Below are 72,089 nucleotides of genomic sequence, written 5' to 3'. Positions count from 1 at the left end.
TCATGATGTATGCTATGGCCTATTGCTTTAAACAATAGTATCTTGTTATTATTTGTACTCCGTCTAACAAAATAAAGCTACAAGAAAAGAAAAAAGAAAGGATATTAGCATTGATAGCTAACAGATTATTGTAGCCAGCAGGGAAACATATTTTATTAAGAAAAGCTCTGACAATAGTGGCTACATATATATAGTTTACTTGATTACTACATCACTTTATCGAATTTCATCTCCTTATCTGGTTCTCTTGAAAAAAATGTTCCAGTTTAATTTGCCGTTAAGGTGTAATACCAATAAAGTGAAAAGTTCATTGAGGGAAAAATCAAGATTGAACTTTGCATAAACCTAACATCAAAATATCATCTCGATTCAAAGTACAAATTCACAGTTGTAAAGTTACCAGAATGTCAGCAGTTGAGTAGTAAACACTAAAAAACACATACAGATAATAAAAAAGGAAAATTGCAGAAGCCTCCTTCCCTGAGATTTCTGACACTAGCACTCTCCTACCCTCTAGTTTAAGAAATAACACTATCACTCTTGAACTTAAGGATTCTGTTATAGATTCAGTCTAGGCTAGAAAAAAGTCTCATTAAAACTTTTTTTTAAGAAGTGAGATGAGAAATTTGTGCCACATTTGCTTTTCGTGCTACTTGCCAAGTAGAATTAGCAAAGGAAGAACAAAATCCCACAAGACTATTAAGAATCAATAAATTTCAAGGGTTGTAAGTGCAAACCATTTTATTGCATCTACAACACCTTAAGCATCGATTGAAATTAACATGAAAGCAACGGCTAGTTAAACAGCTACATCTATAGGTTCTTGCACCAGCTTATAAAGGATGGACTTGACACATGAAACTCTCTATTAGCAATGTGAAGAGTTGTTTGTGGGGGTAACACAGTTGGTTTGATTGAGTTTAGTTTAGTAGCTTGAGGTGAAATGTTGCAGCAAAGAGCATGGTTTCTTCCTGCCATAGGAGAGAATCATGGAACTTCTCAACATCCTTCACAATAAGGAACAAATATTGCACCTGCAATCGAAAGGTAATACTGAAGATTTCTAAGACTAAAATGAAGCCCAACAAGTTATATTTTTGTTGTGCAAAATACAAGTACTTCAAGTGGTATGAGGGTCTCAAAGAAGAAGAGGTCAACAGTAGAAGAGCCGATGCCAATTTAGTGCTGCAATCTCAATAATAGCTGCACAGGTCTGCAGCAATGCAAAGGGAAATGTCAATTCTAATGGCAGGGGTAGGAGCTCTAATTTGTTCACAATTAATTAGCTTATTTACTTCCTCAATTTGTTCACAAGTAACATTTTTTCTTTTGTAAAATTTCTTCATCAGGTTTCTCCAAATAATTATGGTATAAGGTAAATTTAAATACTCTTTTGTCAGCAATAGGCCCTAATTTCTTCCCAAGATTTCGTAAATTAGAGGGGAGGTGAGTGCTAGTGTCAGAAATCACAGGGGAGGTTTTTGCAATTATCTCTAATAACAATGCAAAACAAAAAAAATTGAAAGACAAGCACTAGAAGAAAGAAAAGCAATCAAAATTAATTAGCACTAAGAAAAAAATGTAGATAAAGATATGTAAAAGGAAGAGAACTAACCAAGGTCTCGGATTTTCATAAAAGGAAACAAAAATCCCAAATTTGGTAAAAGAAAAAGGAGTTTCCAGTACTTTACTCACAAGCCAATTCAAGATTAGAGTGCAATTTTGCAAACTTGTAGGGCTCTGGAGTTGTAGATTTAGGACTGAAAGGATAGGAAAAATTCTATCAGGGCCTTGAAGCCAAAGGAAGAGAAGGGGGGTAAGAAAGAGAGGACAATGGTAGCTTCACTTGAGTTGTGGAGCGTTAGGGCTTGATTTAGTATAGTATGGTTTAATTTTTTTATTAAGCATTATATAGAAAACTCAAAAATTGCCAGTTTATAGTTCATTCGATTTTTTTTTCGGTTCATAAGGTTTGATCGGTTCTTGATGATTTTATGTTACTTTCAAACTTTAGTAATTGAATCGATCCATGGCCGATAGGGGTGGGCAAAATTATCTGCAAATCTAAAAATCTGACATATCCAATCGGATCCGATCCGATCCAAAAAATAGGATACCCGATCAGTATTATTTGATTGGGTCAAAAAAGGATCAAGTACCTACTAAGATGCGGGATAAATTAAAATCACACAATTAAAAACCTTCGGGTACCCGATCCACCCACGTATATATATATATATATATATATATATTTATATTTATATATTTTATTTTTATATACATACTATGACATAATATTTTTGGAGCTAAAGAATCAATTTCGTTGAACAAATTGCATTACAAATATGAGAGATTATAGTTTATTTATAAGATTCATTTGTAGGTGCCATTATCTTATATTTATAAAAAAGAGTTTAATTAATGTGGAATATATATTTAAAAAAATGTGTTACTTATTTCAAACTTTTATTAATTTTGAACTCTTTAATTTTTTTTCCTTTTTCTTGTATTCTCTTCGCATGTTTATTTCTTAGTGGGAGATTGTTTTTGAGAAAAAAAAATCTTTATTAAATCTTCGATAAATGTGTAAAATATAAAATTAAATGAATATAAATTATTTTCTAAAAACATTAAATGATAAGTAGGGTGAGACGGGTACCCGTTGAGTCGATCGTATCCCAGTAGGTACCCTATAACCGAATACCTGCTAATATGCGAGATGAGTAAGAATAAAAAAATGACTGACTTATAAGATGCTGATCGAATCAGTTAAATAGTGGACGGGACGGGAATCCAAACCACACCACCTGGTCCTTAAAACACTACTGCTATCTAGCCACCCCTTTTCAAACGCACATAGCTGGTTCCCAATTTATGGACTACTTCCCAGGGTCAACTACAAAAGACACCTTAACTTCAGGGATTGTCTTGTTGTCAGCTTCACATTTTATCCTATGTTTTCAGAACCGGACCGGATAGCGACTCGGTCGAGGTCAGGGGTCAATGGGTTCGATCGGGAGTCGATAGGGGTCGAACCGGATGACGTCATAAATAAAAATTATTTAAAAATTAAAATATTATATATATAATATTTAATAATATGTTGATATTAATAAAGGTATATTCATATATATTTGATGTTTCAAATATATTTAATAAGAAAATACAAATAAATTAGAACAATCAAGTAGCAATTTATATTATTTAATAAATATTAATAAGTTTAGAATTAAAATTATGAATTAAATTGAAAAATAACATCAAATTTTAGGACAATATTTATAAAGTATCAAATATTTGAGGTATATCAATAAGTTTTAATAATTTAGGGGGTCAAAACATAATATTAAAAAGTTTGAATTTTTTTTTAAAAAAAAACACTGTTGAACCGGAAAAATCAATTTTTTCCGGTCAAACCCGATTTTTGACTGACTTTGACCGGATTTTAAATTCTCGGTTTTTTAGTATGACTCGGACCGGCTATCTGGCCGGTTCCCGGTTCGACCGGCCGGTCCGGTCCGAGTTTCAAAACAGAGATTTTATCTCCGTATGTAAGGAGTTGACTTGATTCACCACCATAGAATTGTCCCCTTCTGAGGACATTCGTGACGTAGGAAAATTTGGTTCATTGCAATTATTTTAGCATTTGCCCCGACAACCTTGGGACTAGGGGTGTTAATATTTTGAAAAAAAAAAATCAGCCAATCCAATCCAATCTAAATCGAATTTCAGATTTCGATAAAATAAAATTTGAGAAATCGGAATATGATGTTCGGTAAAACAGTTTGAAAATGTATATCAAAAATACATTATTGAATTATTGATTACCGAACGAATTATTGAAATATATATGTATATATATATGTGCATTGGTCATATATATTACTAAATATAAGAATAAATCTTAATCTTACTAAATGCTAATTAGTAATTACTAATTAGCTAATATAACTATAACTATAACTAGACTTCGAAATGAAATTTTGATGGAAGTTGACATTTTGGAGTTTAACTTGACAATTTAATTTGGAGTTCTTATTTGTTTCAATGTTTTCTAAAAATTGAGATTATGAGTTAGGACATAAAATTACCAACCTTTTTTTTTTTTTGTGCATTGCTTGAATTAAGTTGATTGAATATTATTGGAAAAACACACGAGATATTATTTTGTTACGACAATTTTTTAGAGAAAATTAAAATATTTTAACTCACTATTAATATTTTGAATTTTGGATATTACCAAATTAATGGTTTTCTGATCCAATTTATCAAACAAAGGGTTAGCTGGTAATCAGATATTGGTTTTAAACATCCAATTTCTAAATTACCAAAAAAAAATTTACCGAAATTTCGATATGAAGACCCTGTTTAGGACGATGACTAGTTTTCCAAAGCATGAGCTGTGTGAGAGTGAGATTCTAGTTCTTTGCAATTATTTCAGTACTGCACCGACAAGCTCAGGACCATTACCGGTTCTCCCATGCGTGAGTAATAATTATTAACCAACAAAGAGGTACCCCGAACATCATGCTAACACAATAACAAGTAAAAATACAATAAAATTTTCTTACTAATTGAAATTTATGTCTTAAAATTTGTCATATCATTATATTAGTGGCTGCTTTTATTATGTTAATATTTACATCTATTTTGTTAGTTCGTACACTACACAGTAAAACCGAGACCGATGATTTTATGAGCACTCAGTAGATTTTGCACGTGAGCCAGCGAAAGTTGCGGATAGGATTCTGAACCGCTCCACCATTAACCGCATTGCCTACAAGCCCGTAGCGTAGATGGCTTGAGTGAGGAGGAGGAAAAGGAGATCGAGCGCATAGAGTAGGGTGTCGGTACATCTCAATAATCCTCTGGGCCGTCGATTCATGATTTGTTGCAGACTCTGCTCACTGAGGTCTTGGGTACACATGGAGCTGCGGAGCGGCCGCAGGGGAGAGTAACAGGGATGGAGGGTTACCTCACAAGTATTGAGGAAGAGTTAGCATTGTGGCATTCATATCGACAAGGTTCCCCTTGATCTCCTATTTTCCTTTAGGCGTTTTTAGTTGGTTTTTAGGATTGAAGGTTGTGTGTAGTAGTGTAGAATTTATTGCTTTCTTGTTAGGATTATTGGTGGCGTATTAACTCTTATTTGCAGTATTTTTTTTTCCTTTTTGTTTTTTGGAAAGGTTTCACCGAAACAATATATTCAAATTAATATCAATGGCGATTGCAGTTTCAACTTTTTGTGCTCCACATACTGGTATATCGGGGGAGTTTTACATTCATTTCTTGTGCTCTTTTTGTGTATTAATCCGGTTCCGACACTAGGGATAATGTTGCCTTAATTGTGGGGAATGGTCTATGGGTGAAATGAAGTGAAATTTTGGTTAAAATTTTTCAATTTTCATGCTTTTGTTCTAATTTCTTTTTTCCTTATATACAATGACTTGTATTTCAAGTTTTAGTATTGTTAAAGCTTAATAAATATGGATGTGTCAAGTATTCAATGGTGTTGATTTAGAGTACTTCTTTAGTGAATATTTGATGTTTTATGACTTTTTTTTTTTTTAATTTTTTGGCTTATTTTTTGGGTATTGTAAATAGTTGTCTGGTCATCTATTGTGATTTGGTCTAATTATTAATCTTATGTCTCCATATTATTAGAATATGAAACAGGCTTTTTGTTTTATAGTTGTGCTTTTAAGTTTATTTTATTAACTTGAACTATACTCTACTGGATGTTATTGCTTAGTGACCGGGGGTTTTTATTGACCAAATATCGACTGTTGCATCAAATAGTGACGATAGCTGTGAGTATGTTGTTTTTAAATGGGCAAAACTAAGTAATTGAATTCCTGCATTTGAGAAATGTAAAAAAAAATTAAATGTGGGGAATTTAAAGAAAAAAGAAGAAAAGAAAATTAAAAAAAAATATGTGAATTATAATACTAGTCTATGGATTCATATGATTATATGTTTGAGATTTTGCTTAATGATTGGTCCATTTCGAGATCCGCGGTAGTTTGGCATGGATCTGTCCATGGATCCTTTTCGATTGGCTATAAGAAGTTTGCATCGTTTTCCTATTTTGATTATATTTCATTTCTTTTTAAGTTTAGACTACTAGCCTATATTATTCAGGCTTTGATAATTATATTAATTTTTTAACACAATTGTATGTTTGTTGGCTTTGCCATGTTCTTTTGAGTGTGCCCTAAGATTTAGATTTTTGTTTGAATCTTGTTTATTTTGGGGGTTTGATCATGAACCTGCCCTTGTTCTTTTTATGGATTTCATTCATAAAGTAAATCCACTTTTCACACTCCCACTACCGCATCAAAGGTACCTTGGCCAGCCTTTTTTCTTGTTTTTCAGTGGAGGTCAAGCCTTAAGCCACGTTAATGAGCCATAACAATTACTAAAAGGAAATTGAGACACTGCCTGCAAACTTCTTATCTCACCTTCACTTGGTCAAATTTCCATTTTTTCCGGACGAGACTGAATTGCTGAACTTGTTGCTGCAACATGCCATTGATGCTTCAAGATTTGCTGATTGATTCAAAGAAGTTTGGCTATAAGAAGGTTGAACTTAAAAATCAAACGCTGATGTTTCCTAGAGGACTAAGGATTGTGATCTATACAGTTCCTCTTGAAAGAATGGCTAACTGGGAGTCGATATAATGTAAATTGGTTTCGATTCAAGCTAGTTGAACTCAATTCCATTTCAGCTCGATGAAAGGTAGTTTAGTTTCTGCTCGACAAATCCAAGCCAAACTTTCTCAAGATTAAAAACATGTTGAAATAAACAAGTTTGAACGCTAAAGGACTCAATATAATTCACAAACGTTAAACGTTTATTATAGCAATAAAACATGGAGTAACTTCCATAAAATATTCTGTGGTCATAGGATTCCATGTGGTGTTTGTTTTGCTAATGAAGAATCCATCCGGCCAGCAAAACAGTGTCATAATCTTTGGTGTCCAATAGTGCAGACCAGTATTGAGCTATGCAGATGGATCATGAAAAGTTGCAACTAAAGTCAAGCTGTTTTTTCTCCTTGCAGTTGCACCTAAGATTTCGGTCATGTCTGGCATTTGAGGACCTGCAGTTCCATTGGGAAGTGACCAGTCAAAATGGTACAGCAGCTTAGCAAGAAGAAGCTCAACACCTGCCGAACCAAATGATATTCCTGGGCAAATCCTTCTTCCTCCACCAAATGGGATATACTCGAAATTCGACCCTATTGAGTCAATGCCACTGTCAAGAAATCTCTCCGGTTTAAACTTTTCGGGGTTCGGCCAAACTTCAGGATCACGATGAATTGCCCAGGCATTTATCATGACTTTAGTTTTGATGGGAATATCGTAACCAGCAATCTTACATGCCTCCCTGCATTCTCTTGGAAGTATCAGTGGAAGAGGAGGGTGCAGCCTCAGAGTCTCTTTGATCACTGCTTTTAGGTAATTCAATTCCTTCAAGTCTGTCTCTTGTACTGTTTCCTTCCCCTCGAGGACCTGTCTCAGCCCAGCTTGGGCCTTTTCCATCACACTTGGGTTTCTAATCAGCTCTGCCATTGCGTAGTCTAATGTGGCTGCAGAGGTTTCGGTCCCAGCTGCAAAAACGTCCTGTATTGCAGTTCAAGAGAGAATGGTTACTTAAAATATGATGAAATGGGTAACTTGCTTGAGGTGTCTGTGATATGTTAAGTTATACTTACCCAAATAACAGCCTTGATGCTGTCTGTTGAAATATTGAAGTCACCTCTTTCCTTAAGTCTTAATAGGACATCAACTAAATCTTCCTCTGCCGATTGGGAATCAACTAAATTACTTGTTTGCTTCTCTTTGTGCTCATTGATTATGTTTTCAAGCAGCTGGCCAATCTCGTGATGCAGCTTTAGCAGTTTTGGCTTCAAACCACTCAAAGAATGAAGGAATTTTAGCGAAGGAAACAAATCAGCTATATCGAAACCTCCGCCTGCTAAAATTGCCTCATTTATCAGCGGTATCAGAACATCTTGGTGCCCGAAGCTCCTTCCGAAAGCTGCTCTGCAGACTACGCCATTCGTAAAAGAGAAGACTTTTTCAGTAACATTGACTGGCGAGTTTGACGATGACTTGATGGATCTAATCACCTTCGAGGCCTCATCCTCCCGGAGACTGCCAAAAGACCGCACGCTCTTGGGACTGAGGAGTTCTAGGAGACAGATTTTTCGCATCTGTTTCCAGTAATCACCGTAAGGTGAAAAGGCGATATCCAAGTTATTGTAACCAAGTATCTTAGAAGCTAGAAGTTCTGGTCGGTCTGCAAAGGCAATGTCATGAACTTTCAGCACTTGTTTTGCTTCCTGTGCTGCTGATATAATCACTGTAGATATTTCTCCCATCTGCAGATGCATGATGGGTCCAAATTTTTTAGCCATGTCTCTTAGAGCAAGGTGTGGCAAAGAACCAGCTAGATGGTGCATACTTCCAATCAGAGGAATCTTCCATGGCCCTGGGGGTTTTCTGGGATTATCAGTTCTCTTGGAACTTTTGATGAATAGCCTATTAAACTTCCATAGAAGAAAAAAGAAGAGGATGCTTACAAGAAAAGCAGGAAAAGTAATCTCCATTTCTAAAAGAGAGGACAGAGGAGAGGTAGAGTTACTTCCTCACCTGTTCCAAAGTTTATAATTGCAGGCTTGTTATCAATTTTGTGTTTACTTCTTAATCTATGGACTTTCTGTCAGGTAGAGATGCTTTTCTAGAAGGGAATTGATTCTTAGGTCGTTGTCTTTTTCTTCTGTTTCTCGCACAGTAATCTATGGCATCCACCTAGTCATAGATACCTTTAGAAAATTAGCAAGTGTTTGGTGTGAGATGTTTAACCTTCAAAAGTTACCTGTATAAAATAGATTTAGAGCCTGTTTGGAATCACGATGCTTTTGTTAAGCTGATAGAAGTACTTTTAAAAAGCGATTAATTAAAATTTATATTTGATCTATAAACACACAGCAAAAGGATTTAATTATGATTATAATCACACATTTGAGCTATGGTTTAGTCTAATGTCTCACCATTATTTTTTTTATTTATTAAAACTAGCGGTTACTACTAAAAAGTCAAAATCAAATTAATAAATTGATAAATTTCTCTTTCATTACTTCTTTTTTCATTAATTCATAGATTGATAAATTGATAGAACTAATGGCTATTTTCATTAATTAGTTACTAATTAGTGCTCTAATTACTTAATTGTTTGATATTAGCAAAGGAGATTGGAGGGAAAAGAAAGGTAAAATTCAAAAAAAATTCTATTTAAAATCACAAGAATCATAACAAAAATCATGTCAAAAAACATGACTGTCTGTTTTATTGAATGTTGTATCATTAGTATAATTTTATTGCTTACTTGTGTTGTCTAATTTATTAGTATAGTTTTTAAAAGGGGTATTTTTGAAGAATAAATCTAATATATACTGATAGTGTATACACTATCACTGTTAGATTCATGACATATATACAAAAACTGAATTTCAAATTCAAATTTTGCATAATTGCCATTCATCCAACGCTGAGAGTGAATATCTGTTAGTATAGAAAAGATTAATCTATTTTTGAAATAAAAGCTTCATCTCTTCCTTAAAGTACTTTTAATGTTAATTTTTTTTAATTAGACTAATTTTGTTATCAAATCTTGATCTTAGAGAGGCTTGTGTACTGCAATTTTGCAAACTTCAGGGGAAGTTAGTGAAATTGTCAGAAACTTTAGATCATTTGATGATTAAAATTTTCGAAGATAATTAATTAAATAAAGATGGATGACTGGTCTTAGTCAAACTTAAAATTATTGCACGTGGGTGGTTGTTAAATAATTGCAAAGAATTAAAATTTTTGTCGCTGACGAAAGTTTCAGAAGGGGGACCACCGTAAATCGTTTTCCTCATCCGCTTTGTACTTGACACCAGACCGACTTGTTTCCTTCTTTGTGCAACAAAACAATGGCAAAGAGTTCAGCTACAGCACCCCACCAAATTCCCTGTTTTGTCATTTGAGCAGTGTATTATTCAACGTATAGTTGCCTTATACTAGGAAAACTAATAAACACATACTCCCCCCGTTCCTTATTAGATGTCCTAATCCATTGTTTCTTTTTATCTGTCATTTTATGATATCAAGAAAGCATTTATGAACTTTTTTCCAAATTTACCCTTGCTTACCCTTTCAACTTTCTTGAATTGGAACTCTAAATAATTAAATGCAGTATTTGTAGCATTAACAATAAAAGTAGTTGAAAAGATGAAGAGAGATAAAGGGTAATTTTGAGAAGTAAAGTTAAACTTTTGTTGACTTTTAGAAAATAACCAACTTTCTTAATCTAAGAGAATTAGTTATTCAGGCCATCTAATAAGGAACGGAGGGAGTAGTATCATACCGTATCCTATCTCTGAGTTCAAAATTTTCTCTCTATTGGGAAGTGTGCATCTCCCTCCTTTGGGAGCTTTCGAACATCTTTGTCGGAAACCTGAGAGCTGTGTTTTCAAACTCGGACCGGACCGGCCGGTCCGACCGGTTGAACCGGGAACCGGTCAAGTGTCCGGTCCGAGTTGGTCATCAGAACCGGGAGATTCAAGACCCGGTCAACTCCGGTCAAAAACCGGGTTGGACCGGGTTGGACCGGTGCAAAACCGGAAAAACCGGTCCAACAGGAGCTTTTGTAAAAAAAGTTCAAACTTTTTTAATATTATGTTTTGGCCCCCTAAATTGTGAAAACTTATTAATATACCTCAAATATTTCATACTTTATAAATATTGTCCTAAAATTTGATGTTATTTTTCAATTAAATCCATAATTTTAATTCTAAACTTGTTAATGTTTATTAAATAATATAAATTGTTACTTGATTGTTCTAATTTCTTTGTATTTTCTTGTTAAATATATTTGAAACATCAAATATATATGAATATACCTTTATTAATATCAATATGTTATTGGATATTTTATATACAATAATTTAATTTTTAAATATTTTTTATTTATGACGTCATCCGGTTCGACCTCTATCGACCCCCGGTCGAACCCATTGACCCCTGACCCCTGACTTCGGTCGAGTCGATATCCGGTCCGGTTCTGAAAACATAGCCTGAGAGACCACCAAACTCCAAACAATCAACTGGTAGACAATAAAATCCACTTCAACAATATTAAGGCCTTCAGACAGCATTAAGCGGCAGCATTAAAGACAACAGACAAGATCCCACCATCAGTCCGGATTGGTGGATCCCAAAAACAAAGGACTTCGGAAGGAAGGCCACTAACTTCTGTGTCCGAAACTCTTACCATAGCTAAGACAGGTAACTTTAAAGCTTTACCATACGGATCTAGCAAGTACACTTGAGGAGAAGCAGTTTTTTTTTTTTTTTTTTTTTTGATAATTTGAGGGGAAGCAGTTACCACTGCTGTTTCCGTTTTGTCTTTTTGGTTTCCACTCTTACATCTCGTGCTTTAAAAAAAAAAAAAAAAAAAACCGGACAATGTTAGAAAAAACAAGGGCTCCGTTTGAATTAGCTGTTTTTCGAGATATTTTTTAAAAACTTTACTGTAAGTGTGCATATAAAAAACTTTTATTGTAGATATTTTTTAGATTATTTTTAGAGGTATTTTTAAAATATATTTTAAAATATTTTTATAATAAACAATTTTCTTGGAATTTTTTAAATATATACTGGCTATGTTTCTATATATTAATATTTATTTATTTATATAATATTTTTTATTTTTTATTTTAATTTTATTTTATAATATGTATATTAATATATATTTATATTGTATATATTAATATATATATATACATATTATAAAACAAAATTGAAATGTATATATTTATTTATTTATATAAATATATTCATTTATATATATTTATATATATTTAAATATATTTTAAACAACATATTAATATTTTTATATAAAGATATATATTTATTTCAATTGATATAATATATATAATATGTATAATTGAAATATACAAATTAATCTATATTAATATACATATTATAAAACAAAATTGGAATAAATATATATATAAATTTATACAAATATATTTATAAATATATATAAATATATTTTTAAAAAATATTAATATATATTTATTTCAATTGATATAATATATATAATATACATATTAATTTTCAGTTAATTGAAATATACATATTAATATTACTATAATTTATAATATATATAAATTTATATAAATATATTTATAAATATATAAATATATTTTTAAAAATATTAATATTTATATATAAATATATATATATTTATTTCAATTGATATAATATATATAATATACATATTAATTTTCAGTTAATTGAAATATACATATTAATATTACTATAATTTATATATATGATGTATAATATACATAATTGAAATATACATATTAATATATATCAATATACATATTATAAAACAAAATTGAAATAAATATATTTATAAATATATATAAATATACATAAATATATTTTAAACAAAATATTTATATTTATATATGAATATATATATATTTATTTCAATTGATATAATATATATATATAACATACATATTAATATACATAATTGAAATATACAAATTAAAATATACATATTAATATATATTAATATACATATTATAAAACAAAATTGAAATAAAAAATATTATATATATAAATAAATGTTAATATATATAACATAAAACTAAATTGAAATCGAAAAATCTAATTTCTATTTTGGATTTCAAAAATTTCATTACCGAATTCGAACCAAATTCGCATAATTTGAAATCGAAAATTCTGAATTTTTTTGTATAGTTGGAATTGTTTTTGATATATTGTTTGGATATGGTATTTTTGGAATTATTTTTGTTTGTGTATTACTGTACCATTATAGATGAAAATTTTATTTTTTAAAAAATGCTGAATCCAAACGGAGCCAAGGAATTTTGGAACAAAGGGAGGACTCTATTTTTAAATTTTTTTTTTTAAAAAAAGAAGGTGGAAAGAGAGAAAAAAGCATAAAACTGCTTTTCTGTTAAATCTAGGTTTTATTGTGCTGATGTAGTAGCAGGGTAGCTCATATTTAATCTTTGGTCCCTTTTTCCTGAACTGCTTTCTTTTTAGTGGAAGTTCATACCTTGAGTGTGAGAGAGCCAAAGAGAACACCCCTGTTTTAGTATAGCTAACCCTTGACTCATCACTTGAGGTGAGCTGGTCAGTGATATTCCCTCTTGTAGAAACCTAGTTGGAGCACTATGGCTGAGGAGATAGCGGAGATACTGCAGAAATTTGTGTTATCTACAAAAGAGATAGTTGGCACAGAAATTGACTTGGGAGATGTAGGACCAAGTGTCAAGGAATGTGAAGAAAGTCTGGTAGAAAAGATAAAGGGAGAAAAAATCATAAACTTTGTGGGAGTGAAAAATTTTGTAACCCTAGCGTGGGGATACCCTAAAGGTCTGAGGGTGGTGGAGGTAGGAGTAAATTCGTACCAGTTTTTCATTCCCAGCGAAAAGGATAGAGATAAGATCTCTAATGGAGGGCCATGAGATCATTGACAGTCAGATGCTAGTAGTTAGGCCATGGTTTAAAGGCTTTGAAGAGGAGGATGCTGACTTTAACATAGCCCTACTATGGATACAAGTTTGAAATCTCCCAGTGCATTGGATTTCAAAGAAAGTGGGGAAAAAGAGAACTTCAATGTTTCAGGAAACAAAGGAAGTGATTATACCTCAAGGGGGAGGTAAGGAAGGAAGGCACTTTAAGATGCTGGTGATGGCAGACATTTCACAACCTCTTATGAGAGGTACCACGGTCAAAATGGAAGGTAAAGTGAAATGGTTAAGCTTCAGGTACAAATGTGTCGAGATTTTTGTTACACCTGTGGCAAGATAGGACATAGTGAAAGGAATTGCACAACCAGCACACAAGTGGGGAAAGGACATTTGGATAACCAATTTAGGCCATGGCTTAGAGCAGGTGGGGGGAAGCTGTCACCCCAAAAAGAAATGAGAGGTAGATAGCCAGTCAATAGATCCCCTAACAAACAACGATGGGGTTTTAAAGATGGGGAATTGGTCCCAATAACAGGAGGAAGAGCACTGATGGAAAAAAAGCAACCTGGTACTAATGATTTAGAGAAAGAGGATAATGGATCTAATAAGGCTGGGATAACTAATGCAAAAGAAAAGGTTTCAAGAAAAGAGGAGAGCAGGAATAATAGAGAAGGGAAAGAGGAACAGGCAAAGAAAGGAATTGAAAGGATGCCTTGTGAAGGAAATCTAAACATTGTGCTAGAGAGGCCTGTGGAACAACTCTCAAAGGAACCAGAAGCTGAGAGCATGCAGGTGGAGGAACAATTGGAAGCCCTGGAGGATACAAGTAATCAGAAAACATCTAGAAGGACCAGGAGACAATTAAAGACTCCAGTTGTTAGAAGAAAACCTCTGAAAGATATACAAAACTCCATGAATAATAAAGAAAATGTAGGGAAGAGAAAATTTCAACTAGCATATGAAGATATGGTGGATGTTGATGTGGCTGTGGTAGTTGGAAAAAAGGGGAAAATGGAGATAGGTCAAGAAAGCTGTGCAAACCTTGGAGAGAGGGAGATGACCAGCACAACCTGGTCACCAATGGACAAATGAAAGTCCTGGTATGGAATTGTCAAAGTGCTGGGAGCCCGTTTACAATTCCTCAATTAATGGAGGCCTGCAACCTCCTCACCCTAAACATGGTTTTCTTGTGTGAAACCAAAAATAGAAAACAGGTAATGGAAAAACTACAAAAACAGTTGAGGTTTGAGAAAAGTCTGGTGGTGGAATCTATGCATAAATTAGGAGGTATGGCAGTAATGTGGAACACTGATGTGCAGGTTTTAGAGATCCTTACTACTGCTTTCACTGTGGAAGTCCACATAATGGACACAAAGACTAATTTGGACTGGTGGTCCATAGAAATTTTTGCTAGCACTGATGAGCAAATCAAGAAAAATCAATGGGAGGTTGTGGAGAGACAGAAGGAGCTATGGGGACTAAGGTGGATGATTTCAAGTGATTGTAATGATATCACTTCCAATGAGGAGAAATGGAGGGGTAGAAGAAGGGAGGAAGACTCTTTCAAGGATTTTAGAAATTTTATTAACCAAAATGGACTAATAGATTTAGGATTTGAAGGCAACCCCTGGACATGGAGTAATCATTGGAATCAAGAAGGGGAAATTAACCAGAGGCTTGATAGAGCTATGGGGAGTAGTGCCTGGAGCTAGATGCTTGACAGAGCTATTGTTAAACACATAGAAAACTTTGGCTCAGACCATAGCATGATTTTACTAGATTCTAACCCTCTGAGAGAGAAAAAAAAGACAAGGTTTATCTTTGACAGAAGATGGCTGAAGAAGGAGGGCCTGGAACAAGTAATTAAACAAGCCTGGAAAGAGGAGCAACAAGCTCGAGGTTGTATAAAGTGCACAGGAAAATTGCAAAATGCGGTGTACTCAAATGGAGGAACAACTTTCAAGGAAATGCAAGGAAGAATATTGAAAAGATAAAAAAGCAATTGGAGGAACTCAAAACCATTGACTGCCAAGATAAAAAGGGAAGAAACAAAGAGCTTAAAATGCAGTTGAAGGAGGCTTATGATGAAGAGAAGATTTTTTGGAGCCAGAAATCTAGAGTCCAGTGGCTGAAGGAGGGAGATAGGAATACTCATTTCTTACACTCTAGTGTGAAGAGTAGAAGAAAGAGGAACAAGATTCACAGGTTACAAAGAGATGATAGTTCCTGGACAAACACAGAAGAGGAAATTGAAGAAGAAGTGGTGAAGCATTATAAAGACCTTTTTCTGCAGTAAGGGAGTAGACCAGGCAGATATGGTTCTAGAGAGAATATCACAAACCATCACTGACCAAATGAACACAGAAATTACTGCACCTATTAGGGAGAAAGAAATCAAAGAAGCCTTGTTCTCCATGAACCCGCCCAAAGCTCCTGGCCCTCATGGCATGACACCAAACTTTTTTCAAAAATTCTGGCATATCCTTACAGCAGACATAATACAAGCCATTAAAAGCTTCTTTCACTCAGGTCATATGCTAAAAGTAGTCAACCATACCATCATATCCCTGATTCCTAAGGTAGAGAACCCCACTAAAATCAAGCAATTCAGACCCATAAGCCTATGCAATGTTTTGTACAAAATCATTTCCAAAATTCTTTCAAACAGACTGAAAAAATTTTTGGATAACTGTATCAGTAAAAACTAGGCAGCTTTTGTGCCTGGAAGACAAATTTTGGACAATGTAATAATTTCTCATGAGTACTTGCAATACCTCAAAAACAAAAGGCAGGGATCTCAAGGTTTCATGGCTTTAAAGTTATATATGTCAAAAGCTTATGACAGGGTGGAGTGGGGATACCTAAAAGCAATGATGGCTAAAATGGAATTTTGTGAGATATGGATCAACTGGATTATGGGATGCATCGCAACAACTACTTTCTCCTTCAATATAAATGGGAAACCAAAAGGATATGTGATACCTTCTAGGGGAATTAGGCAAGGTGACCTTCTATCACCTTACCTATTCCTACCATTATCAGAAGGTTTCTCAAATTTGTTGGCTCAAGCAGAGAGTAACCATAAGCTGACTGGAATGAAGATTAGTCGAAATGAGCCATCAATCAATCATCTCTTCTTTGCAGATAACTCTCTGATTTTTTGTAAAGCTAAAAAGACTCAAGCAGAAGAAGTGTTGGGAATACTGAAGATGTATGAAAAAGGTTCAGGTCAGATGATCAATATGGAAAAATCCTCAGTCTTCTTTAGCAAGAATGTGGAACAAGATGAACAAAAGGAGATTTACAGTAGGTTAGGAAACATAAAAGTGGTAAATCAAGGGAAGTATTTGGGGCTACCAATGGCCATTACAAGAACCAAAGAACAAATCTTTGGTTTTATAAGAGACAAATGCCAGAAAACTATGTCTAACTGGTGCAACAAAAAGCTCAGCCAAGCAAGGAAAGAGGTTTTACTGAAAGCAATAACCATGGCAATGCCAACCTATGCAATGTCATGTTTTAATCTTCCAGTGAAGCTATGCAAGGAAATAAATGCTTTGATGGCTAACTTCTGGTGGGGAGAAGATAATGGAAAAAAGGAAAGTGCATTGGTGTTCATGGAAAGAGATGGCAGCTGGAAAGAACACTGGTGGTTTAGGCTTCAAAGACTTACAAGGCTTTAATAAAGCCTTGCTGGGTAAACAGATCTGGAGACTCCTCACATGTCCAAATTTACTAATGAGCAAGGTGATGAAAGCTAAGTACTATCATAAGGAGTCATTTTTAAGTTGTCAAGTTAAAGATAACTCATCCAGGATATGGAAAAGTCTGATGGGAGCAAGGGAAGAGGTACAGAGAGGAGTAAGGAAGAAAATTGGGAATGGCAACAGTACCAGAATTTGGGAGGATGCCTGGATACAGGATGGCAAGGAAAGTAAGCTAGACTCCCCTAAACCCCCAGGTTGCAAGATTAGCAAAGTGAGTGAACTGATATCCAATTTCAGATGGAATTTACAACTAATATTTAGGACCTTTAGCACAAGAGAAGCTGGAAAGATAATCAAAATTCCTGTAAGGTTAACTGGTCGACCTGACTGCTACGTTTGGAGCCATAGCATGAATGGACAATACACTGTCAGATCAGCATATGAAGCAATAGCAAGAGAGGATAGGTAGCTGGAAGCAAACAGGAGAAGTAAGGGGGGAAACAAGCTGGGCAGGAGGAAATGAAAAAGCCTAGAAACAACTATGGAAGATGAGGATAAAAAACAAACAAAAGCTATTTGTCTAGAAAAGCCTGAACCACGCATTACCAGGAAGGGAAGCAATATATAAAAGAACAGGAAAGGGGGACATGATCTGCAAGGTGTGTGGAGAAAACAGTGAGACAGTGGAACATATATTTTTTCATTGCAGAAAAGCACAAATGATATGACAGATGGCACCCCTCCAATGGGATGGACTTAAGGAATACACAGGGGACTTTAGAAGATGGTGGAGCATGTTAATGGAGGTACAGAACAGAAAGGATGGAATGGAACACATAGCTTTAACGGTGGATATACTTTGGCAGATTTGGAAAGTCAGGAATGAATCAGAATTCGAAGAGAAAGATAGACATCCAATGGAAATAGTCAGAAAAGCAATTAAGGATTGGGAGGAATATTGCCAATCACAACAGACTAAGTATTAGATGAGCACCTCAGAAACAGAAACATCAGAAGAATTTGAGGAAAGAGTGGGGGAGGATGAAAATCTGTTGAAAATATGTATGTGGGACAACATGTGGAAGGTCAAAAGATGGGAATTGGAGTCACAGCAGAAAACAACATGGGCCAGAAATGTGCAGCTTGGATACTGAAGGAGAGAAGCATAGGATCAGTAGTGCTAGACAATTTGTTGGCCATTAAATTGGCTTTGTGTAAGCTAAAGGAGCAAGATTGGCAGTATATCAAGATCCAAATGCCATGCACTCAGGTCCTGAATTAGATAAGGTACCAAGCTTTAAGCAACATTTGGCTAGCAACTCACCTAGAGGACATAAAAGATCTCAACTCAATGTTTAGGAAATGCTCATTTGACAATTTGTCTGTTGAAGTGAATAGACTCGGTGCAAAACTGAGTAAATTAGCAATGCATATACTTTGATGAGGAACTTCTAGATCCTTAGTGTCTTAGTACACTTTTGTAAAGTCCAAGTTGAGCCATTGCTCATATAATGTAATGTTATCTTATTATTATAAATAAAACTCCTATCGCTTCCGAAAAAAAAAAGGAAAACTAATAAACACGTACTGAGGAAACCGGCAAACCATGTTCAAATTAATTGGGAATTAACATGAACCCATAAATCGAATTTATAAACACAATATCTAGTTTGTCCAAAACATCCATAACACAAGTTATTACTGATAAGATTATCCTGTCATTTACATACGTACTTGAATATTTCTCCATAAAAATTATCAAAAATAGCATAAATATCCAAACAAAAGCTGTCTTAGCTAAACATCCAAACAAAAGATGTGGTTCAGCAATGAAAAAGTTGTCCATTTGTGCAGTTGTACTCATGTCTTCATAATCTGCAATTATAATAAATAAAAAAAGAAATACAGAATCAGTTAAAATGTGATGCAAATGAGTTTTTTTGCTAAAATAACACTCTCTCTAAAAAATATTTTCAATGTGATTTGTTTTCAAATTTTATTTCCATAATGATGTTACTGTTGCCACTTAATTATCCTAATTGCCATGTAGGATAACAAGAAAGTAAAGCTTTAATCTAATATATAGTTTCCAACATGAACTAAACTTTTTAATTTTTTATTATAGAGGCACAAGAAGATTGCATAACTTTGATAATTTTCTTATAATTATTTAAAATAAATTCTACCATTATTGATCTTGCTATTATTGGTATCTACATTTTTTTAAATATATCAAACCTATTGCATATATTTTTTAAAAAATAAATTTGAAAAATACAAAAATTTCAATGAAAATTGCAATAAAAATTGTTAGAAATAACAAGAAAAAAATTACAAAACTTCAATGCTATCATACTTATTTATGTTATTCTTCCTACTCCTTGAAAAGAACTTTTACAAGAAGTAATCAAATTGAAATTTTCAAGCTTTCAATTGCAAACTGAAAACTACTGGATTATTATATAAGTAATCAACTAGTCTAAAAGGCAATGGCATCCTGCTCCTTGAAAAACGTCATGTTGTAAAGGGAAAAATGACAAATAAGCTTTTTATTAAACTTTAAAAATGCAATAAAGTTCTCAACATCCATATCTTATGCAAAGAACTAAAAAAACAAGATATTCTAAACTAAAAAAACTTGGTCATAATATAATTACAATACATTTGGAATCCAAAAATGTGTCTCATAATCATTGCCAATTGCAAGCAAATTTGAAATATTTGAATCAACACTCTTGAAACTTCCTTAAGTGTTCACCAAGAGGGAATGAATATAAGAATGTCATTAGGCAGTCCACTAATCTTATGTTCAAACACTTCAATAATGCTAAATTCGCGCACTTCATTGATCCTACCTCTAAAACGGTAAACTCTATTTGATCACTGCAAATCACATATGAGGAATGAGGAAAACAAAAAGGTATCACAAGTTAGAAGTAAAATAATAGAAAACTACAATCTAAAAAACGTGTTTGGATGCATAATGCTTAAATTGCAGGTTTAGAGTCTAGAGAGATGATAACATCACAAGAAAAAAATATGGCAACTCTACAAACCTAAATAACCTTTATACTTAACTAAGAGTAAAAAGACAGCCAAATTACCTTCACAAAGTTTGGAACGTTAGAATGCAAAGACATGGACCATTTTTTATTTTCCTTCTCTAGTTCCAAGCGAATATTTCCCTGCATTGTATAATGTTTTACTTTTATATTTTTTTCTACAACTCTTACTTTTTTTTTTCTTGCATTTTTCATAAGTTGCTCAAAAATAACACAAGTCACCAATTGATGTTGAATAAATGTGCAAAATATTTTAAGTATATGAGATTATTTGATCATGTGATAGAGAGGTACTACAATGAACATACTCATATATGTGGTAGAAATCAAACATATTGAGCATGGATCTATGTTGTTATGTAGTTTTCCTCCTAAACATTTTATCAAAGACACAGTGTGAGAAATTATTTGTTATACAATTAGTATTCAAAATTATTTGAAGGCCATTGCAATGTTCCAAAAACTGCACAATAGAAAAGACGAGAGAATAATTTTCATTTATCTTGAGATTATCAATTCAAAAAGAATATTTTCATCCACCGAAACAATGTCAAGGATGATAATAAAGTTTTAATGCTATTAATATTGACTTCTCAAAATTATGTTTGACAAGGAAAAGATAATGAAAGGAAAAAATGCGGGAAGATTCAAAGAGAGAATCGGGGAAGCTATTAGATGGGAAAGAGAAATAGAGTGTGCTTCTATCTTTATCTTAGCACTTGTGCAACCTATGTGGCAAAAAAAATATTATAATGGTAATAAATTTTAAAATTAGGTTATTTTGGGTATATGATTTGGAAGGAGAGTTATTTTGGCAATAAACTCTGAAGCAAAAAGAGTATAAAGAAAATGGAAAGGAAATACATAGAATCCAACCAGAATAAAAAGAATTAGTTACATGGCATATCATGGAGAACGTGACGGATACAAAACACTTTATGGTCTATCTATATAAACATAGAATTTATGCACAATCACTAAAAAGACAGAGAAAATAAAAAGGACGGAAAAATATTTGCGCCTAGGAGTTTGAAAACTATTATATAATGTCGCTTATTATGAATATAAAATATACATGCTATTAAAGAAGCTTATGTCTAATTCCAAAGTATCAGACCTAGATGACGCGTTACCACATTTCTGATGGATTAGATATACTAGAGATTCATGGAGGAAGCACTTCAAATTTTGAATGGCGTGGTTGTTTTCTTATGAAGATTTTCTTATCTAGCCCATCAAAGATTGTCAATGTGTCTCTTATTAGTATACAAACATGAGAGGACTCTCTGGCTTCTGTAGTAAGCTTGCTGAATGATAAGCTTTTCTACAGTTGATAAATGCCTGGAAATATGTGGTGATTGGTGAAGTAATTGTGGCAATCTTCATTCTTGACGCTCTGCTTGTAGGATTTTCCTTTATTCTGGCATCTATTTTGAGTTGAGAGTTTTATTGTGCTTAGTAGGTACTTAAATGAAATGAACTTGTCCGAAATATTTTGTTTTGCTCCTGTTTTGACTGTTAATCCTAAATTCACCCCATGTGCTGGCTGTGTGGATGAATATTACGATATGCTGTTCGTTTGATCTTTTGTTGTCTATTTGTTCTTGAATTTATCAGTAGAGCAAAGTGGAAATTCTGAAGAACAAATGCACCATGTGGGCTGGTGATTGCATTACAAAAGAAAAGTCTTTAATCATATATATATAATAAAGTCGTATCATCATTCTTATCCTTTCATGTTTTCTCTTTCCTACATGGTTTAACGAGACGGCAAGTAGTTTCCTAATAGAATTCTTAATAAATCATATATATATATAATAAAGTCGTATTTTCATTCTTATCCCTTTATGTTTTCTCTTTCCTACGTGGCTTAACGAGACGGCAAGTAGTTTCCTAATATGATTCTTAATAAATTTTATTATTAAGTGCGTTATCAAGACATAGTGCATAGTACGAAATTTATGAAAAATAAAAAGTTAATTGAATCCAATAAAATTTCACAAATCATATATATATATATATAATAAAGTCGTATTCTCATTCTTATCCTTTCATGTTTTCTCTTTCCTACGTGGTTTAACGAGACGGCAAGTAGTTTCCTAATAGGATTATTAATAAATCATATATATATATATATAATAAAGTCGTATCCTCATTCTTATCCTTTCATATTTTCTCTTACCTACATGGCTTAACGAGACGACAAGTAGTTGCTTAATAGGATTCTTAATAAATTTTATTATTAAGTGCGTTATCAAGATATAGTGCATAGCACGAAATTTATGGAAAAGAAAAAGTTAATTGAATCCAATAAAATTTCACAAATTTGAATTCATCGATTTCAATGACCTCTCTTCACGATGCCAAGTTTTTACATTCTTATCAGGTATGATGTAATAAGTTAATAGGGTAAATACTACTTTTATAAATATACTTTTAATTTTATTTATTTGAAAGTAGTGATTCCTAGATAACTATATGTGTTATACTTATTCATTTGTGTGTAATATAGATGTGCTGGGAAGACTTTTTAAAGTGGGACCAATTTATGAAGTTTCGAAAAGTAATGGAACTGTAAAAAAAAAGAGATATTGCAATTACTAATAAAAGGTACTTGCTGCATTTTTTTTAATTTAGTTTGCTAAATAAATTAGTTATAATATGAAGATCAGCTCATATTCTTATTTGAACAATTAATTTTGAGTAATTTCTATTCAAGTATTAATTTTGAGTACTTTAAATTGATGTGGTGAATGCATTAATGTCACGTTATGGGGAACAACATCGAACCAGTTCGATGATGAGACTATTTTTGTGTCTGATCAACCATTAGTGTTGGTGATCTCTTCATTGACAGTTAAACAATTCAAAGGTAATGACATAAACATTAGTGAATTTCTCTTAATAAACATATTGTTATTTCTTTTCAGTAGCATTCTTAATGGATCTCACAATAAATTGTTACTCAGGTTCATACTATCTGTCATCAACAACTGCCACACGAGTATATATGAATCTAAATATTTCTGAAGTTGCAGATTATTTGAATTGGTAAAGCTATATATCTTTATTAAATGTTTGTTTAATATTTTCATATATATTGTATATAAGTAATTAAGATAAGATTGTTATTAGCATTCATAGCACTGCTCCTAAAACTATTGAGGTTTTACATCCTAAAAAACGCGAGAAGCTATACAACAACTAATGTTCAAGAATCGAAAATTATTATCAGAGATATATCAGATAATGGTCAGTGTTCAAACAGAGGTACAATTAAAGTTATAAGTTACAATTATAGCACATTAGTTGTCACAATTAAAAATATTAATTATTTAAATTGACTGCTTAAATTGGTCATTTCTCTAGGAATTGGTTTACACTTCCAAAGTGACAATCCTGAAAGTTGATTTCAATAGTCAACCGCACTACAAAGCATGTCCAAAATGTCAGAGAAAAGTGACATTAGAAGGATCTAATTTTGTGTGCAATGCTTGCAATCAAAATGTGGAGTATTCTAAATTGAGGTATGTCGTAGGTGTTAACTTTTTTATCATTTTAATTGCTACAACATCTACTTAAATATAACTTTTAGAATATGTGTATTTATACAGGTATATGTTAAAAGTCTTGGTAAGTGATGCAACCGGTAGTGCTTGGTTTGTTATATTTGATCAAGAGGCGAAAGAATAATAGAACACAAACTTTCTTTTGTTCTTAAAGAATTTAACAAGGTAAACTTATATCTAATATTTTAAAATATTTTTAATAATAATAGACAATCCGACACTTATTTTAGCCGTTGAATATTCTAACCAAAAAAATCTATTATGCATTTCATTTTCAAGAAGGATTTAGCAATGAAATTGTTTCATCAATAATAAATAAGATCACGTGGAAACTTTTTGTGTTTCAAATCAAGTTGAACAATTACAATCTAAAACAAGGTAGTAATAGATTTATAGTAACTAGATGGTTCTATTGTGATTTCGGGAGGGAAACGCATTTCATGCTTTCACAGGTAATGTGCAATAAATTTCTCTTATATTTCACATATTATATCTCACATAATACTTTTGCCTGTAATTTTGATAAATCATTATCAGATTGGTGGAATCGACAACCAATACCAATCTAAAGTATCTTCTTCCCAGATCCCAATTAGCATAACAGATGATTCTAATCAACAACATTTCAATACACTTCATATGAATCATTCATTAAAGGGTTCAACAAAAACCACAGAGAAAGGGAATCCTCATAAAAAGATTTGCATGAGAAGGTAGATTTAATATACTATTTTACTTTCTTAAATTATAATCTTTACGTATTGTTATACACAAACTTGAATGCGATAAATCATTTATTTTTTTATACTTAGTTATCCTGCTTTGCTATCATGCAGTGATAATGAAAAATCAATAAATGATAATTTACACGGACAAATCAAGGAGAATGTTCAAACAAAAGAAAAACAAAAACAAGTTTCTGAAGAGTAGAATATTATTTGATACTATTTATTGTACTTTTTTATTTATTTTCAAGTTTTTAAATGCTATGGTATTGTTGAATGCTATTTTTTTCATTTTTGAATTATTATTCACTGAATTAGATGTTCAAATTTATATTATAAGAATACTTTATATTACAATGCGCACATAGTAATATACTTAAGACAAGTTATAATAAATTATACATTGAATTTATATTTTATATTGACATTTTTATAAAATTAACTAAATAGTTTATTATTTTTCGATGATTCCCGTTCAATGAACGGGTACAAAACTAGTTGTCTATATAGTTTCAGGAGTGATGGGATTTGGTGAACATTGCTTTTCGGAGTTGTAGACAATTTCTGAGGAAGTATCGTGAGAGGCCTTATTGAAGGTCTTGATCAGGTTGTCTTGGAAAAGAATTTTCCACCAAAAAAATCTCTACGTTTTTCATTAATATATTTTCCAATCACTTTTAACCTCGCATATATCAAATTACAATAATACATTTTTTTTCAAAAATTCAGAAAATTGCAATCTAAACACGATAGAGTCCTGCTAGATATTATCTGTTTAATCTTAACTCATGTTTAACTCTGATCTTCTCTCCCAAAGGGACTTGCCAAGGTAGAACCACCATCTTGTTGTTCAATGTTCGATAGGCCGCCCTGCCTAAAGTCTCTTCAAATTGGACAAACAGACAGTGCACTGGGCCATTGATGGAAGCTCTACTGATGCGGGCACCAGCTCTTGAAAATCGCATTCCTACTAGATTATGATTGGCATTTTAAATTTTACAAGTTATATCGAGTTTCTTCTTTACACTCCCCAAGGCCCAAGTTATACTTCATTGGTTGGTCAAGCCATTTTTTTTTAAAAAAAAATTGGTTGGATAAGTCTAATAAGGATTAAAACCATCTCCTATTTGTCATTTAGACATCTTTTTATTTTTGGGTTTAACTAATGATTCTTTATGTACAAAATATAAGAAATTTCGAAACTATTTTCCTAGGCGTGAAAACAATGAGATGGGTGGGTAATATTACCAAGCAAAAATCTTTGTATACCTATTGCACAATACAAAAATTTATTGCAATAGATTAAAACAAAATTAGGGGGTTTAATGTGTCTAGAAAGTTTTTTTTAAGCATTAATGTGTCTAAAAAACTTTATTTTTGAAGCATTAATGCGTCTAAAAACTAATGTTTGGGATTGTTGTTAAATGGAGGTAGTCACATAGGCAATAAGTGAAGAATGCAAAGTAAAACTAACTTGGTACAAATTTGTATGCACGAAATATCCCTCAACATTTCTAACACAGTTAACGTTAATAAATTCAAACTCACTTCAACCGATAAAACACTTAGATTCAGGTGGTAAAGCACTTAAAGTAAATCTTATATACATTGTACACTATCATTATTGGATTATCGTATATGTGCAAAAGTTAAATTTCAAATTCAAATTTTACATAATTATCATTTATTTAGCACTGATATACTATCAGTGTTGGAAAGATTAAGCCAAACACTTAACTTGTGATTTGTGCATGAAAGATTAATCCAAACATTTAGCTTGTAATTAACAAATCACAGTTTCCAATCAATAAGGGATAGGTGTAGAATTACTGTTGATCCCCTTGAAAAGAATTGATCAAATGGATATTGAGTTTCGAATATAATGAGTTATAAAATTGGGTTCTGAATGTGTCTAAATTAGAATTGAGGGGCAAAATGAGAATAGACTTATAACTTCAAGTGGTGAATAGTGGAATTAATCTTGCCTATTTGAAATACCACTGTAGGAGTCTCAACTCCTGACACTATGGGTCGGGACTTACTTACCATCACACCTAATGAATCCTTCCCTTTTTGGTTGAAAGGGACTTGAGCTATCACCAAAGCAAATTCTTTCAGTGAGCCACAACATCTTCCGCTTTTTTGAATTCTTTTTTCCGGCAGGGAGAGGTGGGATTTAAGAAGTAGGAAGATGACACATTCGTTAGTTCTTTATAGTGATTAATGAAATGAAAATGTTTACTTTTTCATGTTTCTATATCTCCTTGTTTGGATAGAGAAGAACAGGAAGCAAGAGAAATTGTAAAATCAATTGTACTTTGTGGTTTCTAGCCAACTAGGTTTTTCTTTTGAGCCTATTAGACGTTTGTGAAAATGCCTGTTAGGAATATTTTCAGTAACAATAGTATGTGATGTCACGGACACTTCTTCTTCTTCTTTCAACATTTTCTTGTTGGAAATTCAAGATTGGAGATTGTTAGTTTGAAGATTGAGTTACCAACATTTGCTTTGATGGGTTTTCATCTGATCTGGACCATTTTTTTCACTTACTTTCTTCTTTTGTTTCTTTTTTTTCCCAGGTTGAAACATTGAAAAAATGGATAGAAGTAGCGGTCTTAGTAAGAAATGTTACTATAGAGCAACAAGTGATGAGGATAAAGCAGACACAATCAGTAATCCACCAGAAAATATTTTGAGTCACATCCTATCCCTTTTACCGACAAAAGATTCTGTTCGAACTAGCATGTGTAAGAAAATTATTTATGCAGCGGAATGAGCAAACAGTTTTGTATTGTTCTTGCTTGAATTTGCAAATTGATTCAGTCCTTGATATTTCAAAACAAATAAATACTTACTTGTTTAGACGAATATGTGATGCCTGATGTAGATCTTCGAATTCAGCAATCAGCCTTCCACACGTCAGCCCTCTAGTTCGTCCACACAGACTCAAACTAATAGATTACTGAATGTTGGAGTTTTGTCTTTTGTAGAGAAGAAATAACGGTGTTCCTTTCTTTCCTTTTCAAAAGCACAATCGTAATTGTTTTTCACCCTATTAGACCATGGACAACTTTTGTCAATGGGGTTTATTTATATAGTTGTTTTTTATTGGATCAATATCTTATATTATCTTGATCAAATCAATATAACACAACTCATATGATTATCCAATACATATTTGATTCTTATCTTGATCAAATCAAAACAACCAATTTATATTTTATTCTTATCTTGATCAAATCAAAATAGAATACAATTAATACAATTATTTAATTCATGTTTTAGTTTTGATCACATCAAAATATAAACACAATTAATATAATTATATTAACTATTATTTTCATCTTTATAATATTTGAGTCATACTCAAATACCAACTCCAAATTCCGTCTAGCTTGGGTTTCAAGATGTGCTAGCATCCTTACCAAAGTATAAACCCATTCTAATCAACTTTCTTATTAGTTCATATCCTTTTGTGTGTGACTATCTAGGTTCATTACCCGGTTGGCAATGTAATAAACGTTAACCTATTAACATTAGTTAGAATATTTCTAACACTTGAGAAGTTCTTCAAATATACCTCAAGTTAACATAGATCATGAGTGATGCCTAGCAGCATATCATGACACCCAACCGGTGATGAAAGATTGAAATCCTTTTTCATGAACCATGACTGCAATTGTTTTGCCTAATAATCCTTCTATGACTATATCCTTACTGATTCTAGTTTAGTAATAATGTCAAACTCAAAACTCAATCATATGACTTAATCTATCAAGTCACTTGACTATAAAATTGATCATCTACATGAATCAGTTTGTCTTGGCCAAGAATTCCTTTAGTCAAGATTGATAGATTTCATAGGATATCAAACCATTTATTATGGAATAATAGATTTCATTTTGCATAAACACTTGACTTCATGCATAACTAATTAGACGTACCATATGCCAATAGTCATCCGTGATTAGAACAAGTATTTTCTGCATTGATAGACTTTAACCACCTTTAACCACCCATGAATGAGCCAACTGTGTCATCTCAGGTCTAAGGATCACATGCACTATTACAATTAATAATGAATCATTGACATTAATAAGCTAATGATTCATTATTTAAATTAGTCAGTGTTCAAGCCAACTTGTCACACAAGTGCCTCTCATTTTTGTTCTAGTATCACATACTTAATGGTATGAGACTCGCCATTTTATTATCATTAATATCTCATATCAATCATAGAAAATAAATATGAGACTAATCTTCTGGATTAATCTTGCCCAATTAATAATCCTATGATTAGGAACCATTTAATATTATTTGTACCAAGATTTTCCGTCACTCATATTCTCATCACATGAGAATGGAACCTTAACAAATAATAATGGACAACATTCAATCAAATCTAAACCAAGAATAATAGAATCAAGAAGTGCCATTTTGTAGTAATCAAGACAATAATTATTAATGCTCTAGGGCATACTACTAACAGCGTGTTGTCAACAGAATGGGTTTACAGATGGACTTCCATTTACAATATTAGCTTTGATGACAATTTATGCAATTTTGAGGCATGCAATAATAAGGCTAAAAGGGGAAGATTCATGAGCATTGTGGAGAGGGTACTTTTACTTTGTAGGAATACGGTGTTTGAAGAACTGCAGCTTTTTTGCCGTTGGAACTATGAACATAGTCGTGTGAAAACATGGATGTTAGCCATGCTAAGGTGTACAGTGATAAAGGTTGATATTCGGTATGATGGACCCCTCAATTTCCCTAAATGTTTCTTTAGTTGTGATTCCGTAATTGAGCTGAAGCTTCGAGTACACGATGTTCGTTTTCCTGATAACTCTCTTCATTCAAACCTTAAAATTTTAGCCCCTTCTTCAGTTTGTATTCAAAGTCTTGGCTTACAGAGCACCAGGAATCTATTCATCTTCCCAGTCCTTGAAAAGCTTCATTTTTAGAAATGTCAATAGTCCTTTGTGAATAGCAGTAAACTAGATGCTCCTATGCTTGCTAGCTTTGAGATTACAGATTATGTTTGTGATATTGAATCAACTGAATTTGAAGTGGAGATTTGTTCTGACAAACTTACCAAATTCTTGTGTAGAGGTAGGGGTTGTTTAAAAAAGTTTGTCTTGTCTAGTCTGTCAACAGTAGTTGTAGCATCTCTTTTCTGTTTATTCATCCCTGAAGATCTTTTTCAAATAAATGCCTTTCGAGCTTGCACACTATTGCAAGGATTCTCACCTATCATCAGATCATTGAGGTTAATTCCTTCTTCATCTTATTATGATGGGCTTTTTTTGTCCCCATCTTTGTTTCTTTAAAAAAGTTTGTAAATCTCTTTGATAGATCATGTAACTGCATATGGCCATGGATGCATTATCATTTTTTAGTCGAGAGTTGGTTTTTGAACTATGCCTAACCTCTGCTGAAGCATTAGAGACATGCTTATCATAAATTACATGATGTAAAGCATAAAACTAAGAGTTTTATGTTTGTAATCAAATCGAGAGCTGATGAGATAAGTGTTAGGATCCAAACGCAGAATACACAACTATTGAAATATCAAGTTGACAACAATTTAATGAGAAACAAGCCACAAGCATGAAAGATAAACGACACATAATATTTAACGTGGTTCGACTCCACCATTGAGCCTACGTCCATGGAGAGAAACCTGTTCTTTATTATGAGAGGAAAACCCTATACAAGAATACAACTTGAACCCAAACCTAACCCTTGAATACCATCTCTCATCTCTCAAGAATTCTCTCTCACACCCCATGTATAAGGCTACATGATGCCCCTTGTGTCTCTTTGTGTGTCCTCTTGTGTAGTATGCCAACTCACCTATTTATAGAGAACATTACTGCCAAAAAATCAAATAACAATTGGAAACCAATACAATTTTCTAAACTCATATAGAGTAGAAAATAGTATCTAATTCTACCTAAATAGGGCTTTACTTGACTACTATTTCAAGTAACTAAATCCAATTAGGAAACTAGTTACTTCCCACACCAAATAGGAATCTTGACTAAAAGAAATTAAGTCATTTTCCTAACAAATCTCCACCTTGGCGAATATTTCTTTTAACAAACACAGCAAACCATCCAAAAACTCTATTTGCCTTTTCCCACCAAGTATCTTGGTGCCTAGCTACACACCCGAATCGATACAATTTTGACACCCAATTGATTCAATCAGCAATGAACATGTGTAGTTAACCCGAGTCCAACCTCCAGTTGACTCGTGAGAAGGTGACTCAATTCATCATCTCCCTTTACAGGATTTCTTCTCACCACCACTTGCAATCCGAGATCCCCTTCTGTGAGCTCTAACCCTAACCATTGAAGCAACAAAATGATAAAATCACCATACTTCTTCCCATTCTCAGGACTGTCTCGCCATGTGTGGTTTTCAAGACTCCACCTAAAACGAAAAACTTGTAAGTATCAAAGTCTTCTGGCGCATGGAAATTAGATTTCTTTGTTTCTTTGGGATATGTGCCACACCACCCAAAAAATATAACCAAAATCTAAAATCCATCGAGATGAAGTATCAACCGTTGGAAGTGTGAGAAAGTATCCACCGATTCACGTCCAAAATCAAAATTGGACTCTACTTTTTTCTTGACCCTTGAATCACCTGCCTAGCTTCACCGTCAAGTATTTTCGTGCTTTTTGATTTCCCATCCTTCACCATCAATGCTTTTTGCCAAGCCATTGAAACAAGGATACCACTAATTAAATTGTTCAATTAGTAACAGCTATCAATCCACTTGATCTCAATAGTTAACTAGGATTGAACTACGAACTTTGAGCAGCCCAGTCTCACAACCAAACTCTGATACCACTTGTGAGGATCCAAACGCGGAATAAATAACTATTGAGATTTCAAGTCGACAACAATTTAATGAGGAACAAGCCACAAGCATGAAAGATAAACGACATATAATATTTAATGTGGTTCGACTCCACCATTGAGGTTACGTCCACGGAGAGAAATCTGTTCTTTATTATGAGAGGAAAACTATATACAAGAATACAACTTGAACCCAAACCCAACCCTTGTATACCATCTCTCATCTCTCAAGAACCCTCTCTCACACCCCATGTATAAGGCTATATGATACCTCTTGTGTCTCCTTGTGTGTCCCCTTGTGTAGTATGCCAACCCATCTATTTATAGAGAACATTACTGCTAAAAAATCAAATAACAATTGGAAACTAATACTATTTCTTAAACTCATATAGAGTAGAAAATAGTATATAATTCTAGCTAAATAGGGTTTTACTTGACTAGTACTTCAAGTAACTAAATCCAATTAAGAAACTAGTTACTTCCCACACCAAATAGGAATCTTGACTAAAAGAAATTAAACCAATTTCCTAACAATAAGTTGTGGCAAAATGGATTTTGTAATCGGGTTTCTCAAAGCTTGCGTCTTTCACATTGTTTGCATGCTCTGTGAGTAACTTGATAATGAAAAATGATGTCTAAGAGAATGCTTGCAGTTTCTTTATTCATACAGAGCATACTGTCATTATTGCTCCATCATTTTATTCTAGCAAACCCTTCTTTTAATTACTAGTTGAACTAGCTTTTTCAATCATCTTTTGTTTCATTATGTTGTCCAACACTCATCCTGGATTCAGCAGCATATATCCATTTGCAATAAGCCATCGATAAATGTGGTTTGCAAGAAAATAGAGAATTCTATTTTTCTTTTATTTTTAGAAAAAACAAACAAAGTTATCAAAGAAATCACTAATGGAGAACATGAAAAAGAAATGGATAAAACATTTTAATTTAGGAAAAGAAGCTGTGAATTATTCTTTTTTTCTTGTGCTGTCTATTGCTATTTAGCATTTGTCATTCTATCACAAAGGCAAAAATCGAGAAGGTTAAAAGGATGAATTTTAAAGGGCAATACTTGTTACCTGAGATTGTTAATTTCTCCTTCCACTGGGTGCACTCTGAGAACTTTTCTGAAGTTGTTATTTGACCCACCAAGTACAAGTGCCACAAGATCTATACTACTTATATGGAGGAGACTGGATAAATTTGTCTTTGGTCATTTCCAATTTTGTACTTGGTTGATTTTACTCTTAATTATCTACCTTGGCTGAACACTCTTTTTAGACAACATCATTGTGTTGTTCATCACTCTCTTTAATTGACGCTTAACTTTAATTAATCCCTAGGCTACCCATGCAGAAAGATCGGGTCCTCTTCCAATTTTTCATAAGCTGACCGACCTCCAAGTCTATTCAGGTAGACTAGGTAACAAGTTCAGTGAAGCACTAATTGACTTGCTCAAGAGGGCACTAGCTCTTGAATTGCTCACTTTTACTGGTGTAAGTAATAATGTTCATTCACCATTTCCCAAAATCAAAGTAACTATAATTTCCCCCCTCTTCATGGCTCTCTTTCCCTGGATTTGTGCGTGTATGGTTTATTACACATGCCACAATGCCGATCTTCAAAGTCAATGGCTCCGTTTGGATTAGCTGTTTTTAGGGTTGTTTTTCAAAAACAGCACTGTAGCATTTTGTTTTTGAAATACAAATCCGTTTGGATTAGTTGTTTTTGGAGTTATTTTTCAAAAACTATATGAAAAACTTTTACTGTAGATGTTTTTTGGATTGTTTTTAGAGGTATTTTTAAAACATATTTTTGGGTATTTTTATAATTTATAATTTTATATACATTTATGCATTTATAATACATTTATAAATATTTATAAATAAATATATTTATATATTCGCTAAAAAAATATATGAATGTATTATATTATATATAATACATAATATAAATATATTTATAAATATATATAAGTGTATATTATTATAAATGTATAAATTATAATTAAATATTATATAAATGTAAAAATTACAATTTATAATTTATAATTTTTATATTTTTATATAAATATACATTTATGCATTTATAATACATTTATAAATATTTATAAATAAATATATTTATATATTTATATAAAAGTATATAAATGTATTATAAATTTATTATATTATATATAATACATAATATAAATATATTTATAAATGTATAAATGTATATTATTGTAAATGTATAAATTATAAATGAATATTATATAAATGTATAATTTATAATTTATAATTTATAATATTTATATTTTTATATAAATATACATTTATGAATTTATAATACATTTATAAATATTTATAAATAAATATATTTATGTATTTATATAAAAATATATAAATGTATTATATTATATATAATACATAATATAAATATATTTATAAACTTATAAGTCTATATTATTATAAATGTATAAATTACAAATGAATATTATATAAATGTATAAATTATAATTTTATTAACATATATTAGTATTAAGTATAAATGTATTAATATAATTAATATAAATGTACAAATGTATTAATATTATGTATAAATATAAAATTAATATTATGTATATTAATATAAATGTATAAATGTATTATATTATATATAATACATAATATAAATGTATATTATAAATATACATTAATATATATATTATGTATAAATGTACATTTATATAAATGTATAATATATATAATATAGAATATATGTTATATTATATATAATTTATATAATATATAATATTCATATAAATATATAAAATATTTATAATATGTATAAATAAATATATAAATATATAATATACATTAATATTAATTATAAATATTATAATATTATAAATATGGTGTTTATATAATATTTCAATTTGTAATATTTATTTTATATTTCATTATATAAATATTCATATAATATATAATATATAAATATATAATATATAATTTTCAATTTGTATAATATACATAATATTGTATATATATAATATAATATACATAATATAATATACTATACATAACATACATTATTACATTATTACATATTATGTATATTATATATTATACATAACATTATTATACATTATTATACACAATAATGTATATAATAATATTATACATTAATAATGTACATATTATATTACACATTTATGTATATACAATAATGTACATAATATATTATGTATAAATATTTACACATTTATGTATACAATATTACATATTATGTATATTATATTATATTATGTGTAATATACAATATTATGTATAATATTAATTTATATAAATATTTATATAATATATAATATATATAATTTTCAATTTGTATATTTCAATTTATATTAATATAATATAATATATATTTATATATATAATATACATAATTGAAATATACATATGTAGTTGTTTTTGATATAATATTTGGATATGGTGTTTTTGGAATTGTTTTGGAAATACACATTTACTGTAGCATTTGGAATGTGAAAAACAGTTTTTCAAAAACAACCCCAAAAACAAGGGATCCAAACACACCCAATATTGTTAGTTTGTGAAAGTTCTTTTATTCATTACTTTTTAAACCAAATCTGTTAGCCGGTTGGTTGGTTTCTGGGAAGTCTGGTTCTACAGTGTTATTGTTTGAAATGCTAGCAAACTTTTGATTGCAAAATCATGGGATGCTTTTCAGTCATCTGAAGGGGTACATCAGTCATCTCTGGCTGAATCAGCCATGCTTTTCCATGGCTGAATCAGCAGCTGAAAGGCTAAATGGATCTTGAATATTTTCCTTCAGTCGCCAGTCACCACTTGTGTAAGAATTAATTCTTACTTCAACTCTTAATGTAAAGAGCAGAGAATTCAATAGGAGCAATCTCAGAGAAGCAGCTTTCTCTTTTTCTTTATCTAGGTTTAAGGTATTGCCCTTTGCTGCCTCTACTGAAGAGTTGTGGTTCACTACTTTAATAGTAATATTCTTGGCATTGCAGTTGAAATATGTGACGTACAAAAATTAGAATTGGTGTCTAAACTTTTATTCTCTTGTTATTTGTTGATTTACTAATTGAGAATAGAGTTCATATTTTGGTACAGCATACAAGGGGCTTTGTTTGTTAAGTTCCTTTACTTTTTTTTTTCGAGACGATAACTATTATATAACCTATTTTAGGGGTGGCAATCTAGTTCAAATTGGGTTGAGACCCGGGTATAATAGAAAACCCGCTGATCCGAACCTAACCCGTCAACCCGAAACGGATCAGGATACCTGACCCCGAACTCGAAAATTTCAGGTTAGCAGATCAACCCGAAATGATCCAAAATTTAATTTTAATTTATTCATTTATCACTATAATTTATAATAATTTTGCACAAAACTAATTATATAATCAAGTAATAAAAATTTAAATAAATAATCCCAAACCAAATTCAAAATAAATTAAAATACCGTAAAATTGTTTTATCCCAAACCAAATATAAAATAAATTAAAACAGTATAAAAGTAAAAAAGAATATAATACATTATTTGTCCAAATATAATAATTTCAACTCCACACAAGTTAAATAAATTCATTTAGGATTAAGTGATTAATGCCTTTGGAAAAAAAGAATAACTTAGTTTAGTTACATAGAATAATTTTTATGTTTATTAAATTATTTTTAATTCGTAAACGGGTTATCCGGTCTTATCAGGTCACCCACGGGTTGATTCGAATTCGACTCATTTTCTTATCGGGTTTGACTCGATTCCGATCCAAACCCGTGAAATTTCAATTCAAACCCATTAATTTTATGTTAGGTTCGTGTTATGTATTCAGGTCGTGTAAAAAATTGCCATCCCTAACCTATTCTATCCTAGACTACAAGGGAGGGAGAACCTATAGAGGCTTGTGCTGGGAACTAGAAGATATACAAGTCTTACTAGATCAAAGGAGTGTTTTGGCACCGCTATTGAATTTTTTTCGCTGTAGGTGAGATTTGAACTCCCACCCATAGCGCAAGGAGGGACTTAAGTCCCACCTTGGTGGCTATTGAGCCAAGCTCAATGGTTGTTAAGTTCCTTTACTTGGTGGCTACTTCTCTTTTGTTGACTGACACTTTGACTGTATACTTATTCCACGGATGGTGATGGTGACGATCTCAAGGAAATTGAAATGGTGCCTTCACAACTTGTTTATCTCATCCGAAGGTAGTCAAGTATGAAGAGTATAGGGGCGCTGCAGCTGACATTAAATTTATGAAGTTTTGGCTGCAGAGTGCATCGATTCTTGAAGAGTTATTAATAAATTCCAAATATCTGGGTGATATACGTGCAATGTTTGAAATTGAGCTGTTAATGTCTCCTAAAGGATCAAGTCACGTGTCCATAATGTTCTTCTGACATTGTTACTCTCTACTTTATTAGAACATATTAGTTGATTTTTGCTTTAGGTTTAGTATACTTGTCTTCCATTGCAAAGGAGATAATTTAATGAACCCCATAGCTTCTAAAACAATTGTACCTCCTCTCTCTACTGTGTTTAGTTATGGATTCACATGGTAATTGGACCTTCTAAAACAAATGATCGCATGTTTTTTGAAATATGAAAGTTCAGCATTCCATCTGGCAAATTTCCCCTAAATTCCTCGTGTCATTGTAATATTAGACTAATTGATCAAAGTAAAGGTTAGTGCATGCTAAAGTTCCATATTCTATCTTGCAAATTTCCTCTTAACAATATACGTTTTGTCTCACATATTCATATTTGTTTTTAGTTTTCTATTAAGGTCCTGTTTATTTTTTTTTGAATAGTACCATTAATCTACCTTCAACCAGATATAATTCGATATGTTTAGGAAATCTAATGCCATAAAATTTTCTTATAGTAAGCCTAAATATTGATATGGATAAATTACTCATAAGTCTCTTGTGCTTTTATATAATACCACTTGGCCTCCCTAAAATTTCAAAATATCCACATAACTTCCTTATAGTTTTATATAAAGTGAAAAATAGGTGAAAAGCAGTGATTGAGTGAGATGCATTCCAAAAGTGCATATGATGAAATTCTAATGCACATTTAATTCTTCTATAGGTTACATAAATATCCACTTAATTCTCTTATAGTTTTGTGTCTACTCATACATTCTCCTTACAATTTTTGCAAAGTGGTTAGACTTCTAGTCAATTTAGTGCTTAAACAAGGGCAATAATACCACTTGAACTAATGACATTCTTGAGACTATTTTTTGATCAAATTTTCACTTTATGTAAAAACATAGGAGGGTTGTGTAGGTATTTTAAAACCTTAGACGGGTAATGTGGTATCATGTAAAGTACATAGAGGTCATGAGTAATTTAAACCTATTGATATTACACGGGGCATTCAAATTTAGAAACATAATATATATGTAATTACATCGAAAATATTTGTGCTTATAGAACTAAAACCCTTCCTTTTTGTTAGGCTTGTGATCCAGCCCATTTGGTGGGCCAAACCACAACTTAAGCCCTTTAGACTTCTAAGTCAATTTATGAAATTGACTTGAGATGACGTTGCACACTAATCAACTTGACTAGTACAAGTGGCCGCGGGTTTTCATTCTTAAAACGTGAAAAAAAATGCTCCAGCTGCTTTTGGAGTGAAACGAAGAGAGAGAAATTTGGGAAGAGAAATTTGAGAGAGGCACAGCTTCAAAGTCTTGATTAGATGGTGATTCGAAATCGATTGAAACGAAATTTTACTCATATGATTCTCTCGTCAAGTTCTACCTATCTGCTGGTTCAGATTTTAAGTTTCCTCTTCGTTTGATAATATCCTTCCAAATCTATTTCTTTGACAGATATAGCTTTTAGGGGTGCTTTTGTAGCAATTTTACTTGATTGATATTGGTGATATTGCTGTCATTCGAATATTTCAGGTAGACTTGTGTATTCACATTATTATGATAGTGGAGATTTTTTTTTACTAGACTAGATCCTATGATTTTTTTCAATTTGGATTTTTCACGTTAAAAATCTTGATGCCCTATACCTTTTATTGTTCTGCATTTTATTATTACTATTGACATCATTATTTAGTGATTTTGTTTGTTTCTATTTTAACAGGTACTTGGAAAAAGAGTAATTTGTCCTGAATTAACTCTGATATTATGCACCCGCACCCGGTACCCTTTCCCAACACTTTTTTTTTTTTTTTTTTAAATTTCTCTTTCAATTAACTAGCAAAAGAAGGGGAAGGTAAGAGTGAGACAGAGCGAACGGCAAGGCAAGAGAAAAAGGAATAGATGGGAAGCCTCCAAGCATTCCAACCACGGGTCAAGTAAGAACTTCTTTCATTCGATTATGTTATTGATGGAAGAACTTTTACATGAAATCATAGGTTATAAATTTGTTACTTTCTTTATCTTTGTCTACATACTGACCATGGCTGCCGAAGGAGGAGTCATGTGACGAACTTAACACGTGATTCTACGTAATATCATTCGCTAAGTTGAAGCTTATTACGTCTTGGTGCTGTTTTTTCGTGTGCTTCAGTTGATAATTTTAAGGATGAATTATGTATAACCCTTGGTTTCGTCTATTATCACATGATCTCCCTAAAGTTTCAAAATGTTAACTTCACTCCTTGTGATTTTATATAAATTGGAAACTTGACGAAAAATAACCTATATAATGTCATCTATTAAAATATCAATAGGGCTCTTACTTAAATGTTAAATCAACTGACAACTTAATTACCTTTTTATACTTTGCAAAAATCACATGAGGGTAAAGTGAATATTTATACAAATTATAAAGAGGTTACATAGAGTTTAAGATTTTAGCAGACATGCTTTTAGAGCATGTTTGGTATAAACGAGGTAATTGATTTTACATTCCGTCTATTTTTCATTTTAAATAAATCATAAGGGATTATGTGGCTATTTTGAAATCTTATAGAGGTCATGGCATTATATAAAATTATAGGAGATTATAAGTAATTTACCCATAAATAATTAGTACTACAACAATTATATTAGGAATTGTGGGCTGTACAATTTAAGAGCTTGGCCCAGTTGAAATCACCAGCATAAAATAATCCGTTAATCAGATCAAGTGCTCCATCTGTAGGATTAAGTCCACATTGATTGGATCAAGTCCTGTCCTGGTATTTTGATAATGGCCCAAGTTAGTCCAGTGAGTCCTGGTTTTTTCATGATGGCCCAAGTGAGTCCAGTGAGTCCTGGTTCCTTCATGATGGCCCAAGTGGCACCTCAATGGCCCGAATAATCATGTAATCTTCCAAATTTTGTTTTAATTAACCAACGATTGATAATCAAGTCTTACAATAATAAGAAAAAAAAAGGTAATCTTATATACACTATTAATGTATAATTATTATGATTAAATATTTGATATATATACAAAATTTTCAAATTCAAATTAAGATTAATTGTCGCACATTCAAAGGTTATAGTTTATAGAGGATTAATCTATACCTCAAAAAATTTCTTGTACACCCCTATTATGTGTTTTCTTTGACATATATTCTTATCATCTAGCTTAAAAAACATTTTAACAGTGTGTGAAGAATAGGAAATGATGTAGTGAATATTGATTCTGAGTGATAACATGCCTTTCTTTTCCTTTCTTTCCACCCTTTTCCTTTTCGTTTGATTCCTTTCTACTTTCCTTCAATCCAAACTGTGTCTAATTAGCACCAAGTTGTTATCTCTTCCTTCGTAAAGATAAAGCAACAAGTTACTTCATCATTGGACAATTGCTTGTGCTACTATGACAACCCTATGCATAGGTAGCAACAAACCAATGATGTGAACTTCACAAGAGAAAAAGGAGAATGCAGATCTTGCACATAACAAATTTTCAATTCCCATGTTTCATTGCTTAAGAAGCTCATAGGCACAAGTAAAATATTTGCAAGCTCGTCCTCGCAATTTTAGAGATATTTATTCCAATGTAAAGTTGAAAACTTCCCAATTTTAACTCAAATTTAAAGTGTTTGATAAATCTTTCTGAAGAATAGAATTCACTAGAATCAAGCAGCCCATGAAAGAGAACGGACGTGTCATTACAGGAGGATTTTTATTCAGCTAACAAGGCAAAAAACTTCACTTGAAAGCTCCCCGAAGATTCCCTTGCTCACATGAACAGTTGACACCTTTAGCATTCATCTAAATATAAATGACCACCAAAAAGAAGAAGAAGAGGAGATAAACCATGACAGACACACACAAACACATTAACGTGTGTGTTTCAGTGTGTAATGTGTGTAAACTGTTGACCGTATCACATTCAATGAGGGTTGAAAAAAATTTGCAACCTTATCCAAAATGGTTAACATAGATATATATTTTTATGTGGGATACAATCAAACAACTAGACTTAGCTAGATTATAATCACTACTTGCAGATGGATTACATGTGACAACAATTAAGCTGCAGTTAGGTTCCCTATTTCAAGTTTCAACTCAACCAAGAGTCAGTATGTGACTGTGTGTTTCATCATCTTAGGGCCCCACAGGGGTCAGCAAAGCCCTCACTAATTAATCCAAGATTACATGAATCTCCCTTGATTCCATCAATTAGCAGAGAGATTTTTTATGTAATAAGAAAACCCCCACTAAACTAATCAACAATATATTTGTATGTAGGTATGTGTTTATCTTCTTTGATGGACTCAGTCAACTTATATAAAGATCCAAGAGGAAGGTGCCTCATACATCTAGACTTCGTATTGACTCCTCAAATGTCATTTTCTAGAATACCATGCTTTGCTTGATGCCACACCCGCACATGCCTGGCCCCGTTGGAATGGGCATTATTTGGCCTTTTATGAAGTGGTGGAAACTCTTGAGTTGATGGTCCCCGAAATGGCAATTCAAGGTTGTATTTTTCCAATAGGGATTGACGATTTGGGAATTAATATGTTTGTAACATTTTAGATGCCACTTGAGAATGTAGACAAGTTTGAAACTATTAAGATATTTTTTCATTACGTAATTCATAAGTCATGTGGAAAGACAAGTGATAGGAGAAACGATACAAAAATGCCATTAATTTTGCCTTCACTATTGGCAATTTTCTCAATTCCAAGTCGTCTATGGAGATGTAGACACCGCTACCATGAAATAATGATACAATTACTCAGCAATTTACTCAGTAATTGATAGCATATTCAATATATATATATATGCTTCATCTAGAAAGAGCTTTAACGTGATTTGTTTAGTTCAACACAAATTGTTGTTTCATATGACCTGAGAAATAGAAGTTATTATACAATGAGAGGATCGGGTTAACTTGCATTATGGACTGATGAGATTGTGAACAACTCGAAAGGCAATAGTTAATATTTTGGTAAAATTTTTTGGATGCATGTGACTTGCTTGTACTGTCAACGACAAATATCAAACTGTAATATATTGCATCCTATTAAAGATACGAAATTAACCAAAAAAAAAATGACTGTATTGTAGCACGAATTATTCAAATCTTAGTATAATCATGATCCCGAAGAGAGATCACTATGAAATAAAATTGTTTAACTATTCTAAAAATCAAATCTGGTAAGAAATTCACTCCTTTCACTTTGTATCTTCAAATTTTATGTCAATTTTAATTTGCAATCTAAATTTTAATTCTAGACACTTTACGCTGTAAATAATCCTTCACATTTTTTCCGATAAATAACTAAAATATGATGGATAGCATCATGTGAGCATAAAGCTTTCATCAATTAGAAACATTTTATTGCTCCCCATTCTGCACCACAAACTTCACTCTGAGACCTTTTGGCACGCTAAAATAATTTTTCATTTTAGTCCAACCATTAATGTCGTTAAAAAATTGACATGAGAATCAAATTTATTTTTTATCCTCGATATTCTTTTATAAAGAAAATCCACGTTTATATGTCAAAAATAATTGATAGACATTCCCTCCATTTGGCTGATAAATCTAGTAGCCCAACTTTTCTGCATTTAGCCAAAAACTTTACACTTTGTTTTAAACATAAATTACACATTTTCCTTATCTTGGTAGCCGTGATAATTGTAACTCACCAGGTAACAAAGCATGCGCCTAGTTTATCTAGTGCAGTGTTGTTTGTGGCATTAACTTCACTTTTGTTGTTACATGGTTAGTTAGCCCATAAAAGATTTCAACTAGTTGAAAAAAAGCAAGCAACCTATTTTGTTATTACTATAGAGATTTTTTTTTTTTTTTTTTTTTGTTTGGGGGATCCTTTCAGTTAAGTTGGTTCTTTTTCTTTGGAATAAAGCAACAATCTTATGAAAATCTAAAAGTAGTAATGTCACCGTGAAGCACCGATGCAATAGCTAATATTTGAATTCACTAACCTCTAATCCCATAAAATTTTCAAGTACTATTCGTGATTTTGGATCAAATTGAAACAATTCAAATGCTTTAGATGCAATGTGTTGCAAAAATGAAGTTTGAAATGCAATATGAGTATCTATATATAGCTCAATGGAGCAAAATACGAACGTGGTGCTGAAGTGTGTGATTTTTGTCAACTTTTCTTTTAACACCTTTTAATATTAGACAAATAATTTAGGGTGTACGTATATTGTTCACAATTAATACTTATAGTTGAATGTGAACAATGCTATAAAGCTTAGAGTGCAATGTGGATTTGGACCATTTGGTCCAACAAGTTATGGTGCAGTCTCCCAAAAATTTTCCATAAACCAGCCATAAAGTTGAAATAAATTCGAGGAAAAACGAAAGTACATTTTTTCCAACTGCGTACCTTACTAGTAGTATGACAAGTAAGTTGCATGCACGCAAAATCAACAACGATTGGTTTGGTTTTCAACATCAAAGAACGTTGCCGTGTAGATATCTCTCCATCTTAATCCTTCATCTCTACCATTTGTCATAGTGGACCAAATTGCTAAAAGACAACTTCAAAAGAGACAAGCAACCAAATCTTTCCTCTTCATTTCCACCCTTTTCTATCATTTTTTTCTCTCACTCTTTCCTCCTTTTTTTTCTCTCGTCTTTCCGTGTCAAACCAACCCCTCAATTTCTAACAACTTTGAGACGGTTTTATTGACTCCTTACTTGACTGCCATATCAATAGGGACTTTGATGGACTTTCCAACACGTATATGTAGATAAATACACTAACAAAAAGTTGCAAAGAACATTTCAACCATTCTCTCCAGCTTTGTTCCCTTTTTATCTCCTTTTTGCTAAATGTTAATCCTACTTTTTTTCCTATGTTCTTGGCACTATATTGAGACAACTATCAAGAATAGTGACAAAAGCAAAAAGAATATTTGAATGAGAATAAATTGATCCCTTTCATGCATGCTCAAATTTTCCATATGTGTATGTACAAAAGATAACAATAAAAGCTAGTACATAGGAATTTCTTTTCGTTTGCAGTAGTATTTTATTTTCTATATATTTGAGTCATACATTTGAATTACATTATTCAAAAAAAAAAAAGAAATAATCAAAAGGGACTGATCTATGTTTAAGCCAACTCTCCAAGCCCAAAATAATGAACACTTGTATTATGCTAGTAAAACAAAATGATGTAAAGCCAAATAAGGAAGAAAAAAGAAGTAAAATAAATAAAAAAAAAGAAAAAGAAAAGTAGCTTCACTTTCAATTCCCTGGAAAACTTGTGTTGAGGACTTTATTGTTTCCATTGCTATTGTTGTTACTAGTAGTAACACTTCCATTATTGTTGCTGGTGTTGGTTGTAATATTGAGACTACTGTTATTTGCTGCATGTGTTGACTGAGGATTCCCAATGATAGTGGTGATTGCTGCTGCCAATGCTGCAGTGAAATTTGGATCAGCTGTGAGGGCAGTGACAGTATCAGCCAAGGGATTCTGCTGGCCTTGGTGCAATGGTGGCAATTGTGGGACTTGATGGCCTAAGTGGGCAGCATCTGAATCTTGAGACATTTGTAGGCCAGAAAACTTTGATTGATTATACAATGCCTGCCCAAAAATCTGTGGTAAAAGTGCTACTGGATTGCCTACAAAATTCTGAGGTGCATTAGGGAAAGGAAGATGGAATTGGTTCGGAGATCTTTGGAATTGTAATGGATTTGGATTTTGTGTAAGGTCCAATGTAACAGTTGGAAATGGTGCAGACGCTGAAATTGTAGCCATGCTTGATGAACAAGGGAGAAGTGTTCTGGCTAGGAAATTTGAGTTCATCAATCCATCAGCACTAGGCATGGATCCTGAAAGCAACATTCTTGCAGCTGATGATGTTGTTGAAGCCATAGCCATCGCCGCTGGTGGTAATGGATGGTTGTGATTGCCTTCATATGTTGTGATTAGAATTGTTCTGTCCTCAGCACATCTTTGAACCTGTTGATGCAGCAAAATTAACCTTAAGTTAAAAAACAAAAGAAAAAAATTTACCGACACCCGAGAATACCAAATTTGATTGTTTTTCTGTGGCAATTCAAGAAAGCACAAAAAGAAACAAGAAAATGACAAATTTGAAGAGGATAGAAAAAATAGTAGGTGGGTCTAAAAGATCATGCTGCAGTTGAAATGAATGAGTCAAAAGATTTATTTTTAGAAGGGTTCACACTAGAATAACACGTGGTAATACATAAGCTCTACTAACTACTTTTAAGTACTAACTTCATCAAAATATTTTAGCTTTAGAATTCAGCCATTAATCATTTTACTAGCAATTCAAAACACATACTTGTTTCCTAACTGGGCAGCCAGCGGCCATGGTGCATCTGTAATAAGCTCTGGGACATGGATTTCCTTTAGCCATCTTCTGTCCATACTTACGCCATTGACAACCATCAGTTATCTGATCAAACCAACAAGAACATTAATTTTTCCAATTAATTCAATGAAAAGGCCATTGGATTTGAAGATGACAATTGTAAATAACTTTAGACATAATTCATTTAAATTTTGTACCATGGGTGCCTCTGACCGGGCTCGGACTGACACTCGAGCCTTCCTCATGGTAGCCTCAGTAGCCTGATCAACATTCTTGGAGCCATTGTTTAGTCTTGGAACCTTATTAGGACCCCATCCTTGCGAACCCTTTTCTGGACTATCATCTCTCCCATCACTACCACCTGTGCTGGCCTCAACATTATTCGTCGGTGATCGTGACCGCTCCCGGCCGCTTCGGCCCTCCGAGGATGACAAAGAAGCCTCATCAGTCTCAACAGTGGCACCGGCAGCTAGTCCAAGATCCATGAACTGTCGTGGCACCATTAGGCCATGACTGTTTTGTTGGTGCTTATTATTGTTGTCTTCCAGTGGTAGTTTTCCTTCTTGTCCTTCACCAATATTGTCAGCTTTTATGTGATCTTGTTTTTGCTGCGGCTGCTGCTGCATCACTGTCATCAGATGCATCTGAAGATTGTTGTAATTGTTGGATACTTGAGTTAGCACTTCCCTCAAACGTAGATTCTCTCCGTTCAATCGCTCTAGCTCAGCTTGAAGAACAGCTAGCTGAGATTTTGATGAAGAACATTGTTATAATTATCTTTCTAACGTGATCATAGATGACACACGTGAAAAGTTATAAAGGAAACCCCCGGAGAACTATTATCAGCCCCCACCTCAATAGTCCCCACCTCGAGAAGGGAGGCGGGGGCTGTTAATAGTGTGAATGAAAAAGGAAAGAATATCGAGAAAAGAAAAAATTAAACAGGAATACACACAGTCACACACACAGACAAGAGCATCAAAATCAGTGGTTTTTACCTCACTTTTAGTTCTTTTATCATCAGAGTGAGGTGAGATTCCATCATCCACTATTGACTGATCACTACTAGTGTTTGCAGTGAGAAGATGCAAGCCGGTCTACAGAAAAAGAAAGAATTCTGTAATCAGCACTAATCCCAGTGCAGAAAAGACCTACCAGCAAGGAAAAATCAGTCAAGAATCTGATCGAAACTTACATTTACATTGAATCCCAAATCAGTAGGTCCACTGAGATCTTTTGTATTAGCATCGGGATGAGGGATGGTGGCTGCCTTGGATTCATCGGTCTTCAGTTTCTTATCAGCAAAGAAGTCCATTTCTTGATGATGATCAGAGTTGTTGTGAGGCAAGGGACCATCATCTTGATCATCATCATGGGTAGAGCAGTTAAGGTTAACTGGGAATTGAATAGTAGTAGGTGGTGAAGACCTGCTGTTGTTATTACTCTTGTTAACAACAGCACTGGCTGAATCCATCTCCATGAATGCAGCTGGTGCTTCTTCTTGCTTCAACTTGTGATGATGATGATAATAGAGGAGGTGGCGGTAATTGTTGTGGTGTTTGCCTTTTTTGTCCTCTTGATGATGAAGAAGTGAATTGATAACAGTTGGTTTGTGAAGGAACAATCCGATGCGATCTGGATCAAAGGAGAGTCCACTTCCTTTGGCCATATATGAAGAAGAAGAGGAAAGAGATTGAGATGGAGTGAGAGAGAGAAGGGGTGTGAGGACTGAGAAGAAGGGCTTTGAATGGAGCAATGGACTCGGCAAAAAAAAGGGGAGGTTGAGACTTGAGGCTAAGGAAGGGAAGACCAAATACAACAAAGGGTGAGGTACTTAAGTGGGTTCTAGATTTGTTTGAAGAGAAATTGATGGGATTTGATATGGGACTTTGGAAAAAAAAAAAAAAAAGGGGTCCCTTTCTTCCTTCACCAGTCCATAGTCCCTTTTATCTTCTACTACTAGTTATAGTTATGGTCCTGTACTTTGCCTCGTCAGCATGGTTTTTGCATAGTATAACTTCTTAAACCCAAAGAAAACATTTTTAAGTGGAAATGATATAGACCCTTTTAACACTTTCATGTCAAAATGCAAGTGGAATAGATCAAAGTACTCACTATGTATATTTACTTTCCGAAATATGATCAAATATGATCTCCATGGTTAAGACCATTTTTCTCAATTTTTTTCCGTGAAATATATTATTGTAATCTCAAATTAACTCTGTATGATTCTTGTTTTAAAATTTTAACATACAGCTATATTGGAACATATATGTTTATGTTGATTTAAGTTATTTTGTTTCTCTGTTTTTAGTGTAAGTTAATTCTGAACTAATCGTCCACTTCTTCGTAAAGATTCTTACATTGACTAGACCAAGTCTTTGTGACAGATCATGCCTTGCAGACTTGCAGATCGTGTAAATACACATTTATCTGGTGCGTGATCTCAGTAAAAAAAAAAAAAAAAGGAATATGGCCATATACAATTTTATGAATAAAAAATGTCTATTTTAAGGTGGAAAAGCTTGCACGTTAATTTGCTGTGCTATAAGAATATTATTTGGACTTTTGCTTGCTGACCCAGGTAAAAGGAGTAAAAGACAAGATTTTTTTGCGAATAATTTACTGCGTGTTATGCAATCAATTAGTAACTTCTTTTTTTTTTTTTAAATAAAAAGTACTAATAGTATTTGTTGTCCTAATTTGGTCTCTGCATAAACTGATTGAAGTTGCATATCACATAATTTTCTTTGACTAATATTAGATAATAGAAAGTACTTGAAAAATATACTATTTTGTAGTATATTTTCTAATCTTTTTACTCAATAATTCCACAAGCTCCAGTTGCCAGAGTCTTATTGCTCCGAAGACACTTGAGAACTTTCAAGCACTTAGATTATGTGTGTGTGTGTGTGTGTGTGTGTGTGTGTGTGTGTGTGTGTGCGTGTATGTATGTATGTATATATATATATATATATATATATATATATATATGACTAAAAAATTCATAACAAAATGAATTAAAAATTTTGGCACTTATTTTCAATTGAATTGTTCTAGAAATTTTTGCAGCATTAATTTGAAATTAGTTTCAGCTATGTAACCATCATTAAAGAGTTTATTTTACATTTTTTGTACTGTGAAGAATTTTTAGACCTTTTTTTAAGCAACAATAGATATTTGTATGACACCAAAAGTCATCTTGTATTAATATCTGGTAAATGAATAAGTAAAAAAAAATCTTGTTATGTTAATTAAATTAGTTTAGGAATTTTAATGTTGTAAGTTTATGGATTATATTCTTTTAGTTGGAAGAATTGATAAGTCAAATAATTTTAGATGAGAATTAAAGGCTTCGACATATATAATTCTAAAAACTAAATTTATAAACTTACAATGCAATATAATACATTGTGCTAGCTATTTTTTGTGGCTTGTGGGATGAATTGTAGCGTTTTTGTCAAAAATAAACATGTCACAATAAACTTTTGATCACTTACAAAAAATATTATTTTTATCAAATATAAATTCTTTTAAAATATTTAAATTTTTATAAAATGTAACCTCAATTTGAAAAAGATAAATAAATAGCATATATAAAGTAAGGTTTGTTATCATGGCTAAGAAAGTATCCATTGCACAAAATTTTCATGTTAATTTACTTTTCAACTAGTATAAAAATATGTAGTAATTATCTAAAGTATAAAATATGTAACTTAAGTAAGAAACATAATTACTTTTATATTTTTAAAATTTCAATCTCACAGTTATTTTTATCTCATAATATTTATGTAATGTTTATTAGACAAATTTTTAAAAAGATCACAAGAAGATAATATTATTTAATTTTTTTTAGAGTTTCAGCTTTACAATAAATTTTATCTAACTTCTCGTGTATTTTATGTTTATCTAGCATTTGACGGATTCATAATTGCTATAATATTTTTACAATAATATCATATTAAATTTTGAAAAAAAATCACACTTATGAAGTTGTGAAGTTGTTTAAATTTCATTAATCATGCATCCACTTGATCAGATGGGATTTTTGTCGTTTCTAGAGAGGCAAAGAATGGCCATCTATTCGAGAAAGATGTGAATTTAGTTTAAGCTAATTAGAAAGGAGACTGTTAAAAAAGTTTTAATAGTGAGATATTTGAACATACAACCACAGTCGAAAATTATGAGAGTAGTCAAGTGTGAGTTGTCAAAAGTGGGACCACTCTAATGCGAAAGAACGCTGGACTAATTTTGGGAGTTTTAAGCAGTGGGCAAATTGACATTGATTGCGTCTGGGTTTTGTCAAAGATAATGAGATTGACGCGTTCCAAAAATTCACCGCCCCAATTGGTCCGGCACTTCCTCGTGAAGACGAACTCTCTCGTGAAAACAATAGCCAAATCTAAATAATACATAACTTTCTTCTTGCTTCGTCATCATCATCATTTAACATTTTTCACTTTCTGTAATTTTTTTTTTCTTTCGAAGCCCAAAGAGCTTACGTCAATTTTTACAAACCTAAACCCCGAGAAAACCCCAAAAGCCGATATCCCTTCTGTAACTGCAATTGACTAAAAAATACTACATGTACTGATTTTTTATACGTTGTTACGTACTGATTTGCTATCAAGGTATTTTTAGTATGTCGCTAGTTTTTGACATAATTTTGTAAACTAAGTAAATAAGTCAACATGAAAAGGGATAAATTAGGTGATAAGAAGAGAGGGAGCGTCATGAGAAGTTAGATAATCAAAATCGCCCACTTACAATTAAAAAAGTCAATAAAGCATGCGAATCAATTTGAAACATTGTGAAGCTAAATTGTTGGTGTTAATTGACTAAATGATCATTTGACCAAGTTATTTTTATTATTGTGATTACGTTTTTGGGGTAGAAACAAGAGAGTATCAATACCAACAAAAGCAAGTTAATTAACTAGGTTATCCCTAAAATGTCTGCACATAATAAAAGCATTAGTTCAACAGGCAATTGATCACAAAATGCCATAAAAGTATCGAATTGAACATTGAAATTTGACAGGAATTTTGGGCATGATCTGGTTTGTTCAATCTACGAGCGCTGAAATGTAATATAAATACCTTCAGAATAAGTCTCGCAATCTGCTATCAAATCTAACACATGGGATGCTTAATATATTGTAATCGACTAAATTAGCTCCCCTTTTTTTTTTGTGTGTGTGTGTGTGAGATGGATGTTGTCGGAAAAGAAATTAATATATTCCTTCCGTCCCACTTTGATAGTTCTAGTTTTTTTTTTCACACAATTTAAGAAAAAGTAGTTAATTTTGTTGGAACAATCAATTTAGGTAGCTATTTTTCTAAAATACCCTCACATTAATTAGAGTACAATTTTATGAAAAATTGAATTGATGGTAAAAAAAGAATAAACTCTCATTAAATAGGATAGGTTTATAATAAGAACAACTTACATTGAATAAGGGTATTTTAGAAAAATTAAAATATAACTATATTTTTCAATTAGAAAGTGGACTACAATTTGGGACAGATGAAAAAGGAAAACAGAACTATCAAAGTGGGACGGAGGGAGTAGCTCTTATGCATTTCGAGCAAATTTACTACGGATATTGACTTGGATTTAATTATATAAAAGATCAAAGTGTTTGTAATTTATTTAAAATCTATGATTATTTACGGAATTTGTACTTTCTAGACTACTTTGGAGACTGTATTTAATATATCAATAAAAATTAATAAAAGAAATTGAGTAGGTTTTCAAGGCAACGGGGTCAACGACTTTCAATGACTGGCCACACTCTATGACGACTTGTGGGGACCATATTTTGCCACGTAGGACGGCTGCATCCCACTCGTCTCATCGTCGGCTACCTTTTGAGTCTTGACTGCTTCTGCTGTCAGTGCTGTGCGGTGTCATCTTGGCCACATAATAGCAGGAGAAATATTTTGGACAAAGGAAGATTCTAAAATAGGCTAAGTTTGCAAAATTTATTAAAGAATTATTATTGCTTAAAAAATTTGATTGGACAAAAATACCTTAATTTTTTAAATTAAAAATACATAATTATATTTTTAACATAGAAAGCTCTTCTACAATTTTTTAGGTGAGTTTTTATATACTATCAGGGTATAATATTTTTTATACTTACATATTTAGATCATGGTATACAATATGAATTCAAATTTAAAATTTAAATCATACACGTATGGCATATATCTATAACTGTTGGTGTAAAAAATTTTATTTTATCAGTGTATAAAAAATTAATTATTTTTTTCTGATCGAAAATGTCATGAGCACAAAAAAGTAGTTATATGTAAATGTTATGAACTTCCAAACGTGTCCAGTGGTTTACCCTCTCTCCCATCTCCCCTTTCCTACTACCTACCCCCAAACCCCATCTCACTCAATGTTTTTGATCCTTGTTTTCCTCTTTGCCCCTTCATTATGTTAGCTTATTAGTTTGACCATAGTATGTGTGCCTTTTTTTCAGGGAGGGAAATACTTAGGCCCACTTCAGATTGAACTTTTCTGAAAAAAAAAATTTACATTTTTCATGAATATTTCTTTTATGTATTTTTCGATCACATTTTTATTACATGTACATTACATTCTAAAAAAATGCTACAATAATTTTTTCTCTAAAAACTCTTGAAAAATTATAATCCAAACAAACCCTTAAGTTTTCCCAATCTACTAAGTAGTTTCATCTGTACGATACTTAAGTAAACCAGTCTATACATCTATTTGTAGACATTTAATAGTCATACAGATTTTCTTACATTATGTTACGGTTCTTTTATATTATCATATATTACTATGATTATGTGACACTTGAATATAAGATATGGTCTAAAAGTGGATCTATAAATTTAGCTTACCTAAGTATTATCTTTTTAGTTAGTGTATGTGCTTCTAATATAACTATGAAAAAAACTAATGATAATCATATATAAGACACCATAGGGGTGGGATGAGTTAAGTAGTTCAGGTGATGAGAGTGTAAGGTGAGAGATCTGGAGTTTGAGTCATCCGATTTACACTCTAAAAAAAAATGCAGTACCACATATCCTACAACAATTATATTAGTTGTTTCTAATATATATAACCATGTATTCACATAAAAAATATTACTTAACATTTTACCAACCATTGTTATTTGAGTAAATTTTATATACACTAACAGCATATATACACTGTCACCGTTGGATCCATAACATATGTACAAAAGCTGAATTTCAAGTTCACATTTTGCATAATTATCATTTATCTAATGCTGACTATATATATATATATATATTATCAGTGTAGAAAAAATTAATCCTTATTATTCTGGTAGATTTACTAGCAGTTTCCGATATGAAGCATGAAATGCATTATTGTCAACAATTAAGGTACTCAATGCATCAAGAAATTTCGTGGAAATAACTATTCAATATAAAACGGTCCACATCAGGGCAAATAGAGTCTCAATTTTTTCAAAATTTCATTTGTCCCTTTCTTTTCTTGTCTACGTTGTGCATTCAAGAATCCTTATCTTTTGTGTTTGTGATGTGATGCCCTTTTTCTTTAGAGTCAAGGAATCTCAAGTATGTTTCCACTCAAGTCTGCTAAACTACTCAACCATGCATATGTAGCTAAAGACAAATTACACATTCAACAATTACTAGAAATATGATTATCAATAATATTACAATGTGAGTACCTATCATTCAACTGTATAAGAACTCAATTGAAGTATCAAAATTTTTAATTCAGATGACACTACATATATATTAAATTCTATGAAGAAGTTACATGCCTTGGTAACATTTGTAAATATATAACATTTTGCATCAAATTAACTTAAAGAATTATGGGTTTCTATAATTTCTGTCCATCAAACTTTCATGATATCGAGGCAATAGTTATCCTTTCGCCTGTTTTTTCTAGTTCAAATTTTTTTTTATGCATATATAACACCACTTAAGTGCAAAGAGATTAAGAGCTAAAAGCCTCTAACAAAGATGCCAAATTCAGCTAATTTTTCAGTTAACTACGTAAATTCTTTCTTATTATAAGGTTATAGGACTTTATTGTGCAAGATAAATAACAATTTTGGAAATATAGGTGAGTCAACGTGAATCAGATACATGTAAGCTATAGCTGAAGATTAACTTGAATATGATTTTTAATTAGAGCTCTAACTGGTTAAGTTATTAATTTGTGATTCAAACTTGGGAGCAACGTCATGAAATTAATTCTTGAACTACCAATTACTTGCTTGAATTTATGAAACTTATTAGAATTGGCTAGAGCACAGTCTTATTTGACTTTGATCCCCAGCTTCAGCCAAAAGGGCTGACTTTGATCCCCAGCGTACTAGGACAAATTCCATTTTGATTTAGTAAAGTTGAGAAGCTACCTAACTAATGAAGCCGGCAACGAAGAAATTATACAAAAGAAAATTTTGATTATGGTCATTACTCTATTTCTAGTAACGAAAATAGCATACAGGTTCAAAAGATCAGCAACAAGTGGTCTTCAATTTCATTTGGTAGCACTGAAGTAAACATTTTGTTCAACGAAACTAATAAAAGTGTACAAGTTGGCTCAATTAGTAAGGACGAATTACATGTGATTGTTGTTTTGATAGACAATTTATAAGAATCAATCACAAGAAATCTATGATTCCGAAAGCATGCCCTAATTTGTGGTGATGATTGAAATCGAACTCACCCGAACATTTTCGTAAAAAAAAAAAAAAAAACAAAAGTGTACAAGAAAAAGTGTACAAAAGTGTAAAAACAGAAACAGTCCACCAGCAACTTGACAGGCACAGATATTTTTTAGAAATTTTTTTCATATATTTCCCAAGAGATCATTCTGTAATTGTCTTTTACGTGCAATGCATGCAGAGAATAATCAGTTTCTGCGGGCGGCTTTTTAGAAGGGAGTCAAAAAGAGGATCGATGTTTCTTTTCCTCTTTCCTCATGCGTCGACTTCTTTATTCACGTTACAAGGTGCCTTTCTTCGCCAGGTTTGGCACTGGTAGAATTCATGTGAGCACTTTCGTAAGCAATTGAATTTCATGGATAATGCTTATCTAATTTATTTGCTAAATATCTTTGTCTAAAATTTCACTTGTTAGACCGAGGATAAATATGCATCATCCTTTGTTAATTTGAATCCTTGATTTCAAAAGTACTTTCTACAAAAAAAATTATAATTATTCCTTTGTCCTTTCCAAGGATATATATGTTATTTTCCGTAACACTGTGTTTTCCAAAACCTAGAAAAAAAAATAGGAAAGAAATCAAGAAATTATACAATTACAGTGTTCGAAAACTATTTAAGTAACACCTAGATTATTCCTGTCATATATAAATTCTCCAAATTTTGGGGAAATTTAAGAAGATTTTATGGATGCATTTTTTATTTTTCTAGATCGTTGCCAGACAGAGCTCAAAACAAATTTTTCTCCAAATGAGCACAGTTCGAATTCATAACCAGTGCAGGATAATGATATTTATACGCTCCTTTCAACTTTTGGCGTGCTGTATGAATGTTTTTTTTTTAAGTCAAATGACAAGCATGTATAGTAGACAAAATAGACATTAGAGTAGTGCAAGAAACCTTTTGGATTGTATTACACATATCTCATAATCCAACAGTAGAGTTTGATTTTGATTATATGATTATACCTTCCTTGGACAGGACAGAAGTTGAAAAAAGTATCACCTAAATAGTCAAATTGAAGAAAAAAAAGACAAGAAATGAAAGGATTCTGATTCAATTTGGACAAGACATCTTACTTTACCATAGTATGCAGGCGCATTTTCCTTTTACCATCTTCATGTTTCAAGCCAAATTTGGATTTTTTAGCACTCGAGGTGTCTACACGTGCATAGCCTCAGTAGTGATCTCCCCGCCTTTGGTGGGGGAAAGATAAGCTTTAGTAGTGCAACTTAGGCTGTGGTTTTGAACCTCAAGTCTTCCTGTTAGCTTCCAAAGAATATATGAGATACATAGTTGTGGCTAAAGTTGAAGCGTGAGGAATTAAAGGGTTTGAGTATCAAATGTTTTATTTTCTTTCCTGTTTCTTAAATCCTTTCCCTGTTAAAAATAATAATAAGGGCAAATTTCATTTTATCCCCTGTGACTTAGCATTTTTTTTACATAACCCCCTTATAGTTTCAAAAGTTATATATAACTCCCTCATGGTTTGAATTAAAGTGTCAAAGTGACGGGAATGATCATTCGTAACGGAGTCAGCTAAAATATCAAAACTACCCTTATGTAAAGTTGAAAATTATTTATTAACCAAGGGGGTTATGTGTATATTTTGAAAACCATAAGGGAATTATATGGTAAAGTATTAAACCATAAGGGGATTATATGATAAAATATAAAAATCATACGGGATTAGTGTGTCATGTATTTATAAGAGTAATTTTGACATTTTTAGAAGTTCCGTTACGAATGATTATTTCCGTTACTTTGATACTTTAATCCAAATCATGAGGAGGTTATATATAACTTTTGAAACCATAGGGGAGTTATGTAAAAAAAGGCTAAACCACATGGAGGTAAAATATAATTTACCCTAATAATAATGACAATATTGTAATGAAAAATACGTAAAAACACAAGTATATGATGGCATACAATAAGTCTGTTGCATTAATTAGCACTTAATCCAAGATTGACATAGAAGAAAAGATGCAAATGTTGAATTTAACAACTCCAAGTATTTCAACATTTTCAGTACGACAGGTAAAATAAAAAAGAAAATATACCAAGAGGAAATCATAAATTTTTACTCAATCTCACAATATTGTATCAATTGTTACATATAGGATGGGTACATAATATTTTTTTTTAAGAAATTATCGTGCAACTACTTGGAAAAGAAAAAGAAAAATTCATCATCTGAGTTTTCTAAAAGAACATCTTAAATGTTCTACTTTTTATCGGAAGAAAAAGAGTCAAAGACTCAAATTAAAGGCATTAAAATGATAGGTACCAATGAGGGTGAATTTCAAAGAAAGCAATAGGAAAGAGGGCAGAGGTATGGTCTACAAGATGCAAAAGAGTTCCAACAAGTAGGTCCGGATGTTGGTATATTTCGAAATTAAGAAGTAAATCCTTTACAAATAGTACTTTGCATGCAAAAGGTTACAAAAAGTTAAGATATACTATTGTTTAAGAAGAGAAACAGGACTAAAACGTGATTCAATTCATTTTAATTCTTTCTTGTCAAGATTATTTTTTCTATTGACAAGATTATGATCCCATTACCTGCGTTTTTGTTTTGCAATTGTTGTTGCCTGCCGACTTTCTAGCATAATGATGAATTTAAAGTACCTTTTACTTTTGGTACATGCACGCATGCACAAAATTGTTTAATGAAATTAATTAAGAAAATATTGCAGAGTCTTCATATGCACTTTTGCTGTCTAAGATATTGGTATGTTTATCAGGTCTATAGAAAAGTATTTGAGAGAGAAAATATTCCTTTCATGATTCACATTAAACTAAAATGTTGTGGGATATTGATAAATCATTGCAAAAGAAATAGGTAAAGGGCCAAATCTATCAGAATTCATCTAATTTCCAATACGTAGCCATTAAAATCAGTCTTTGACAATCCGTCTTTCTGTTATTATTATTTTTTTTTTTGAAGGGGATCCGAATTCTAATTAACTTCAAAATCAGGCATGAAGCTTTTACATTTTACTTTTCTTCTTAACAAAAAGAAAATCTTATTTTCATCCCCTAACCCCCAACTTTAAAAAAAAAAAAAAAAAAGAGAGAGAGAAAGAGAGAAAGAAAAACATAACGCAATATAAATTTGGATTTTTTTTCATTGGATTTTCTCTTGCAAGGTTGTCTACAGCCTAGCCACGGATTTAACTCGTTTTCTTGACTTAAGAATGAAGAAAATCAAGATTCACATATCTTTGTACCTGATTGGAACTACATAATTTTTTAAACAACCAAGAAAGGAGAAGATTACATGTTCCCATGTCTTTTTTTCTTTGCGATATGCCGACATGAATTCGGATCAAACAAGCTTTTACATTTTATTTTTCTTCTCGACACAATAGGATTCTTTACTCCACAAAGAAAGAAAGGAAAACATAAGACATGAAAATTTTGGTTTTTTGGTTGAATTTTCTCATTTAGTGTTGTCAACAGCCTAGCCACGGTTTTAAGTCGTCTTCTTGACTTTCTAGTCACTGAATATTAAGTTTTAGATGCCTTTCAAGAATGGATACATGAGAGTATGTTTGAACCAGCAAAGTGTGACTTGAACTTCAGAACATGCAAATCACGCCTTGAAACTTTTGTTCTTTTTATTTCTTTTATTTGGATTGCAATAGCTGATAACTTGAACATTCAGAAAACTATGGCGATTACTTTCACATTGTTGTTGGCTTTTCCTTCCATAGTTAATTTGTTTAGGGTCAAAACAAACTATAGCCATCCAAAAAAAAAAAAAAAACCTACCAATATGTACAAATATATTTCATACTATTGTGGAAGTTTTGATTTAGTGGTTCAAATTGAGATTTCAAGAATTAGAAGTTTCAGATTTAAAATTTTTCATCCCTTTCCTCTTTTCTTAAATTCCATCTTTTCTCTACTAGAATTTATACACACACACACAAACTACTTTTTTTCCAAAAAAAATCCTACAGATAATGATTATATTGGGAAAGAAAAACAGAAGGGGAAAGAGATACCAAAAATAAAATTAATGTTGTGGATGCTCAAACCTATTCTTGACCAAAAGAACTCCTTTCCACACTGAGTATTTAGAATGTCAATATGGCATGCCTAATCAAAGAAAAAATTGCAGATTATAATTGTAAAAAATAGAATGAGATCAATAGATGTAAGCAAGCGAAGAAGAGATGTAATGGATGTGAAAACAACTTCGTGGATCTAGATTAAGTTTCATGTGTAATTACAACGTACGATAGAAATTCCACCCTTACTAGATTGAGACTTGGCATACCAACTACACCACACATATGTGCAGAATTCCAAGTGAATTTATGGCATTCAAGTTCCCTATTAATTCTTTGTCTTGTGTAAATAGCACAAGCCTTTTCTTAATGTGTTCCAATCATGCTATGGTGGTGAAGTCTCCGAGTAAATTCAGATAAAAGTTCCAATTTTATGCTCTATATTGGGAAGAAAATTACATACCTCCCAAAAGAAAAAAAAAAAAAAAAAGATCACTGATTTTGTGTTAAAATGAGAATTTGATTTTAAGTCTAATATCTATTCTTTATTCGTGCTCAAGTGCCCAATTTTCAATAATGAGGATTTTATTTTATGTACCCTGTCTATATACTCCACGTCTTCCTTCCTCATTCCAAAACTACCTCAACGTTCACATTGAATCACGTCAGTCGTATAGACTTGAAGTATTCCTGCCTTAGTTGTCAATTAAGGTTTCCAACTAAATTGGGAGAGCAAAACGGAGCTGATTTTCAATCATACATCACTAATGCACGCAACCTAATGACTTTGTTTGAGCCCAATTCATTTATCACGCCAACAACCAATTAAAATAATTGACATTAGGAAGAGCATAATATAGTATGAAGGTTGAAGAAGACTGAGATTTTGATGACGATAATGCAGACGGAAAAACCGGATTAAATTAATCAAAAATGTTGAAAATCCGGACAGAGGGTGGACCATGAAAGAATTGAAAAGCTAATCAATAGGAAATTGAAAAAAAAATAATTAATGTGGGGCTTCAATGACTTCATAAAGAGAAGACTGCAGGCCCTTGAACTAAGGACCAGTTTTGTTTAATAATATCAGCACAGCTAGGGGACAACATGAAGGAAGAAAGATACTTTTCACATAGATATGATTTTCCATGTTGTACATGAGATATCAACGTGTACACTTCTTCCTCCAGTTGATGCATCGTTTTCAAACATTTGAGAATTTGTTTACTCAATTCATTTATTTTATCTGCCAAGAGACTAAGAGACAAACCAAAAAATAAACAAATGAAGGTAGGGAAAAATAAATTTGAGGGGGTTTACTCATTTGCTCCTGCATAACCCACAGCCAGCTTATGGTGCTTTTTACTTGGGAAGAAAGAATGTTACGGTGAATTTAGATTTTGGCAAAATATTCAAACAGACTCCCTAGCTACTTTTCCCAAAATTTCAAAACCCTATTCTCAAATTTGTCGAAAAAAGAAGTTCTAATTTTTCAACTTCTAGAGTTGGGACTATTGAGTTTATCCTTCAAGAACTCCCCTTTAAGATGATTCCACATACACGCAAGTACTTGGATATCCTTTGTTTCAATATGTGTAACACTAATTTAATGAAGAGTTCCTTATTTGAATTTAAGAATTAAGCAAAATGGAAGAAAAAAGAAAAGCAAAACAAAGCCTGGATGGATTAGGGCTTCAAACTTCACGTAGGTGATGGGTGATATCCAAAAACTATTCTTCCGAGAGCCATTTTCAAGTTGGCCAGCCAAACATGAGTATGCTTATTCTTGAGTCTTGACCATTGAATTACAGGACCAAACGGGACCTTGTGGGGTGTGAACTTTGTGAGAGGATTGAAATATGCAAAACTGTCTCCATAAATTCAAAGGTGTTTCTCTCAAGGTTCAAAGTCAGTTTGGAGACTAGTTAACCAATGACAACTAGAAATGAGCAGTTTATGCAAAAAAGCAATTTCCAAAAGAACTTCACGGTGCAGATCCCGAGCTACTGCGGCTACCGCCCTTTTGGTCAACATGTGTAAAAAATGGCCATCCCATCCATCATTCATTGTCAACCTAACTGCAGACTTGTCCCTCCAAGTTTTCCTCTCTCTTACTCCAAGTAGGTTAAGGATGAGGGAAGTATATGTTCAATCCTTTGAGATTTTTGTGTATTAAATCATATGTGGATCCAAATCAGGACAATAACGTGACATATCACAAGCATGAGTAGGGTTGTCAATTGGTTCTCTTGAACTGAGTTTTGACAAGTTTAAGTTTGGTTGGGCAAAATAGAGTAGAATTTTTAGACTTACTCTTCCTCGTTTGGCAAAGCAAGTTTTTGATCAAGTTTATCTGTTACAAATTTTTTAACAACTTTAACTACATTAATCTCAAAAAATTTCTTAAAATTTTTAAACTATATATTTCAAAATATTTAAAAATTTATACACTTCAAAAAATTTTTTTACAACTTCTACAATAAGTTACAATAAAGTTTTAGACATACACTCAAAAAACTCACTTGTCAAACGGGTTCAGTTTAATGTATAAGGTTCATACTCGATGGAAAAACATATGTTTGTTTGGATTGCTTCATATTTCCCCAATTTTATTTGCTTACATCATCTTTACAATTTCCAATACACCTTTTTATCTTCCCAATATCTTTTTATCTCACATACATCACATCACAAAAAGTGCTACAGTAAAAATATCCCAAATAATCCCAAATAACTTACAATCCAAACAGACCCTAGAACTTCGAGCCTAAACCCAAACTCACGGTAAATTCATAATTACATGTGATGTGTATTTGTGTTGTTTTATGATTATATATATTTCACATTATATACATTAAATTCAAATAATTATCAAACAATATACATTAGTATACATACACTTAAATGTTCAGTTTGAACTCTATTCCGAGCGACTCATCAAATCTCAACTCACAATTAAATTAGGTCTCATTTAAAGCCCGAAGTCACTCTACTAAATAGTATATATTGCTCGCCCTAATTTTTCAGGCCAATCAGGTCGAACTTATGTTGGTCTGTTCTCACCGACCCTCCTCAGCCTTAGGTGATTTTACTTTTACTCTTTTTTTTTTTATTTCTAATGGAGGAAGAACTACGCAAGAAATTGTAATGTATGCCTCCATAGTTGCACTTCATTGTTATGCTAATTGTACTGACTATAGAACTAAGATTCAAACTCTTAAATGATGTAATCGTGCTAAAAAAAATCTTTAGGGCTCACAAATTGATTCAAACTCCGTCTATATCTATATGGTTGGTCAAAAACCAACACCATCAAGACTTAATTAAGGTCAACTTGTAGTGGTTCACAAAATGTGAAGGTAAGACAACTCGAGGCAAAAAATATAAAGCAACATTAAAAATGAGAATGGTACTTAATTCTATCAAAACAAATTTAAGGAATTGGTAACAAACATCTTTATCAGGAACATAAAATCTGTTTTTTTTTTCCTTTGTGCATCATCTTTTAAACTCTGATCTTTCTCAATGCCAAAGATATTGATCTAATCAATGTCAGGTTGAAGAAATAGTCCAACATTTAGTACGTTTTGCGAGTGCACCTAATCCAATAAATGATAGGATGGACCACCTTAATTTAACTTAATCTTTTTCCACACGAAAAGCAAAATATTAACGTCATTTCTTAGAGTTTGCTCTTTATACTTTTTATTATTGTGAATTAAAAAAAATGCAGGCAAAGTTACCATTTACCTTCTGCTTTCGTTTCTCTTGATAAAGAATATAACCTCAATTAAGGTGAAACAGAAATTTGAAAATAGTCATAATCTTCAACTCAAGCATTCATCATAGTTTTGCAGATCTTGTCCTTATACTTCTTGATTGGCTGCAACTGTGAAATGTCAATATATAGAGACATGATAATATCCAATTTCTAAACAAGGGCTCTAGATAAAATTGGTTAGGAAATTAGTGTAAATCTTATAGATGCTGATAATGTATACACTATGCTGATTAAATTCATGACATGTATAAAAGATGAGTTTTAAATTTAAATTTTATATAATTGTCGTTCATCCAAAACTAACGGTGTCTATCCTGTCAATGTATATGAGATTAATCCCAGGAGGTATTATACTAGCTCAATATAATGCAACCTCAGTTTTTTGTGGAGCGCACCATGGTTTCTGTTAAGTTTTGACTTAACAATTAAGTTGTTGAAGACGTAATAAAATTAGCAAAATCTGTGGATATCTAAACTCAGACGTCCATATAACTGTTTGCAAGTCCATTTCAGTTCTCCTCATCTTTCTTCCTGCCAATTCAATTGTGCTAATTGATGTTCTGGTAAGAAATAAATTCATCTAGGGAACATCTCAACTTCCAAGATGTCCAAAATTAATTGCTAACCACAGAAGTTGACTTAAATCACTAATCCATCACTCCTGTGTGATCACTGTTTTCCAAGAAGATGTTAATCTATCAAAGCAACGTATTAACTGGAGAAAAGATAAAGCTATAGAAAACTATATCACTTACCAAAAAAGCAAAAGAAAACCAAGTAGATACATGTATGCTTATATCCATATCGGTTGATTTGCATACTCAATTTATACTTGATACGTGCCAATGAAACCTCAAATCACTTGATAAAATTTTGTGAAATTTGAAATTTTATCCTTTCAGTGGAAGTAATTATTAGCAAGAATTTACTGAATTATTTTTTTCCCTCCCACCCTTCCTCACACATTTCCTATCTCTAATTGCCATGCACAGGATTAACACCCTGAATCTGATAGTAGCGAAAACTCTAACAGTCCTCCCTTGACCGTTAGGCCACCTCTAGAAGTTGAATTTGTCCAAAAAAAACTAAGAAAATTAAAATAAAAATGTTAGCGTACGTGAAATGGCGTCAAATAAAGAAAAATAAAACCAAAGGCAAAAGAAAAAGTCTTTTGTTTAAATTTTGACACTGCCTACTCTCTAGCAACCTTTTCAATGGAAGACCAAAATAGCTGCATTTCATTATTGTTAACTATCAAGGGATGGGTTAGGTGATATTAGAGAAGGAAGTATAAGTGAGAGATTTTGAATTTAAAAACTTTCACTTACACTAAAAAAACAAATCAATAAAATGGAATCTTCACAACATAGGTTTTGGGCTCTCAAAAATGAAAGGACAAAAAAATGAATTATCTTCAAATAATTAAAGGAAAATTAAGACCGAAACGTATTCTAAATCATCTCGAAGTAGCTTTCAGAAGAACTCTAATTCCTCTTGTGGGTCAGTATAGCATTTACTTATTTCTACTCTAAGGCACTAGGACTCGTAAAGGAAAGAAAGACAGGTCCATGGAATTTCAAAAGAATAGGGCCACTACAATTAAAAGCTGCTTTAAAGGGAATTTGGACCATACTCGAAATTAGAGTGAACGAGTCAAAAAGGCATCAAACTGGACCATATGATTCATAAATACTTTTCCATCTGATTGAATCCCCTAGGCATTATTAGATTGAGAATTCAAGGTATCAGACCAGTTCTCTTTTGATGCAACTGTTACTTGATCAAACGTTATTCATACAGTGTAACATGTGTGATTAAGTAGGACAGTGGTAAAATGAGAATCAGAAGCGGTTAAACTAGAAAGGTTTGTCTGTATTATGGTTGTCAATTTCTAAATTAGTTATGATTGAGAAGAACGATTAACTTAGTAGTGATAACACGATTTTGCTTGTCAACAATTACTCTTCTTTCTAAAAATGGAGTCTCAACATTTAGACTTACAACATATAATCAAAGAAACGAAAAAATAAGGTATATTTAGTTCTATTGTCAGATTCAGAATTCGAATCTTGACCATCTGACAATTTGGGTGAAAAGGTATCAAAAGGGCTAAAAAAAAGTTATATTAGTTCCTGAAAAACGCTAGGTTTGGTGGCTTTCACACATCTAGGTCTCTAGGAACCATGCAGCTGCCAATTTGCGCTTACTAATTCATTAAGGTGATCGGTTTCAGGCTTTCAGCTGCTGTGTCTTTGCATCTTGTTTTCATAAAGATGGAATACTTCGTCTGTTTTCTACGATTAAAAGTACACATTCACTGGCTTTTTTTTTTTTTTTTAAAGATATTTACTGTTACATATTGTTTTACTGGTTTTATCAATTTATGGAGTATCTTAATCGGGGAATATTACGATGTGAAAGTTCATGCTGGTTTATTCAGTCTATTCAGAAGGATTAAATTCCAAATTTGTTCTTCACAAACAAGACCATGTAGAAGCTTTGACAATAAAACCCAGTCGTTTCAATCTAAGCGCTGAGACGAAAGATTCAAAAGTAAGGAAAAGTGTAATAGCTGGTTGGAAAGTAGCCAACTTGGACAGATAGTACCCCAAATTTAAGGGAACGAGACTGTATACAGTTGGAATAACGAGCTGCGGAAATTAAATCGCATCTAATGTGATTCGATCTAGATCGGTAATTTCAAATTTTAACCTTTTTTTTTTTTTTGTTTGAATGCAGAGAAGAAGGTTTGAAAGTTGAACTAAAGATCTCATTGTTACGTGATTAATGTTCCGACCAAGTTAGTAAGTTGATGAGGGCTCTAAACCTTGACATATAAGTACAAAAGAATTGCGCTTCCTATTTAAATAGTTTCTTTTCCACCCTTTTTTTTTCAAAACAAATAAAGTTTGTGAGTTCTTTGAATTCACATGTAAATTTGAGCAAGAACAGAGCATTTTGGATTCAAAGAACAATCAAGTGATGGACAAAAACAACAGATATCATGAGTTTCATGTACTAACCGAGTGCCAAATACAAAGAGAAGGCGTGACAAAGGGGTGAGATCTAAATTGCCTTAAACAAAGGCTAAAGATACAGTTCTGAAGCATCCGGTCATGGCAACCGTTTTGCAAAATGTCAAAACAGCAGAGAGAAATTTTTGACAGTTTCTGGAAATGGAAGATGAGCAAGAAATTGAGACGACATTGTTAGCGTATCCAGAGGATTGCTAATGAGCTTCCTATCAATCAAAGCTTTCAAAAAAATGGACCCCCCACCAACCCTTTTTGTACGTGGAATATTTTCTATTTAGCTAATATTTGGTCAAAGACCAATTAACAGATTCTATTCTTTCCAGCACACATTTAAGCAAGTCAAGTCCATTCTGTGTGCTTTAGAAAATTTCAGCAAGAACCAACTTTGACCAAAAAGAAAAAATAAATTAATGAAACAGAAAAGTGTACCATATATCTCTTCTTTTACTTGCATGTTATGACTGGAAATAAAAGTAAAAAATATGGATTTTCAACACACTGGACTATGAGGCCCCCGCGTGAATGGTCCAGCGGTAGCCACCTCCCATAGAGACCGATAAGTCCCGAGTTCGAGCCTCCGCTCTGCTAGATTCCTCCGCGCAATTAACGTGCTAGGGTCGGGTTGGGGCGCCGGACCCGAGCCACAGGGAATTAGTCGGACCCCGTAAGGATTGACCCAGACACCCATGTGTCAACAAAAAAAAAAAAAAAAAAAAAAAAAAAAAACACACTGGACTATGATCCCCTATGTGTAAAACCAATCCATCCACCATGGAACTCCGCAAAATTAGTTATCCCAGCCTTTCCAGGTGAACAAATTTTGCTTGGTTTTCACCTGTAATCCATCCCAGTTTTCAGGTGAACAAATTCTACTACTCTTAAATATTCCAAAATATTTTCTAAAAATATCCCAAAATATCCTCTAAAAACTCTGTTACAGTAAAATTTTTCAAAAACACTCCCAAAAATAGCTAATCCAAACGGATGTATCAGAAATTTGCCCTAGTCTTCCTAAGTTATGCTTATTGAGTCCAAATAATAATAAAAAAAAAAAAAGAAGATGTTTTACCCGTTAAGAGTTCTGGAGATTCAAAATGCCCTTAGGATAATTAACCAAAGAACTCTTCATCTTCTATCTCCAATAAATGCTTCTCAAAATCAAAAGAAATGTTCTATCTACCAAGGACACTTGTGAGCAACTAAAAACTAAAAGAAAAAGTCTTTGGAATGGCTAGCAATAGATGAACCTTCAGAAAGAGACAAAATACACCTAATTCCTATATATTTCTTTTCCATATAGCTATTTCCCTTTGGTCTCTTCAAGCTGTGCATTCAATTTTCTTCTTACCAAAAGGTCCAAAATCCCACCTCATCAGGGCCAGGCATCGAACACCGTATGCCGACTTCAATCAGGACATATTGGACTAATAATGACTTTGAAACAGACTACAAGAGAAATTCAAAACCTGTTACCTCAGACCGCATTGATTTTTCAAACTTTGTCAAGGAATGATAGTTTCAGCCAAAGGCAGTTGATTGAGGCACCTCCGCACGTTAGTCTATCTCTCCAGTCAATCTTTAAAAAAGTAACCAAGAACCCAAGGCAACATCTCAAGTTCATAATCGAAAAGAAATTATATAGACCAACCATTTGGCAAAGGCTTATAGCTGGCAATATAGGATGGATTGTGTGCAATGTGAAATTAATGAGTTTCACAATCTTATTTTGGAGCATTCTCATTTGTCAAAGACCAACAAGTTTTGGTCCAAACCGTGATAAAATTTTTCCATAAGCAACAACTATAATGCTCAAGCAGAGATAGCAATAGATAGATCAATCATTTTGAAATACTACTACTCTCCATGCAGGATAAAATACAAGATCGCATCAGAGCACTATATTTAAGAAACAAAGTTTAAATTGTTACCACACCACTTACTAAGGGGAAGACAAACTGCAGGCCTTCCAATTTTATCACATCATTTACTAGATTGTGGTTTTACCTGGACCAGCAAACAAAAGAAAATTAGTTGCTTAGGAAGACAAGTATTTGCTCATCCATGGGCGAAAACGTGCCCATGCTAGTTCAACAGCGGCATCATCTGAATCATTCAGTCCCATACTCTTCCTCCTTTGGGCACCCTCAGGAGAGGTGTTCAGAAAAGCATGTGAAACACCAGGATAGATATAAACCTCATGTGGAACTCCAGCCGCCTTTAGCTTCTCCTCCAATGCTTTCCCAGTCTGAAAGGAGCAAATAGGATAGCTTAATTATTAGAGATAAAGATGCTAAAACACACAAAGCCCCAAGATGTGTGATTGAACTGGATGCCAGCAGAAACGGAAACAGAAACACACTCCAAATCAGATGGCAACAATATACACAACGGAATTACAATTCAAACTACTTAAGCAACTTTCTTCTATTATATCATTTTAGAAGTGGTGCAAGGCTACATATTGCTCTAAGAATACTGAAGGCTACACCATTATTTAATTCTCAGAAGTGCCTGAAGACCCTCAACCGTGCCATTTACAAACCTTATATGGATAATGAAATATAACTGGAGCTATAAACTAATGAAAAAGCAATTGCAACTTAAGGATTCAGGAAGCCTAAAACGTGAAAAAATGCACCAAATTTAGTCAGCCACCACTATTAATTCCAGGAGTGTTGTCCTACAAAACTTCACAAGACTTATCAACGACCATTAACCGATCGGATGGTATTAATAAAATTTGAACTGTGTCACTAGAGGTACCTCCTCCAAAAGAGCTAAAGAGGTCATGTCCTTGAAAGCAAATCTCTTTGTACAAGGAACCACAATAATATGTCAAAGTACAAATCTTAGACTTGAACTAATAATCAGTAACAGCTTCACCACCACAAGCTTCCCAGTCAGTTGCGTCCACACACCTTTCTGCCCAATAAAGACAAACATTAGCTTCTCAACTCTCAATCTACCACAACACTTGAAAAAAATACTGCATCACATATCTTAGTACTCACTTTCCTTTATATTTACCATCCAGAATCCTTTAAGTTATCTTCCAAATTGCTGCACCCCCCCAAAAAGTTAGTGGAAAAATGGTGCACTAGTCCACCTTGCCACATGTATCCCAACCAACTTACAAGTTACTCCAATCTTCATTAAGATTCTAAAAACAATTATCAGATTTCCACACCAAAGGTGCTCAGTAATATAATAGTCTCTTCACAAAACAAACTGCTATTACATCTCACAGATACAAAATTAGAAGATGAAATTCATTCCCTCAATTCAGCTCATGAAAGATGCTCAACATTACTTAAACTTTTGCAGATACAAAATAGAAGATGAACTTTGTTTCCTATATTACCAACTTTAACTAGGATCATTACTACATTCAGCTCATGAAGGATGCTAGATGTCTTCCCATCTTAGTTTTGAATAAGCTATATCCTGCTATACCCTGAAGTTCTTTAGGGCTATCGCAGACAAATGCCTGAATGATGCCAACCAAAGTACAACGGCTTAAATGGTTGCAAATCCAAATTCACACCTATGAAACAGATGACAAGCCTCAACAAGATCTTCCTTCTGCTTGTAGGTTGATTATTTGCCAGTTCGGCGCATTCGGAAGCCAAAGTTCTTATATACCAAGGTTATCACCTCAACCTGGGGTACTATGGCTATAGATAAACATTCACCGAATCAACATTACTCCCCAATTTCAATTCCAAAATTTGATCACACTGGAAAGCTCACAAGAAGGGCCATGAAAGCTTCATATAGACAATGAGTAAGCTTGTGCAAAGACAACACACATGCACAAGAAAACCAGTAATCGTGACAGAAAGAAATGAACACACAATTCCATACATCATTTCCAATAGAAGCGTAAGACTCACTCCTTAACACCTTATCCAGATTGCCTTTACCAGTAAGGAGCACCTTCCAACTTTTATCTGAAGTTAAGAAGTCCATATTCTATCTGATGTTAATCTGCAACTTCACAAAATGATCATTCAGCAGACCCCACCATGTATCTTGTCTATAGTTTCATCTGAGTGTCACTCTCTTCCTAATAGGATCACTAGAGAGTCATATTTCGAAAGACATGCTAACACATACATTAATTTATACTGTATGAATCCAGTAATTCTGGAATACCACCCAAAAGAAAAAGGAAAAATGGTATTCAACAAACAAAACACCACCAAGTAAAACAAAACAATGATAGTAACAACATTAGGCGTTGTTCAACTTAAGCTAGTTATTTGCCTAAAACAGTTTCTAATACTAAAGAACTACTTATAGATTTTAACTAAAGAGTCTTAGCATTTCAGGACTCACTTCATCACCAATTCTCAGAGTCGAAATCAACAGGAACAGCAAACATATTCCTAAAGTTGTAACATTAGTTTAGGGAAAGAAAAAGAGGATTTCTTTGTAGTAATTTGGGAACATTCATACTTCTTTTCTCCCTTGCATCATTTAATTCCTAAAACATCTTTCGCTTTTCCCTCCCAACCATATTTCTGTACTCCACTCGTCTTGTGATGCTCCATCTAATAAGATTCTTAAATCTTTTCTCACTTATCTTTTGTCATAGGAATCACTAGAAACCTCAAATCTGCATATATTCAGGACATAATCTTGCTAAAAGTTTAATCTATAAATCGTACCCCTAGCAGTAAGGAATTAGAAATCTAACTGAGGAAAACCAGCAATTGTGTACAACTAAAAATAAATATAGTGGCCTACAAGGGACAACTTACTGGAAGGGGTATCAGAGTGGTTGGGGGAAAGCAAAACTACAAAATCAGGAAGTTAATCATGAATGGAATATAGATGTCCTTAGAGGTAAATGAAATGAGTTGTTTTCAGCAACAAAGAAGCTGCAGACACTCCACATAATTAAGTGGCAATGTTCCTGCTTTGATTCATACATCTTTTCTGCAGTCATTCGTAAAGCCAATGGTTTAATTGTTAGATTTTCTTTGACATTAGTGATCTTATATTTGTTAGAACAACACCGGGGCAGAGAACCATAACTGTCTCTGCAAAACCCAAAGCATTACAATGTTCACATAAATACTGAATTTTTTTAAAGCGCATATTTCATATCCACCTTTTTTGGAAACTCTTTCAGGCTACATGGAGTTAGTTACCATTTTAATTTAGCAGCAGACTGACAAACCAATTGTTAATAGAGAGCCGGACAAAATCCTTATAATTCACTGAATCCACATTCCAAGAAATTTAGTCTTTCAGATCACCACTGAGGGATTAGAATTTACGTGCCAACTATTTAATGGATCTTTGCATGAGAAAACATGATGACAGCTGAGCTTAAATTTTGTTAAAACATTTAAGTGATCAAGGCCAGTAGAACAGAACAGCATGAAAAATTTCAATCAAGACAGAGAATCCACCTATATTTCAGGAGAAAAAATGTTAAAATACCTTCGCATCTGAGAACCCAACCATATTGTCAAGCTCACCGAAATGAGCCTGCACAGGTGCCTTAGCTTGAGCAGGATCTGCAAGTGATGGTGGAGGAACTCCATAAAAGGCTACAACTGCATCAACCTCAGGGACCAACACAGAACTTGCAATGCTAAGGGCACCACCCATGCAGAATCCAGTTACACCGGCCTAATCAGATAAGCAAAGCAATCAGATTCCAAAAACAACTGCAGAAGAGCTTTAGCTGTTGACCATAGGGCAATGAGTTAAAATTTGGCAAGAAAAACTCAGTGTTAACAACAAAAAATTGGTTGATTAAGCTTTCTTTGTTTATTTAACATTGTCTTCTTTCCCTTCTTACTTGTAGTATTTTCCAATAATGTGCTGATTGAAACATTTGAGACACTGCAAAATGGTTAATCAGCTATAAGAGAAGTTCAAATAAACCTTCTTTGAACCATTTGCTTTGAGCCAGTTAACAGAAGCTTGAATGTCCTTGACAGCTCCTTGCCAGTCAAGACCTGTCATCAGATGCTGTGCTTCAGCAACATCAAGACCAACCTTCCCGCGATATAAACTACATCAAACAATGAAAGTCATTAAACACTTGTAAACCAACTAAAAAAGGATATGTGACTCTTAAAGCCAACAAAACCGTGTGCAGCCATAGTCTTGTGATTAATCAAGAATCTTACTCAGGTATAAGTGCTTTATAGCCACCATCAAACTGAGAAATTTTCTGAGCATGGTTCTTGATCTCAAAATCCACTCCCCACCACTCTTGAAGAACTACAATCCCGGGAGCATCCTCTTTCCCCACTACATAAGCATCAAATGTCTGTCCAAGCAGCCACAACACTCTCACTGAACTTCAGTTTATACCCAAAAGAATAACAAAAATGAAAAAGACAAAAACCAACATAAACTCTCAATGACCATGAACTCTATTCCACTTCTTTACACAAGGAAGCAGTCTCCAAACTCAAACCATGATAAGTATATACTAGAACATTTAGCATGCCATAAAAATAACTGCTTAAAACTGCAGTTAAACATGTCAACTGTTGGGAGGGCCACGGTCATAATTTCCGCCATTTATTGGATTCAGACATTAGATTAGATAAAGCAAGGAAAGCCAGGACTAGTAAAATTCTCCATGTATATGACCAAGAAAGAGCCTGTGGCCATTGGCTAAGTAAAAGACCGCAGCATTCACATCATATCTACAAACTCAGTACAAAGTTCTCATAAAAGCTTCAAGCATTTTCTCAATATCATCAATTTAGACCTAAGCCATTATACCAGCAAATTGACTGGAAAAAGAAAGATTATGCACAACCATTTGAACTTTTCTCCAACATTGCTTACAACAAAATGGAGGCCCTTTTTTTTCACTTTTAATCTGTTGGCTGGTATTTCAAAAACTAATTTTGACACAGATAAAAATATTGTCCTCAAACATCTTAATAATTGCCACAATCAAATAATTCATCAAATATCAACAATAGAAGCATCAAAAATCTTTCTAGCTTAGGCAAAAAGCAAGAATCTTTTTCAGCTTTAACGCTTCATATGATTCTTTTCATCGACATTTCTCAAATCCCACAAAAAAAAATTACAAGACTATAGTACAAGCCCATAAAGCAATTTCATCAAAACCTTAAAATCAATCCTGCACCAATATTCAAACTTGCAGGGTCATCAACATTTTCAGCACTTTCACAAATCCCACAAAAAATTACAGGAATATACAAAGAGCACACCAAGCATTTCATCAAAATCCTTAAAATCAATTATGCATCAGAAATTAAACTTACAGTGTCATCCCTTTGAATTTGGATTTTCTTGAAAGGGGAA

The 72,089-nt window shown here is 32.7% G+C and overlaps 3 protein-coding genes and 1 long non-coding RNA gene across 4 annotated transcripts in view; 1 reads left to right on the top strand and 3 right to left on the bottom strand.

The window, feature by feature from the left end:
* The first annotated feature begins 4,551 nt into the window (after nt 1–4,551).
* On the top strand, nt 4,552–8,731 carry LOC113690620 (uncharacterized). The gene is made up of 2 exons (XR_003448468.2): nt 4,552–5,024; nt 7,065–8,731. It is a non-coding gene; the product is annotated as an uncharacterized lncRNA (long non-coding RNA).
* Nucleotides 6,834–8,615, bottom strand: LOC113690619 (premnaspirodiene oxygenase-like). The gene is made up of 2 exons (XM_027208612.2): nt 7,719–8,615; nt 6,834–7,626 (listed from the first exon to the last, which is right to left on the bottom strand). Exons 1-2 carry the CDS (start codon nt 8,613–8,615, stop codon nt 7,006–7,008), a joined length of 1,518 nt encoding a protein of 505 aa, XP_027064413.1. The 3' UTR covers nt 6,834–7,005.
* Nucleotides 8,732–43,879: 35,148 nt separating the features above from the next.
* Nucleotides 43,880–47,051, bottom strand: LOC113688917 (probable WRKY transcription factor 31). The gene is made up of 5 exons (XM_027206745.2): nt 46,426–47,051; nt 46,229–46,327; nt 45,428–45,973; nt 45,201–45,314; nt 43,880–44,851 (listed from the first exon to the last, which is right to left on the bottom strand). Exons 1-5 carry the CDS (start codon nt 46,897–46,899, stop codon nt 44,132–44,134), a joined length of 1,953 nt encoding a protein of 650 aa, XP_027062546.1. The 5' UTR covers nt 46,900–47,051; the 3' UTR covers nt 43,880–44,131.
* A 19,533-nt stretch (nt 47,052–66,584) lies between these two features.
* The window catches only part of LOC113691016 (uncharacterized), a 5,717-nt gene continuing 212 nt past the window's right edge, over nt 66,585–72,089 (bottom strand). The window contains exons 1-5 of the mRNA XM_027209182.2: nt 72,050–72,089; nt 70,928–71,070; nt 70,680–70,809; nt 70,230–70,421; nt 66,585–67,023 (exon numbers count right to left, since the gene is read on the bottom strand). The exon at nt 72,050–72,089 is cut by the window's right edge and continues 212 nt beyond it. Of these exons, the coding sequence (XP_027064983.2) occupies nt 66,814–67,023; nt 70,230–70,421; nt 70,680–70,809; nt 70,928–71,070; nt 72,050–72,089 (715 nt within the window). The 3' untranslated portion in view covers nt 66,585–66,813. The remainder of the gene's footprint in view (nt 67,024–70,229; nt 70,422–70,679; nt 70,810–70,927; nt 71,071–72,049) is intronic.

This window comes from Coffea arabica, chromosome 5c, assembly GCF_036785885.1.
Source record: "Coffea arabica cultivar ET-39 chromosome 5c, Coffea Arabica ET-39 HiFi, whole genome shotgun sequence".
Lineage (NCBI taxonomy): Eukaryota > Viridiplantae > Streptophyta > Magnoliopsida > Gentianales > Rubiaceae > Coffea > Coffea arabica.
Note: the sequence above shows the minus strand (reverse complement) of the source record. Positions and strands in the feature narration are given on the sequence as shown.

Excerpts from the sequence above, each read along its gene's own strand:
- LOC113688917 (XM_027206745.2), bottom strand. The coding sequence starts at position 46,899 with ATGGCCAAAGGAAGTGGACTCTCCTTTGATCCAGATCGCATCGGATTG. Across the intron at positions 45,315-45,427 it reads CCCGGTCAGAGGCACCCATG|ATAACTGATGGTTGTCAATG; the intron begins GTACAAAATTTA and ends TGGTTTGATCAG. Across the intron at positions 44,852-45,200 it reads GCTGCCCAGTTAGGAAACAA|GTTCAAAGATGTGCTGAGGA; the intron begins GTATGTGTTTTG and ends CTGCATCAACAG.
- LOC113690619 (XM_027208612.2), bottom strand. The coding sequence starts at position 8,615 with ATGGAGATTACTTTTCCTGCTTTTCTTGTAAGCATCCTCTTCTTTTTT. Across the intron at positions 7,627-7,718 it reads GCATCAAGGCTGTTATTTGG|GACGTTTTTGCAGCTGGGAC; the intron begins GTAAGTATAACT and ends ACTGCAATACAG.